At 46.7% G+C, this 72,089-nt stretch overlaps 1 non-coding gene across 1 annotated transcript; it reads right to left on the bottom strand.

Annotated features, from left to right (window-relative positions):
• Positions 1 to 63,533: 63,533 nt before the first annotated feature.
• LOC119921625 lies at positions 63,534 to 63,671 on the bottom strand. Its single transcript, XR_005448571.1, has one exon. It is a non-coding gene; the product is annotated as a small nucleolar RNA SNORA7 (small nucleolar RNA).
• Positions 63,672 to 72,089: the final 8,418 nt, after the last annotated feature.

Raw genomic sequence — 72,089 nt, 5'->3', positions numbered from 1 at the left:
CCGGGCCCGGGCTGGGGCGCGCCGGCACGTAGCTGAAGAAGAACATGGCGGCCGAATGGTGGGCCGGCCTGGGCCTGCTCCGCGAGCGGGTGTTCCCCGTGAAGGCCACGCTGCAGGCGGCCCGCCCCGCCCCGCCGCCCGCCCTCAGGATCGTCACCGACGACGCCTGCTGGGACGTCCTGTTACACCCAGCGCTCCACGGCGACAGCTCCGAGCCCGCCTTGTTGCCGCACTCCACAACGCGGCCACCCTGAGGGGGACCCTGCTGCACGGTATCGTGCCCCGGCAGTCATCTTAATCTTAATCTTCCTCCCTTCAAAGACCTACTGAGAGCTCACCTCCTCAGGGAGGCCTTCCCAGACTGAGCCCCCTCCCTCCTCTCCCCCCTCCTCCCCCTCCCCATCCCCCCGCCTTACCTCCTTCCCCTCCCCACAGCACCTGTATATATGTATATATGTTTGTACGTATTTATTACTCCATTTATTTATTTATTTATTTATTTATTTGTACATATTTATTCAATTAATTTTATTTTGGTAATATGTTCTGTTTTGTTTTCTGTCTCCCCCTTCTAGACTGTGAGCTCTATATAGGTACCGTCTCTATATGTTGCCAACTTGGACTTTCCAAGCGCTTAGTACAGTGCTCTGCACACAGTAAGCGCTCAATAAGTACGATTGAATGAATGAATGAATGAATGAATGAATGGAGGGAGGGCATTCCAGGCCAGGGGGAGGACGTGGGCTGGGGGTCGACGGCAGGACAGGCGAGAACGAGGCACAATAAGGAGGTTAGCAGCAGAGGAGCGGAGGGTGCGGGCTGGGCTGTAGAAGGGAAGAAGGGAGGTGGGGTAGGAGGGGGCGAGGTGATGGAGAGCCTTGAAGCCGAGAGTGAGGAGTTTTTGCCTGATACGTAGGTTGATTGGTAGCCACTGGATATTTTTGAGGAGGGGAATAACATGCCAAGACCGTTTCTGCACAAAGATGATCCGGGCAGCAGCGTGAAGTACAGATTGAAGTTGGGAGAGATAGGAGGATGGGAGATCAGAGAGGTGGCTGATGCAGTAATCCAGTCGGGGTAGGATGAGAGATTGAATCGGCAGGGTAGAGGTTTGGATGGAGAGGAAAGGACGGATCTTGGCGATGTTGCGGAGGTGGGACCGGCAGTTTTTGATGACGGATTTTATGTGAGGGGTGAACGAGAGAGCAGAGGCGAGGAAGACACCAAGGTCGCGGGCTTGTAAGACAGGAAGGATGGGAAGGATGTCTACAGTGATGGGAAAGTCAGGGAGATGGCAGGGTTTGGGAGGGAAGATAGGGAGTTCAGTCCTGGACATATTGAGTTTTAGGTGGCGGGCAGACATCCAGATGGAGATGTCTTGAAGGCAGGAGGAGACACGAGCCTGAAGGGAGGGAGAGAGAGCAGGGGTAGAGATGCAGATTTGGGTGTCATCAGCGTAGAGATAATAGTTGAAGCCGTGGGAGCGAATGAGTTCTCCAAGGGAGTGAGTGTAGATAGAGAACAGAAGGAGACCAAGAACTGACCCTTGAGAAACCCCTATAGTAAAGAGGTGAGTGCGGGAGGAGGAGCCCGCCAAAGAGACTGAGAATGAACGCCCGGAGAGATAAAAGGAGAACCAGCAGAGGACAGAGTCTGTGTAGCAAGTCAGATCATCTGACTACCAGGCCCGCCTTCTTTCCATTTGGCCATGCTCCTTTCCCTGTGTCCCCCAAATAGTTACATGAGCACTTCCGTCCTCAGAGCCACTTACATACATGGACACATTCTCCTATTTCAGCACTCATTTATTCACTTACCTATGTTTGCATTCTCTTGTTGTCACCAGTTGTACCTCTACTTATCACCTCCTCACTGAAAACAACGTTGTGTCTTTCTGGTACCCTCATTAGACTGTAAGATGCTTGAGGGCAGGGATCATGTTTTTATTATCATTTTATACTCTCCTAAATGCTTAATACGGTGTTCTGAGCACCGTATACCCCAGATATATTGGGTAGATTGACTGGTAGCAAATGGGAAGTGGAGCCTGTGTTACCCAAAGAGTTTACAGCCGGCTTGACGGTAAGCTCGTTGTGGGCAGGGAATGTGTCTAACAAATCAGTTATCAATCAATCAATTGTACAGAACACTATACTCAGCGCTTGGGAAAGTACAATACTAAAGATTACCAGACACATTCCCTGCTCATAATGAGCTAGCAGTCTAGAAGTGTAGGCAGACATGAATATGAACAAATAAGTCATTTATAACGTGTAATTTAAAGATATATATCGTATCTTTCCCAGCAGTAGCTCTAGAGGAGATTTCCTGCCTCTTCTCAAACTCCACCTGCACGTCTGGCCCCATTTCTTCATGGCTTATCAAAACACTTGCCCCCTCCTTTCTTCCCTCCCTAAAAGCTGTCTTCAACTGTTCTCTCCCCAATCGCTTCTTCCTCACTGCTTTCAAAGATGCCCATGTCTCCCCTTTCCTAAATAAATCCTCTCTAGACCCCATGGCTCTGTCCAATGACCACCCCATTCCCCTCCTACCATTCCTCTCCAAATTCCTTGAATGAGTTACAGTGCTCTGCACACAGTACGCGCTCAATAAATAAGATAGAATGAATGAATGAATGAACTGTCTACAACGGCTATCTCAAATTCATCTCCTCCAATTCTCTCCCTGACCTCCTCCAATTTGGCTTCCGTCCCATTCATTCCACAGAAACTGACCACTCAAAGGTCACCATTCATTCATTCATTCAATCGTATTTATTGAGCGCTTACTGTGTGCACAGCACTGTACTAAGCGCTTGGGAAGTACAGGTTGGCAACATATAGGGGCGGTCCCTACCCAACAACGGGCTCGCAGTCTAGGAGGGGGAGACAGACAACAAAACAAAACATGTGGGCAGGTGTCAAGTTGTCAGAACAAATAGAATTAAAGCTAAATTGCACATAATTAACAAAATAAATAAAATGGTAAATATGTACAAGTAAACAAATAGAGTAATAAATCTGTACAAACATATATGCAGGTGCTGTGAGGAGGGGAAGGAGGTAGGGCGGGGGGAGTGAGATCTCTTTCTTGCCAAATCCAATGGCTTCCACTCCATCCTAATCTTCCCCGACCTGTAAGGTCGTTGTGGGCAGGAAATGTGTCTGTTAATCATTTTATTGTACTCTCTCAAGCGCTTAGTGCAGTGCTCTGCACACAGTAAGTACTCAATAAATGCAATTGACTTGCTGACTGACTTTAAGCTGCCTTGGACACCGTCGATCACCCCCTTCACCTGGAAACATTATCAAACCTCAGCTTCACTGACACTGTCCTCTCCTGGTTCTCCGCCTATCTCTCTGGCCACTGATTCTCAGTGTCCTTCTCTGGCTCCTCTTCTGCCTTCCACCCCCTAACTGTACGGGCCCCTCAAAGTTCAGATCTGGATCCCCTTCTATCCTCCACCTACACCCACTCCTATGGAGAACTCATTTGCTCCCACGGCTTCAACTTCCACCTCTATGCAGATGAAATTCAAATCTATGTCTCCAGCCCTGATGTCTCGCTCTCTCTGCAGGCTCTCATTTCATCTTGCCTTTAAGACATCTCTACTTCGATGTCTTCCCATTACCTTAAGCTTAGCATGTCCAAAGCAGAACTCCTTTCCGTCCCTCTCAAACACTGTCCTCTTCCTGACTTTCCCATCACTGAGCAGGACTCCACCATTATTCTTGTCTCACAAGCCCACAGCCTTGGCGTTATCTTTGACCCCTCTCTCTCATTCAACCAACATATTCAGTCTATCACTAAATCCTGTCGGTCCCACCTTCATACCATCACTAAAATCAGCCCTTTCGCCTCCATTCAAACTGCTACCAAGTTATGCAATCACTCATCCTATTCCTCCTGGATTACTTCATCAGTCTCCTTGCTGACCTCCCAGCCTCCTATCTCACCCAACTTGAGTCCATAATTCACTCTGATTCCCAGATCAGTTTTCTACATCAACGTTCAAGACATGTTTTCCCACTCCTTAAGATGCTCCAGTAGTTTCCCATCCACCTCAACATCAAAGGAAAACTCCACACCACTGGCTTACAGCACTCAATCACTTTTCCTCCTCCTACCTCACCTTGCTACTCTCCTACTACAATCCATCCTGCACATTTCACTCCTCTAATGCCAACATTCTCACTGTACCTCTGTCTCATCTATCGCATTGGAGAACCCTCATCCATGTCCTGCCTCTAACCTGGAAGGCCTTCCCTCCTTAAACCCGACAATTACTCTCACCACCTTCAATGCCTTACTGAGAGCACATCTCCTTCAAGAGGCCTAACCTGATTAAGCTCCCCTTTCCTTTTCACCCACTCTCTTCTGCATTGTCCTGAATATTTTCCTTTGTTCATCCCCCCTCCCAGCCTTACAGCACTTATGCCCATATCTGTAATTCATTCATTTATATTAATGTCTCTCTCATACCTCTAGACTGTAAGCTCAATGTGGACAGCAAACCCTCATCACTATTGGCTTCAAAGCTTTCCATAATCTTTCCCCCTCTTACCTCATCTCCCTTTTCTCCTTCTACAACCCAGCCCTCACACTCCGATCCTCTGCCGCTAACCTCCTTACTGTGCCTCGTTCTCGCCTGTACCGCTGTCGACCCCTGGCCCACGTCTTACCCCTGGCCTAGAATGCCCTCTCACCTCACATCTGTCAAACTGGCACATTTCCTCCCTTCAAAGCCCTGCCAAAAGCTCACCTTCTCCAGGAGACTTTCCCATACTGAGCACTGCTTTTCCTCTTCTCCTTCTCCCCTCCCCATTGTCCCTACTTCCTCCCTCTGCTGAACCCCCCACCACACAACACTTGTGTATATATGTTCATATTTATTATTCTATTTATTTTATGGATGTGCATATATCTATAATTCTATTTATTTATATTGACTCTACTGATGCCTGTCTACTTGTCTTGTTTTATTTTGTTGTGTGTTTCCCCCTTCTAGATTTTGAGGCCATTGTTGGATAGCGATTGTCTCTATTTGTTGCCAAATTGTACTTTCCAAGCGCTTAGTACAGTAGTCTGCACACAGGAAGCCTCAATAAATACAATTGAATGAATGAATGACAGGGAATCAATTAAGCACTTGGTCAGTGCTCTGCACACACTAAGAGCTCAATGAATATGATTGAATGAATGAAAAAATTCGATTGAATGAATCTGTTTCTTTATTGCTGTATTGTACTCTCCCAAGTGCTTAGTACAGTGCTCTGTTCACAAAGGTCAATAAATTCAATTGAATGTACATATATATACAATGCATTATATATAATATAGTTGTGTTGTATTCACCCGAGCACTTAGTACAGTGTTCTGCACAAAGTAAATGCTCATTAAACAACATTGATTGATTGATTGATTATGGGCAGGAAGCGTGTCTATGATCTCCACTGTGTTGTACTCTCCCTAGCTCTTGGTACAGTAGTCTGTAACAAGTGAGCACTCCATAAATACAATTAATAGATTGATTCACTGTGGCAAAGGAACATGTCACCAACTATGTTGCATTTTACTCTCCCAAGTACTTAGTTCAGTGTCCTGTACACAGAAGGGTATTGGTCTCCTTAGGAGCACAGTTCTCTCACTGGCGTTGAGCCTGGTCCACTCCCAGGGGGAGTCCTGCAGGCCAGTTTGGGCCATAGTCTTGATGTATGAGAGTCTAGACAGTTCAGATCAACCCAATGCTGAGGACGCTAGACTTTGAGAGTTTTGGAGCCACCTTCACGGAGGGTCAGACCAAAGTGGTATTGTCCCTACTCTGAAAGATGTGAACTGATTATGATAATAGTGATAACGATAATAATAATAATATTTGTTAAGCACTTATCTTTGTCAAGCACTGTTCTAAGTGCTGGAGTAGATACGAAAATTAATCAAGTTGGTACTACTCCCATTTTTATGGTATTGACAGTTGGTATTCACCCCATCTTCAGCCCCACAACAAATATGTGCATGTCTATACAGTCAAGATTATGAATTATTTATTTATATCAATGTCACTCTCCCTCTCTAGACTGTAAGCATGCTGTGGGTAAGGAACATGTCTACCAAGTCTGTTGTATTGAACTATCCCAACTACTTAGTACAACGCTCTGCTTACGTTAAGTATTCAATAAATACCATTGATGATGATGATGGTAAGCATTTATATGTGTCAGACACTGTACTAGAGCTGGAGTAAATACAAGATCATCAGGTTAGACCTAGTCCATGTCCCACATGGGACTCATAGCCTTAATTTCCATTTTACAGATGAGGGAAAGGAGACACAGAGAAATATAGTGATTTGCCCAAGATCACTCCACAGACAAATGGCGGGGCCGGAATTAGAATCCAGGTCCTTTGACTCATTCATTCATTCATTCATTCAATCATATTTATTAAGCACTTACTGTGTGAAGAGCACTGGACTAAGAACTTGGGAAAGTACAGTACAACCATAAAGAGTGAAAATCCCTACCAACAAAGAGCTCACAGTATAGAAGGGGGGAGACAGGCATCAGTAAATATAAACAGACATCAATACAAATAAATCAAATTACAGATATATACATAAGTGCTATGTGGCTGGGAGAAGGGGGAAGAGCCAAGGGAGTAAGTTAGGGCAACACAGAAGGAAGTGGGAGATGAGCAAAGGTAGGACAGTCTCGGGAGGCATCTTGGAAGAGATATGCTTTCAGTAAGGCTTTGAAGTAGGGGGAGAGAATTGTCTGGCAGATTTGAGGAGGGAGGGCGTTCTGGGTCAGAGTTAGAACGTAGGCCAGGGGTCGACGGTGGGACAGGAGCGATCGAGGCACAGTGAGAAGGTTAGTATCAGAGGAGCCTAGTATGTGGGCTGGGTTGTAGAAATAGAGAAGTGTGGTAAGGTAGGAGGAGGCTAGGTGATGGAGTGTTTTAAAGCCAATGGTGAGGAGTTTTTGTTTGATAAGGAGATGGATAGGCAGCCACTGGAGATTTTTTAAGAGTGGGGTTGACATGTCCTGAACGTTTCTGTAGAAATATGATCCAGGCAGCCAAGTGAAGACTGAACTGGAATGGGGAGGAGGCTGGAGATTGGGGGGTCGGCAAGGAGGCTGATGCAGTAATCTAGTGGGATAGGATGAGTGATTGTATTAACGTGGTAGCAGTTTGGATGGAGAGGAAAGGGCAGATATCAGCGATGTTGTGAAGGTGGGACTGACAGGACTAGGTGACTGAATGAATATGTGGGTTGACTATAATAATAATAATAATGGCATTTCGTAAGCGCTTACTATGTGCAAAGCACTGTACTAAGCACTGGGGAGGTTACAAGGTGATCAGGTTGTCCCGCGGGGGGCTCACAGCTTAATCCCCATTTTACAGATGAGGTAACTGAGGCACAGAGAAGTTAAGTGACTTGCCTAAAGTCACACAGCTGACAATTGGCAGAGCCGGGATTTGAACCCACGACCTCTGACTCCAAAGGCCGTGCTCTTTCCACTGAGCCACGCTGCTTCTCCTAATGAGATTTGGACATGGTCTCTGAATCCTCTGACTCCCAGTCTCATACGCTCCCCCACTAGGCCATGGTGCTCCTCACAAGTAGCTGCACATGAGACTCACGGTCTAAGTAGGAGGGAGAACAGGTATTGAATCCCCATTTTACAGTTGATGAAACTGAAGCACAGTGAAGTTTAATGACTTTCCCGTGCTCACGAAACAGGCATGTGGCAGTGCTGGGTTTAGAACCCAGGACCTCCGGCACCCAGACCCACGCTCTTTTCACTAGACAAAAATTGTGCCTTTGAAAATATTCATTCATTTATTCATTCAATCGTATTTTTTGAGCGCTTACTGTATGCAGAATACTGTACTAAGCGCTTGGAAAGTACAGTTCAGCAACAAATAGGTACAATCCCTACCCAACAACGGGCTCACAGTCTAGAAATATGAACCTCTAACAGCACTAAAATTCTGTTTTGCCTCCTGCTTTCTTCTCTACCTCTCCCAGCAGACGACATAGCCACAACGATGTCCAGTGGGGCTAATTGCCTTCATCTCCCCCCATGGGACTTTCTCCATGACTCCTGTCTCCAAAAGCCATATCAGGTGATTAAATATCACCAGTTTCCTTCTTATGCACTGTGACCTGATGAAACGAGTTTGTGCATCAGAGCATTTCAGATACACACTTGAGTGTCTTTGTGGGTCTTACGGTGCTTCAGTGACAGCAGAAGAACTGTAACAGTGACCATCTCTGTATGGAAGGAGATTATCCCTCATGAGGGGTAATCTGACCCTGAAAATAAGTTCCTTCCACTTTCCACCTCTTCGTTCCCATGACGATCCTGAAGCACAGATAGAGACTGATACTTAACCAGGGTCTCCCAGAAAGTCAGCAAGAGAGCTGGGATCGGATCTCAGATTAACCTGTTCCATCTGACTGTCAGTCAGCCTTACAGACTGCCCTTGTCTCAGAAAAAAATCAACATTTCCATATGGTAAGCGTCAAGGGACTGTTATGAGTTTGTGAACGCAAACAGATTCAGTAGCCTTTGGTATAATTATCCTATTGGGGTACAGCAGGAGAGTATCTAAAATCTGTATTTGGACTAAAATTTTTGTCCGTCTCTTCCATTAGATTGAAAGATCTTTGAGGGAAGGGAACATGTGCCTTGATTTGTTAGATGATATTTGTATTGGCTAATTACTGTCTCTCTTGTAACACATTTAAAAGCTTAGGAAGTTGAGGTCTGTCAAATATTTCTTGAGCCTGAATTAGACACTTGATTATTACCATGAAAAGGTCACTTGTTTCGATTTTGGTAATGCAGAATGTTGGGGATTTTTTTCTGCTAGTTCCCACATAGTACATTTTACATTTAAGGAAGAATTTAAACTCTAAGGGAGTTTGTAGTTGAGAATTTGTGTGGCCTAGGTGATAGAGCACGGGCCTGGGAGTCAGAAGAACCTGGGTTCTAATTCCAACTCTGTCACCTCTCTGCTTTGTGAACTTGGGCAAGTCACTTAATTTTTCTGTGCATCATTTATCTCATTTGTAAAATGGGGACTAATATGTGAGCCTCAGACGGGTCATGGACTGAGTCCAATTTGATTAGCTTGTTTCTACCCCAGTGCTTTGTTCAGTGCCTGTACACTTAACAAATACCATAAAAATTGAAACTTGCAGGACTTTTCTCCCTGAGATAGTTAAATCGGAAAAATGTGTCTGTCTCCCTCTAGACCGCAAGCCCGCTGTGGGCAGGGATTGCCTCTCTTAATTGCTGAATTGTACTTTCCAAGTGCTTAGTACAGTGCACTTCACACTTTAAGCGTTCAGTAAATACAATTGAATGAATGAATGAATGAATTTGTTAAGCATTTACATTGTGCCAGGCACTGTACTAAGCCCAGGGGTAAGGACCTTGAGATCGGGGAAATATAGTTTGCTTCTGTTAACACTTCCAAGCTCATTGTAGGCAGGGAATGTATCTACCAATCCTATTATATTGCACTCTCCCAAGTGTTTAGTACAGTGCACTGCACACAGTAAACATGATTGATTGATTGATTGAGTGACTGATTGAGTGGACATTGAAAGCCAGTGATTCACTGATTAATACAATTTCAAGGTTTTTTTTTCCAATCTGATGCAAAATGGGGGAAAATAGTCAAAGATAGAAAACTGATAAGGTTAACTATTTGTCATCCAACAACATATGGACAAAATAGTGGCAGTCTTGTAATGATAATCGTATTTGTTATAATAATGGTATTTGTTAAACATTTTCTATGTGTCAAGCCCTAGACTAAGCGCTAGGGTAGATACAAGAGGATCAAACACATGGAAAGAATAGAGACTATTGTACTCTCCCAAGTGCTTAGTACAGTGCTCTGCACACAGTAAAGGCTCAATAAATGCCATTGATTGATTGACTAATTTCTGTAGACTGTAAGCTCATTGCAGGCAGGGAATGTGTTTACCAACCCTCTGGTACTGTAGTCTTCCAGGTTCTTAGTGCAGTGCTCTGCACATAGTAAGCATTCAATAAAATATCACTGATTGATAAGAGCTGGTCTCCCTGATGTTTGTAACATCTAACCCCTTGACCCACACCCTGGACTCCAGACCATTTCACCTCTCGAAAACACTTGCTTTTCTACTCTTCCCTTATTGAATCCTTTCACCTTTCACTCTTCAGTGGCTATTGATCTAGTCTTGAGAAGCAGCATAGCCTAGTGGAAGGATCCTGGGCCTCAGATAGGACCCCGGTTCTAGTCCCAGCTCCATCACCTGTCTGCTGTGTGACCTTGAAGAAACTACTTTAGTTATCTAGGCCTCAATTCTCTCATCTGTAAAAGGGGGAATCAATACCTAGCTCCCTCCTACTTAGAATGTGAGACCCATGAGGGACCTGATGATCTTGTATCTACACTAGTGCTTAATACATAGTGAGTACTTGACAAATATCATTATTTCCTCAGAATTCTTGTATCTGATGATCTTACATCTGCTCCAGTGCTTAGCACATAGTGAGTACCTGAAAAATATCATTATTTCTTCTGACTTCTTTCAAGGTTGGAAATGCTGTAATGATGAAGATGAAGATGAAGGTGAAGGTGAAGATGATGATGATGATGATGATGATGATGATGACGACGACGATGAAATGGTAGGAATTTGGGGGTAGGGGAGATTTGGAGGCATCAGAGAGTTTGCTGGATTAAATCATTAGGGGAAAAGAAATCATCTAAATTTAAAACGTGCAAGGGCTCCAGACCTTCATATGGAGTTACACTCCTCTACGGAGGGACATATAGAAATGGCACATCAAGGAGCCCCAGAATTTCATTCCCAAGAACAACATCCTTACATCACCAATCCTTTCTGCTGCATTACTTTATTAAAATTGTATTTGTTACTATGTGTCAAGCACTGTTCTAAACATATGATTAGATACAAGTTAACCGTATCGAACACAATCCCTGCCCCACAAGGGGCTCACAGTATAAGTATTGAATTGTACAGTTGATGAAACTGAGGCCCAGACAATTGAAGATACTTTCCCAAAGTCACACAGCAGAGAAGTGTAAAAGCAGGGATCAGAACTCGTCCTCTGAATCTATCCCCCTCTGTTCGATCCCTTGATCTCACTCGCTCCTTATTAATTTTGCATTGTAGAACAGCCCATAGCGACCTTATCACAGGAGACAGTGCGTTCATTTTGCAATCTGAAAGTTCTGAATTTGAGTTGCAGATTTTGGTGGGCGCTGTTTCTTTTTACTGGTATTTGTTAAGTGCTTCTTATGTGCAAGGTACTGTACCAAATTCTGGGGTAGATACAAATTAATCCAGTTGGACACACTCCATGTCCTACATGGGGCTCACAGTTTCACTCCCTATTTCAAAGATGAGGTAACTGAGGCACAGAGAAGTTACGTGACTTGCACAAGTCCACACAGCAGGCATGTGGCCGATCTGGGATTAGAATTCAGGTACTTCTGACTTGCAGGTGTGTGATCTCTCCGCTAGGCCACGCTGCTACCTCAGGAAGGATCCTTCGGTATAAAAGACAATCCTGGGAAGGACATAGGTTCCTCATGGAGATGGAACCTTGTCTTCCTCAAACGGGCTTCCCAGAACGTGGCAAGCTTGGAGTTACTGCTTAACAGCAAGAAGGAGCTGACAGTGGCATAACCGTTGACCACAAACATATTCGCATTCAGGAGGGTGATGTTGTTCCTGAGGGAACTTCCAAGAAACAGTGATAGTATGAAGTCCATGCAGTAGAAGGCCCCAAAGCAGCTTACCAACAGCAAGATGGTCAGGGTTGCTCTCGTCTCCTGGGATTTCCAAGGAGGTGGGTGCTGGCCGTGTAGATGCTGGACCTTCTGGCTGTGTCGGAAGAGGAGGCAGACCATGTAGCCACTGGAGCGTCCCATGATTCCCAAGGAGACGACTTTGCGGAGAGCCATAAGGATAGGGACAGACATATGAGGTTGCTGAGGGGCTTGACGGAACAGTAGCCATCACTGAATCTGGTCTCGTGGCTGGTCACGTTGGAAGATGCAGCAGTGTTGAACAGGACGTTGATGTCCACAATAGACTTGAGCCACAGGGGGATAAAGGTTGGGAAGGTATTCTTTCTGACCCTGGTTTTGAACTGTGCCCCGAGAGAGGAACTGGGGCTGATGACCGTACTCAGGAGGCCGGTGGTGCAGATGGTGCAGATTACCTCCTCCAGGAGGCCTTCCCAGACTGAGCCCCTTCCTTCCTCTCCCCCTTGTCCCCCTCTCCATCCCCCCATCTTACCTCCTTCCCTTCCCCACAGCACCTGTATATATGTATATATGGTTGTACATATTTATTACTCTATTTATTTATTTATTTATTTATTTATTTATTTATTTATTTATTTTACTTGTACATTTCTATCCTATTTTATTTTGTTGGTATGTTTGGTTCTGTTCTCTGTCTCCCCCTTTTAGACTGTGAGCCCACTGTTGGGTAGGGACTGTCTCTATGTGTTGCCAATTTGTACTTCCCAAGCGCTTAGTACGGTGCTCTGCACATAGTAAGCGCTCAATAAATACGATTGATTGATTGATTGATTGATTGGAGGGACCTCTGGTCAACCAGTACACATAGGCGAATGTCTAACATCCGACGTCCGTCTTCAGGAGCCGCAGACTCTGCGCTGATGATGACACAGTAACCACTCTGGTAAGGAGCATCGCAGTGTGTACCAGGGCCGGGTGAATGATGTCCAGGTCCGTTGGCTTCGGCCTGGGCTCCAGGAGGATCGTGGAAGCGTAGAGAGTGATGAGGAGGGAGTTTCTCATGACCCCCACTCCGGTCGGGAAGAGAAAACAGATGTTCTGTACCACATCAGTGGAGAAAGTCAGCATTCTCACTTCTCAGAGTTGGTAGGTAGAATCTAAAGAGGAACAGAATATGTAAAGGAAAGTAGCAATGTGTTATGCAATGGTCACTAGGAAAAATCTGACAGAACCCAGAACCCAACAGAACTCAGGGCACAGGGCCAAAGCAATTTCAACTATCCCTCAATCGATCATATTTACTGAGTGCTTACTGTGTGCAGAGAACTGTAGTAAGCATTTGGGAGAGTAATACTGATAATAATAATGGCATTTGTTAAGCCCTTATTAAGTGCTAGTCATTGTACTAAGCGCTGGGATAGATACAAGGTAATCAGGTTGTCCCACATGGGGCTCACAATCTTAATCCCCATTTTACAAATGAGATAACTGAGGCATAGAGAAGTTAAGTAAGTTGCCCAAAGTCACACAGCAGACAAGTGGCAGAGCCAGGATTAAAGCCCACAGCTTCTGACACCCAAGCCCGTGTTGTTTGCACTAAGCCACGCAGAGTTGATAGACATGGCCCCTACCCACAACGAGCTTACAGTCTACAAACTGTAGTTATCCAACATCATACAAGTAATAATCATAATGATAATAATAATTGTATTTGTTAAGCACTTACTACATGCCAATCCCTGTTCTAAGTGCTGAGATAGATACAACATAATCAGGTTGGACACAGTCCTTGTTCCATATGAGGATCACATCCTAAGAAGTAGGATTTAATTCCTATTTTGCAGATGAGGAAAGCAAGGCACAGAGAAGTGAAATGACTTGGCCAGAATCAACACAGGAAACCAGTGGCAAAACCAGTGGCAGAACCAGGATTAGAACCCAGGTCCTCTAACTCCCAGTACCATGCTCTTTCCATTAGGCCATGCGGGTTCTCATCTCGTCCCAAACAGTGTACCTCAATCTTCCACCCAAAACTCTATCCTGGACTTTTTCATCACCGTAGGCAAGATCACCATCGTCCCAGTCTCATATACCCACAACCTTGGTGTTTTTCTCGACTTATCTCCTTCATTGAAACCACATATTCAATTTTTCATCAGATCCTGTCAGGTCTACCTTCACATGTGTAGAATTTGCCCTTCCCTCTCTGAATAAATTGCTACCACACTGATCCAAGCACTTTTCCTATCCCACTTTGACTACTGTATCAGCCTCCTTGCTTACCTCTCTGCCTCCTGTCTTTTCTTCAAGTTCACACTTCACTTCATTTCCTGCATTGTTTTTCTACAAAACAGAAGAGTCCACATCTCCCTACTCCTCATGTGGTTGCCCATCCATAGCAGAGTGGCTTAGTGGAAAGAGCATGGGATTGGGAATCAGCAGTTGTGAGTTCTAATCCCTGCTCTGCCACTTATCAGCTGTGTGACTTTGGGCCAGTCACTTCAGTTCTCTGTGTCTCAGTTATCTCATCTGTAAAATGGGGATTAAGATGGTGAGCCGCACGTGGGACACCCTGATAACCTTCTATCTATCCCAGTGCTTAGAACACTGTTTGGCACATAGTAAGCCCTTAACAAATACCATCATTAATAGTGTGATTACTAAAATCTACTTGCCATTGGCTTTAAGGCACTCCAACAGCTCTTCCCCTCCTACGTTTCCTTGCTGATCTGTTACAACCAAACGTGCACATTTTGTTTCTCTAATGAAAGTTGCATTAAAGCGAGGTTCTGGAAGTCAGAAGGACCTAGGTTCTAGTCCTGAGTCTGCCACTTCCTTGCTGTGTGACTTGGGACAAATCACTTAATTTATATGCGTGTCAGTTAACTCATTTGTAAAATCCGGAGTAAGACCTTGACCACCATGTAGGACATGGACTGTGTCCAACCTGATTGCTTAGTATCTACTTCAGCACTTAAAACAATTCCTGGCCAGTAGTAAGGGCTTAACAAGTACCATAAAAAAACAAAATAAAAACCACAAAAATACTTACTGTAGTTCATTCCGTGCCCATGTCCTCTTTCTGGCCTTGAATACCCTCTTCCTTTATATCCTACAGACTACCACTCTCTCCAGCTTTAAAGGCATCTTAAAATTCCCATCTCCTCTAAGAGGCCTTCACAGACTAAGCCCTAAGTTTTTTAATGGTATTTGTTAAGCACATTTCCTGTGTCAATCACTGTTCTAAGCAATGGTGTAGGTACAAAATCCATGTCCCACATGGACCTCCGAGACTTAATCCTCATTTTACAGATGAAGAAGCGGAAGCTCAGAGAAGAGATGTGATTTGACTAAGGTCATAAAGCAGACAAATGATAGAGCTGTAATTAGAACCAAGGTCCTTCTGAATACCAGACCCGTGCTCTACCCGCTAGGTCATGCTGCTTCCCTTTTCTGTTCCGTTTAAGCACTCCCTCCTATCATTCCTTTCCAAACTCCTTGAGAGAGTTGTCAACAGCCTCTATCTCAAATTCCTCTCCTCCAAGTTTCTCCTTAACCCCTCCAACCTGCCTTCCATTCCTTTCACTCAACAGAAAACACTTTCTTAAAGGTCACCAATGGTCACCTTCTCCTGGAAATATTATCCAACCTCAGATTCACTGACAATGTCCCATCCTGGTTCTCCTCTTATCTCTCTAGCCACTCGTTATAAGTCTCCTTCACGGGTTCCTTTTCTGCCTCCCACTTCCTACCTATGAGGGTCCCTCTAGGTTCACGTTTGGGTCCCCTTCTATCTTCCATCTACACCCACTCCCTTAGAGAACTCATTCGCTCGGATGGCTTCAAATACCACCATTATGCAGAAGACACATAAATCTAAGTTTCCAGCCCTGATCTCACTTCCTCTGTGCAGTTTCACATTTTCTCCTCCCTTAAAGACAGCACTATTTGGATGGTCTCCCATCACCTCAAGGTTAACATGTCCAAAACAGAACTCCTTATCTTTCCACCCAAACATTGTCCTCGCCCTGACATTCCCATCACTGTAGATGGCACCACTATCCTTCCTGTCTTACAAGCCTGTATCCTAGGCGTTATCATTCAGTCATTCAATCATATTTATTGAACACTTACTGTGTGCAGAGCACTGTACTAACTGATTAGGATAATACAATACAGCAATAAACAGACACATTCACTGTCCACAATGAGTTTACAGTCTGGGGTGGCTGGGGTGGAGGAGCGGAGAAGACAGACATTAATATAAATAAATAATTTACAGATACATATATATATATATATATATATATATATATATATATATATAATGATAGAGACAGGAATTCACCCTATCCTGAGCCCCACAGTGCTTACATATCTAAGCTTATCCCCTGTCATTCGTCCTATCTGGAATCTATTTCAATGTCTAACTCCCCCTCTAAAACTATAAGCTCCCAGTGGGCAGGGAATGTCTCTAACAACTCGATTGTGTTTTTCTCTCACGAGTGCTCAATACATTGCTTGGTGCTCAGTAACAGTAAACAATAATGATGGCATTTTTTAAGCGCTTGCTATGTACCAAACACTGTTCTAAACACTGGGGTAGATACAGGGGAAACAGTTTGTCTCACATAGTCATAATCCCCATTTTTGCAGATGAGGTAACTGAGGCACAGAGAAGTTAAGTGACTTGCCCAAGGTCACAGAGCAGACAAGTTCGGGAGCCGGGATTAGAACTAACAACCTCTGACTCCCAGGCCCATGCTCTTTCCACTAAACCACGTTTCTTGTCAAATCAGTTAGGGTGACTTTAAACCAGAATCTTGGAGTAACCGCGGAATTTTTACACGTCCAAGACTGAGATCCTTATCTTCCCTCCCAAATTCCGTCTTCTCCCTGACTTTCACGTCACTGTAGACGGCACTACCATCCTTCCCGTCTCAAAAGCCCACAACCTTGGTGTCATCCTTGACTCCGCTCTCTCGGTCACCCCACACATCCAATCCTTCACCAAAACCTGCTGATCTCACCTCCACACCATCGCCAAGATCTTCCCTTTCCTCTCCATCTAAACCGCTACCTTGTTGGTACATTCTCTCATCCTATCCCGACTGGATTACTGCATCAGCCTCCTCTCTGATCGCCCATCCTCCTGTCTCTCCCTGCTTCAGTCTATACTTCACTCTGCTGCCCGGATTAGCTTTCTACACAAAGGCATGTCACTCCCTTCCTCAAAACTCTACAATGGTTGCCTATCAACCTTCGCATGAAGCAAAAACTCCTCACTATTGGCTTCAAAGCTCTCCATCACCCTGACCCTTCCTACCTCACCTCCCTTCTCTCCTTCTTCAGCCCAGTCCTCGGAGTCCACTCCTCTTCTGCTAACCTTCTCACTATTCCTCGTTCTTGATTGTCCCGCCGTCGATCCCTGGCCGACGTCCTACCCCTGGCCTGGAATGCCCTCCCTCCACACATCCACTAAACTAGCTCACTTCCTCCCTTCAAAGCCCTACTGAGAGTTCACCTCCTCCAGGAGGCCTTCCTACAGACCGCCTGTTCCTCTGTTCCTCCTCCCCTCCCCATCTCCCCCACTCCCTCCCTCTACCATACCTCCTTCTCCTCCTGACAGGACTTGTGTATATTTTTGCATATTTATTACTCTATTTTATTAATGATGCATATATACAATTATAGCTATATAATCTAGCTATATTATCTGTTCTGGTGGTATTAACACCTATCTACTTGTTTAGTTTTGTTGCCTGTCTCCCCTTTCTAGACTGTGAGGCTGTTGTTGGGTAGGGGCTGTTTCTATATGTTGTCGATTTGTACTTTCAAATTGCTTAGTACAGTGCTCTTCACACAGTAAGCTCTCAATAAATACGATTGAATGAATGAATGGCTCTAGCCTAGGACATGTCTTGACTTGACCTGTGTTACCCCACAGCAAGCAAAATACCCTTGTCATTTATCCCAGTGGAAGAGCATCCTCATGGAGCTTCGTCTTTGGTAAGTTAAGGTTAAGTCACTTGACTTCTCTCTGCCTCAGTTTTTTATGGCATTTATTAAGCGCTTACTATGTGCAAAGCACTGCTCTAAGCGCTGGGGAGGATACAAGGTGATCAGGTTGTCCCCTCATCTTCAAACCGGGGACTCAATATCTGTTCTCTATCCTACTTAACCTGCGATCCGCATGTCTATACCTACCCCATATACTTAGTAATCTGCTTGGCTTAGTGTAAATGATTAACAAATACGAAGTGCTGGAAAAGGAGGCTCATGTCTCATGTTATCCGATTCATTCTTTTAGTGTCTATTACAGAGATGCATTCATCCTGCATCAATTAATGGTACTAACGAACACTTGCTGGGTCAGTCAGACAGTCAGTCAATCATATTTACTGAGCACTTTTGGGAGAATACAAAATAACAATGCAACATTTATTCATTTATTTATTGAATATATTTATTAAATCATATTTATTGAACCCTTAGTGTGTGCAAAGCACTGCACCAAGCGCTTGGAAAATACAATTCAGCAACAAAGACAATCCCTGCCCACAAAAGGCTCATAGTACAGAGGGGGAAAGAGATGTTAATCAATTGATCAGTCGGTTAACGGTATGTATGAGAGATTGCTATGTCCAGCACCTCTCAGGGTCGCAGCTGGAGAGTTTCCAGTACTCTACCAGTCTTGGCTATGGGAGGAAGAGTCAAGCATACTCATTACATCCCTAGCTTGGGCAGTGGCTAGCGAGTGGAAGAGAATCTGCCTCTAGTCAAAACTCACTTAAGCTGGGCAGCAGTGGCAGGGGAGAGAGTTGAGGGCGGACACTCAAGTTTACTGCTCGACAGGGGACAATGGTAAACCACTTCCGTATTTTTGCCAAGAAAATTGTGTGAACACACTACCAGAACGATTGCAGATGGAGAGCGATGAATTCTGGGAGAGATGTGTCCATGTTGTCTCTCTGGGTTGGACGGCATAAGACAAGACTTTTTGCAGAGCGCTGAACTAAGCACTTGGGAGGGTAAAAGAGAATTAGCAGACACGTTCCTTGCCCGTAATGAGCTAACAATCTAGACGGGGAGGCAGACATTAATATGAATGAAACCAAGAATTTATAAACATTGAAATATACATAAATACTGTGGAGTCGAGGGTGGGACACCTATCAAAAGCCCAAAGGCATAATGATCTTGATGTCTTTTACTTCATACGTAAAATGGGGATGAAGACTGTAAGCCCCATGTGGGACATGGACTTTGTCTAACCTGATTGGCTTGCATCTACCCCAGTGCTTAGTACAGTGCCTGGTAAATACCATATATAAATACACATACCAAATACAAAATTCAATGCTTAACAAATACCATAAAAAAGATGATAAGATTGGACACAGTCCATGTCCCACATAGGTACTCACAGTCTTGATTCTGCATATGAGGTAATTGAGAAACAGAAATCAATCAATCAATCAATCGTATTTATTGAGCGCTTACTGTGTGCAGAGCACTGTACTAAGCACTTGGGAAGTACAAGTTGGCAACGTATAGAGACAGTCCCTACCCAACAGTGGGCTCACAGTCTAAAAGGGGGAGACAGAGAAGAAAACCAAACATACTAACAAAATAAAATAAATAGAATAGATATGTACAGGTAAAATAAATAAATATATAAATAAATAAATAGAGTAATAAATAAGTACAAACATATATACATATATACAGGTTGCTGTGGGGAAGGGAAGGAGGTAAGATGGGGGATGGAGATGGGGACGAGGGGGAGAGGAAGGAACGGGCTCAGTCTGGAAAGGCCTCCTGGAGGAGGTGAGCTCTCAGTAGGGCCTTGAAGGGACGAAGAGAGCTAGCTTGGCAGATGGGCAGAGGGAGGGCATTCCAGGCCCGGGTGATGACATGGGCCGGAGGTGGATGGCAGACAGGCGAGAACGAGGTACGGTGAGGAGATTAGCGGCAGAGGAGTGGAGGGTGCGGGCTGGGCTGTAGAAGGAGAGAAGGGAGGTGAGGTAGGAGGGGGCGAGGTGATGGAGAGCCTTGAAGCCGAGGGTGAGGACTTTCTGCCTGATGCGCGGATTGATTGGTAGCCATCGGAGATTTTTGAGAAGGGGAGTAACATGCCCAGAGCGTTTCTGGACAAAGACAATCCGGGCAGCAGCATGAAGTATGGATTGAAGTGGGGAGAGACACGAGGATGGAAGATCAGAGAGAAGGCTGATGCAGTAGTCCAGACAGGATAGGATGATAGTTTGAACGAGAAGGGTAGTAGTTTGGATGGAGAGGAAAGGGCGGATCTTGGCAATGTTGCGGAGCTGAGACCGGCAGGTTTTGGTGACGGTTTGGGTGTGAGGGGTGAATGAGAGAGCGTAGTCGAGGATGACACCCAGAGAGCGGAGTCGAGGATGACACCAAATCCCCCTCTGAACTTAAACTCGTTGTGTGCAAGGAACATGTAAACCAATTCTGTTATAGTATACTGTCTTTAGCACTTAGTATAGTGGTTTGCACACAGTAAGCACTCAATAAATATTACTAATTCATTGCCCAAGGTTATACAGCAGACAAGTGGCAGAGCCAGCACTAGAACCCAGATCCCGTGACTCCCAGAACTGGCTCTATCCACTAGCTGCTTCTCGTCTTCGTGTCTCCCTCCATCTCTAGTCCCAGATTCTTAGGCAGAAAAAAAATAACTCACCAGTCTTGTGTCTACCGGAGGAATGTGGACATGCCTGAGCCAGCATGGACTGGTGGTCAGTGAGTTGAGATGACAGTTATAAAGAAAGATTTCATAAGCTCATCTCCCTCCAGAGCTGCCATTATTCTGTTACTGGTACGAGCCTGATGCTGTCAGGTAGAATCAGAGAGTGAGGAGTCCCTAGTGGTGATTAACCACTTGTTTCCTCATGGCAAAACAGCCAGGAACAGCCAGGTCCTAACTGTTCTCTGAGCTTTAGGTAGCTCCAAATCATAGTCTGCCAACATGGAGCTGTCAGGTGAGGGATGGGGATCTGAAACCCAGGACAGCAAAGGAAAGAGGAGGGTAAAAGTAATAAAAGTTGTATTTGTTAAGCATTTACTAAGTGTCAAGTGTTGAACTAGATACAAGAAAGTAAGGTCCCACATGGGATTCAGAGTCTAAATCCCCTTTTTGCAGATGGGGGATCTGAGGCACAGAGAAATTAGTGACTTGCCCAAAGTCACACAGCAGACAAATTGTGAAGCTGGGATTAGAGCCCAGGTCCTTCTGACTTCTAGGCCCGTACTGTTTCCACATGGCTATCAATCAATTATATTTATTGAGTGCCTACTGTATGCAGAGCACTGTACTAAGCTCACATGCAATAATAATAATAATGGCACTTGTTAAGCACTTACTATGTATCAAACACTATTCTAAGAACTGGGTTAGATACAAGGTAATCAAGTTGGACACAGTCCCTGTCCCAAATGGGGCTCACAGTCTTAATCCCTATTTTACAGATGTGGTAACTGAGCCACTGAGAATTTAAGTGACTTGCCCAGGGTTGAACAGCAGACAAGTTCCAGAGCCAGGATTAGAACCCAGGTCCTTCTGACTCCCAGGCCCATGCTCTATGCACTAGCCACGCTGCTCCTCTACAACAGAGTTGATAGACATGTTCCCCACCCACAAGGACCTTACAGTCCAGAGGGGGAGATAGATATTTATGAATCAATCAATGGTGTTTATTGAGTGCTTTTTGAATGCAGAGTACTGCACTGAGCACTTGGGAGAGTACCATACAACAAAGTTGGTAGACGTGTTCCCTGCCCACAAGAAGCTTATAATCTAGAGGGGTAGACAGACATTAATCAGTTAATCAATGGTATTTATTGAGCACTTACTGTGTGGAAAGCATTGCACTAAGCTTTTGGAAGTGTTCAATAAAATAAAGTTGTTTTTCACTATTTACACTGCCTCAAATTGTTGCAATTGGAGGAGGAGTGTTGGAAATAGTAGAGTAACACTATTGATTCAGCACCAATTGTGTCCCATTCACTGTATTAAATCCTAGGGAAAGTAGTAATATCATTATTATTACTACTGTTATATTTGTTATTCAGTTACTATGTGCCGAGCACTGTTCCAAGCACTGGGATAGATACGAGGTTATCGAGTTGGACACAAATCCTGTCCCGAATGGGACATATTGTCTAGTTGGGAGTGAGTAGGATTTAATCCCCATTTTACAGATTCATTCTTTCATTCCTTAATTAATTGAATTATATTTATTGAGTGCTTGCTGTGTACACAGCACTGTAGTAAGCGGTTGGGAGAGTACAATAGAACAGTAGAACAGACAAATTCCTTGCCCAACACATTCCCTGACCATCACGAGCATACGGTCTACAGGGGGAGACAGACATTAATATAAATAAATTGCAGATGAGGAAACAGAGAGAGGGGATCAGTTCACCCAAAAATGAAATTGCCAGAGTAAAAACCTCCTCAGAGAGGCCTTCATGTCCTGGTTCCTCAGGACGTAGATGAGGGAGTTCAGGGTGGGAGGCACAACCGTGAAGAACTCGGACCCCGGTAGATCCAGCATTGAGGGGGAGTCTGAGGGAGGCTTTAAATATGCAAAACCGTCAGTGAAGACAAAAACATTAGTCGCTGTGAGGTTGGGCAGGCAGATGGAGAAGTCTCTGGCCCGACCCTCAGTGAACGGGAACATCAGCAGGACGGAGAAGACGCGGAGGTAAGGGGTGACGAAAGCGACAGTGGAGAGTGAACCAAAGCCAATAGCAATGGCCATGCTGACATCGATGACAAGGTGTGTTTTGGAGCAAGAAATCTTCAGCAGGGAGGTAACGTCACAGAAGCACTGCTGGATCGTGTTGGAATTGCAGAAGCTTAACGTGAACGTCCCATCAGAGTACATCAACCCAAACAGGCCCCCGGTGAGCCAGGAGGTGGCCACCATCTTCCCACCGGCCTTTCGATTCATGATGATGTCATAGCGTATGGGGAGGCAGATGACAGCATAGCAGTCATAGGACATCGCCGTGAGGATGCTCATCTCTGAACCCATGTATAAAATCACGCACAGAACTTGTGTCGCACAGCCCCAATATTAGATTGAGCATTGGTCAGTCAGGGAGGTGACGATGGACTTGGGGACGGTGATGGAGATGAGGCAGAGATCGATGAAGGACATATTCCTGAAGAAGACGTACACGGGGGTGTGGAGGTGTCAATCGAGGGTGGTGGTGGTGACGATGAGGATATTCCCTGTCAGGGCTGCCAGGTAGACCAGGAGGAACAGCGTGGCATGGACCAGCTGCAGCTCCCAGGAATCCTAGAACCCCGTGAGAAGGAATCAAGTCAGCGTGGTGAGGTTAGCCATGTGGTCTGTGGTTTGCCTGAGGGTACCAAGAAAGAGACTGTGAAAGATCCGGAGCAAACACGGTAAAAAGGATGATTTTGTTGGTCTTCAAGTGAGCACAGGGACCCTCCTTGAGCCCTGATCCTCATCTTAAACTCTCAAACCAGGCATCCCTCCTCCCTCTGGTCTATTTACACTCATTCCCTTGGTGAACTCATTCACTCCCACGGCTTCAACTATCATCTCTACTCTGATGAAACCCTAATCTACAGCTCTGCCCCTGCTCTATCTCCTTCACGTCAGGCTCGTGTCTCCTCCTGCCTTCCGGACATCTCGATCTGGATGTCTGCCCGCCATCTAAAACTCAATATGTCCAAGACTGAACTCCTTATCTTCCCTCCCAAACCCTGCCCTCTCCTTAACTTTCCGATCACTGTAGACAGCACTACCATCCTTCCCGTCTCACAAGCCCGCAACCTTGGTGTCTTCCTCGACTCTCGACTCAACCCTCACATCCAATCCGTCACCAAAAACTGCCGGTCTCACCTCCGCAACATTGCCAAGATCCGCCCGTTCCTCTCCATCCAAACCGTTACGTTGCTGTTTCAATCTCTCATCCGATCCCAACTGGATTACTGCATCAGCCTCCTCTCTGATCTCTCATCCTCCTGTCTCTCCTCACTTCAGTCTATACTTCACGCTGCTGCCCGGATCATCTCTGTGCAGAAACGCTCTGGACATGTTACTCCCCTCCTCAAAAATCTCCAGTGGCTACCAGTCGACCTATGCATCAGGCAAAAACTCCTCACTCTCGGCTTCAAGGCTCTCCATCACCTCGCCCCCTCCTACCTCACCTCCCTTCTTTCCTTTCACAGTCCAGCCCTCACCCTACGATCCTCTGCCGCTAACCTCCTCACTGTGCCTCGTTCTCGCCTGTCCCACCGTCGACCCCCGGCCCACGTCCTCCCCCTGGCCTGGAATGCCCTCGCTCTGCACATCCGCCAAGCTAGCTCTCTTCCTTCCTTCAAAGCCCTAATAAGAGCTCACCTCCTCCAGGAGGCCTTCCCAGACTGAGCCCCCTCTTTCCTCCCCGCCTTCCCATCCCCCCACCCTACCTCCTTCCCTTCCCCACAGCACCTGTATATATGTTTGTACAGATTTATTACTCTATTTATTTTACTTATACATATTTACTATTCTATTTATTTTTTAACTATGTGCATCTAGCTTTACTTCTATTTATTCCGATGACTTGACACCTGTCCACATGTTTTGTTTTGTTGTCTGTCTCCCCCCTCTAGACTGTGAGCCCGTTGCTGGGTGGGGACCATCTCTATATGTGGCCAACTTGTACTTCCCAAACGCTTAGTACAGTGCTCTGCACACAGTAAGCGCTCAATAAATACGATTGAATGAATGGATGAATGAATGGAACTCCTTCCCCCTCCACATACACCAGTCCACCACTCCCACCGCCTTCAAAGTTTTATTAAAATATGATTTTTTATTTATTTATATTGAATATGTTATAGATAATATATTTATTAAATACGATTGAATGAATTAGGTGCTTAGTACACTGCTAAGCGCTTAGTACACTGCTAAGCGCTTAGTACACTGTTAAGCGCTTAGTACACTGCTCTGCACACAGTAAGCGCTTAATAAATACGATTGATTGATTGATTGAATGAATTAAGGTCACATCTTCTACAAGAGGCCTTCCCCGATTAATCCCTCTTTTCCCCAGCTCACAATCCCTTCTGCATCATCTATGCGGTGGATCTGTGACCTTAGGACATCTGATATCCTCCCCACCCTCAGCCCCACAGCACTCATGTATATAGCTATAAATTATGCACTATAAATTATTTATATTAATGTCTTGCTCCCCCTCTAGACAGTAAGCTCCTTTTGGGCAGGTAACCTCTCCACTAACTGTGTTTGCATTGTAGTCTCCCAAATGTTCCATAAAGTGCTCTGCACACAATAAGCACTCAATAAATACCGATGATAATTGAGTCATTGATTCATTCATTCAGTCTTATTCAGTCTTCAGTATTTATTGAGCAGTTACTGTGTGCAGGGCACTGTACTAAGTCCTTGGGAAGTACAAATCAGCAACACAGAGACGGTCCCTACCCAACAACGGGCTCACAGTCTTGAAGGGGGAGACAGACAACTAAAGAAGTAGACTGGTGTCAATATGATGGATGGTGTTTTGGCGTCGTTGCCCCAAGAACATCCAATGGTTACCCATAGCTCCTACATCAAGCAGAAAGTCGTAGAAAAATCTATGCCGGGTACTCAGAGGGCCTGCCTTCTAATTCCGCCTCTGCCACTTGTCTGCTGTGGGACCTTGAGCAAGTCACTTCACTTCTCTGTGATGCCGATACCTTATCTGTGAAATGGGGATTAAGACTATGAGCCCCATGTGTGACTTGGACTGTGTCCAACCTGATTATCTTCACCCCAGAGCTTAGTAGAGTGTCTGGCATACAGTAAGCACTTAACAAGTACTATTAAAAAGAAAAAAAAAGTGAGCGGGGAGAGGGGGAGAGAAGGAGGGAAATGGAACAGAAAACGGGTTATCTTCTGCCCCCATCTCCCCACCCATTATTCTTCACCTGCTGCTCCCAAACTTTCACTCTTCCTTCTTTTCAAGGTCCCCATCTAATTATGTCACTCAGCTCTCCCACCTCTGAACCCCTCAAAAATCCCCAAGATAGCATATAAGGTTCACAGGCAAGGAGGTTACACAATTAGTCAGAACATGGGGAATAGGTTTTTTGTGGTTACGTTTTTGTTATTTTTTATGCTATTTAATAATAATAATAATAACGACATTTATTAAGCGCTTACTATGTGCAAAGGACTGTTCTAAGCGCTGGGGAGGTTACAAGGTGATCAGGTTTTCCCACAGGGGACTCACAGTCAATCCCCATTTTACAGATGAGATAACAGAGGTACAGAGAAGTTAAGTGACTTGCCCAAAGTCACACAGCTGACAATTGGTGGAGCTGGGATTTGAACGCATGACCTCTGACTCCAAAGCCTGTGCTCTTTCCACTGAGCCACGCTGCTTCACGATTTATTAAGCACTGTACTATGTGCTGAGGCACATACAAGATTATAAGATCCCACAAGGGGCTAACACTCTGTGTAGGAGGGAGAACAAGTATTGAGTCCCCAATTTACAGTTGAGGAACCTGAGGCACAAAGAAATCAGTGACTTTTATGGCATTTGTTTAGTGCTTATTGGTGCCAGTACTAAGTGCTGGGGTCGATGCATACAGTCAGGTTGGATGCAGTCCATGTCCCCAGAGGCAACTGGGGCACAGAGCAGTGAAGTGACTTGCCCAAAGTCACACAGCAGGGAAGTAGTGGAGCCGGGGTCAGAAGCCAGGTCCTTCTAACACCCAGCCATGTGTTCTATCCACTAGGCCACGCTGCTTCTCCAAGGTCACACAGCAACGTCACAGAAAAGTTCACACAGGTCACACATCCATGTGCCCAAGGTCACACAAGAAGCAAGTGGCAGAGTGGGGATTAGAACCCAGGTCCTCTGAATCCTGGGCCCATGATCTTTCCACCAGACCACGCTGCTTCAGAGATATTATATTTAATCACTCAGGGTCTTCTCGAGGAATGGGACATAATTTAAAATAAATAGTAAGTTACATCAAACACTGAATCTTTTTCATCCCTTCATGCGTGAAAATAATTCAGTTTAAATGTGTTCCATCAATGGCATGCAAGTGTAAATTGCCTCATGGAGGATCTAAGAATCATTTAGGGAATAAGAACAGGACCAGGGTTATTCTTCCTAGGAATAAATTCCCAAAGCATCCTGGGAGGAAGTGATCCTCAGGGAATGAACAGAAGAGAAGCAGTATTCATTCATTCATTCATTCAATCGTATTTATTGAGCGCTTAATGTGTGCAGAGCACTGTACTAAGCGCTTGGGAAGTACAAGTTGGCAACATATAGAAACGGTCCCTACGCAACAGTGGGCTCACAGTCTAGAAGGGGGAGACAGCGAACAAAACAAAACATATTAACAAAATGAAATAAATAGAATAAATATGTACAAATACAATAAATAAATAGAGTAGTAAATACGCACAAACATATATACATATATACAGGTGCTGTGGTGACAGGAAGGAGGTAAGGAGGGGGGATGAGGAGGGGGATGAGGGGGAGAAGAAGGAGGGAGCTCAGTCTGGGAAGACCTCCTGGAGGAGGTGAGCTCTCAGTAGGGCCTTGAAGGGAGGAAGAGAGCTAGCTTGGCGGATGTGTGAAAGGAGGGCATTCCAGGCCAGGGGGATGACGTGGGCCGGGGGGTCGACGGCGGTACAGGCGAGAACGAGGCATGGTGAGGAGATTAGCAGCAGAGGAGCGGAGGGTGCAGGCTGGGAGAGAGCATGTCTATTCCATTTTCATCCAGGTTTTTGACATGGGATGTCAAGCTCCCTGGTTTCCACTTGGGAAATGTGTTCTTATAATCTTGCAAAGATTCCACCTCTGGCCATACGTCATTATTGGGGGTACCCAAAGCCCTGAAAATTCTGAGCAGCTGATCAATCTCAGAATCCCCATGGAATAGTGGCTTCCTGGTTGCTAATTCAGCAAATATTGTGCCTATGCTCCATATATCTACAGGAGTCGAATAGCGAGCATAGTATGGCCTAGTGAGAAGCAGTGTGGCCTAGTGGAAAGAACATGGGCACAGGAGTCTGAGGACCTGACTTCTAATTCGGGCTCAGCCACTATTCTGTTGATTTACCTTGGACAAGTCACTGAACTTCTCTGTGTCTCAGTGTCCTCACCTGTAAAATGGGGATTAAGACCAAGAATATGTATATGCATGTCAGAACGACATTATGGTAGAAGATGGGATGTTCTGGTGAGGGTGTGTCTATGGAGTTGCTTTGTATCGGAAATAATTCGACCGCATTTCAAGTAGAAGAAGCCTGGCTGTTAAGTTTTCACCCTCCTTTCTCACCTATTTACTTTTGCGGAACACTTTGGGATTTAACTTCATTTCATTTGAGGCTTGTGAGAGGCTGAAATAATATGATCTCTCCTACCTTTTCCTTCACCAATAGTCATTCATTCCTTTAAGTGTATTCATTGAGTGCTTACTACTACTATTAATAATAATAATAATAATAATGGTACTTGTTAGGAGCTTACTATGTGTCAATCACTGTTCTAAGTCCCTGTCCCTCATGCGGCTCACAGTTTTAATCTACATTTTACAGATGAAGTCACTGATGCACAGAGAAGTGAAGTGACCTGCCCAAAGTCACACAGCAGACAAATGGCAGAGCAGGGATTAGAGCACATGTCCTTTTATTACCAGGTCTGTGCTCTATATAATAATAAAAGACACATTCTCTGCCCAAGACAAGCTTAATAATAATAATAATAATAATGTACTCAGAAGTGTCACATAAAGACGCAGTGAGGACTAGAGGGTAGTGCATGTGCCTGAGAGTCAGAATGACTTGGATTCTAATACCAGCTCTGCCACTTGTCCGCTGTGTGACCCTGAGCAAGTCACTTCATTTCTCTGTGCCTCAGCTAACTCATCTGTAAGATGAGGATTAAGACTGTGAGCCCCATGGGGGACAGGGCCTCTGTCCAACCTGATATGTTTGTATCCACCACAGAGTTTTATACAGTGCCTGGCACATAATAAGCACTTAACAAATGCCATTAGTAGTAGTAGTAGTAGTAGTAGTAGTAGTACTAGTAGTAGTAGTAGTGATAATAATAACAATAATAAATGTGGACATCACAAAAACTAGCCCATACAGGACATGGACTGTGTCCAATCTGCTTAGCTTGTATCTACCTCAAAGCTGAGTACAGTGCCTGGCACATAGTTACTGTTAAACAAATTCTATTAAAAAAAAAAGAAAACCCAAAACTAGCTCCACACAAAACAAAGAGAAAAGGAACTCAGGAAAAGAATCACTCCAAAATAACCCTCCCTGGGAAAAGGTTATTTAGTGGAGGTATTAAAGTCTCTAAAGGTATTTACTTGACACCCAGTCAAAGAGAGAGAATCAGCCAATCAATTTTATTTATTGAGTGCTTTCTATGTGGCTAGCACTGCACGAAATGCTTGGGAGAGAACAATAGAGTTGGTAGACACATTCCCTGACCACAATGAACTCACATTCTAGAGGGAGAGACAGGCATGTATATAGATTACAGATACATACATAGGTGCTGTGGGGCTGAGAATCTGGGGGAATATCAGGTGCTTAAAGGGGATCGTTCTACGTGCATAGAAAACACAAAATGGAAAGGGAGTAGTGGAGAAGAGAGCGTAATTGCTGGAGGCCTCTTGGAAGAGATGTGATTTTAATGAGAGAAAAGTTGGGAAAGATGAAGCGGAGCAAGGTAGATGGAAAAAGAGGCCCTCAACTATCTGGGCACTCAATGCCTGTTGTCCCTCTTATTTAGAGTGTGAACCCCATGTGGGACCCCAGCGCTTAGTACAGTGTTTGGCATATAATAAGCTCCTAACAAATATTATTCATTGAGCACACTGCTTCCCAGGAGACACTCAAGCAATTAGACTGATCGATTGATTGATACTATTTGCCTTCAAGTCAGAACCTGCCAGAGCCTACTTCATTCTCTCCCCCTCACTCCTCTCACCCCAGATTCCCTCAGTTTGGGCATTTGAGCTGGAGGAATTTGAGGGCTGACATCACCTCCACTCTCCCGTGGTGACTGTGCTTCCACTGCAGTGTCCCCTGGGTCTATACAGAGATGCATTCTGGGCTGACTCCAGGGAATTTCAGCACCCTTGTCCCTGAAGGCTTCTGAATGATAAATCCCAAGGTTTCCCCCATATACCATGAGGCCCTTGCCCATGCAGAAACTTAGAGGTTGTCCTTCTGATCAGTCATTTATTCAGAGTGGATCGAGAAGCTCCCAGCATTTATGCAGCAGCAACAGCAGCAGACAGAGGTGACTCAAGCATCTCCAATTTGGATCACTCCCATCACCTCCTTCCCTCCTCTCCCCAATCTCCACAGGGCTTTCATAGCTCCCTCTACTCTTGGCAGAGAGAGAACAGGACTTTAGGAAGGAGAGAGATGGAATCTGGATATCCCAACAGGTTAGACTGAGGCCACAGATATGAGTATGAGACCCAATTAATCTAATCTCAGTTTTGCCACTGACAGACTGGTTGACCTTGTGCAGGTCACATCCACTCTACCTCTCTATTTCCTAATCTTTAAAATGGGGATGATACCTATTTGTCCTACCTCTTAGATTGGGTGCCCTAAGTACAACAGGGGTGGTGTATGATATAATGATAATTTCAATATTCATTAAGTGTTCACTACGTGTCTGGCACTGTTCTAAGCAGTGGGGTAGATACAATGCAATTGGGGTTGATACAGTGTAATTGGGTTTAGCACAGTCCCTGACCTACATGGGGCTCACAGTCTTAATCCTCATTTAAAGATGAAGTAACTGAGGTACAGAGAGGTGAAATGACTTGCCCAAGGTTACACAGCAGACAAGTGGCAGAACTGGGAATAGAATGCAGATCCTTCTGACTCCTTGGCCCGTGCTCTATCCATTAGGCCTCGTTGTTTCCCTTAACAACTTGCCTCTCCCGAGCACTTATCACAGTTCTGGGTACCGGTCATTCATTCTCAGTCTCTTTTGCAGGCTCCTCCTCCCCCTCCCATCCCCTTACTGTGGGGGTTCCCCAAGGTTCAGTGATTGGTCCCCTTCTGTTCTCGATCTACACTCACTCCCTTGGTGACCTCATTCGCTCCCACGACTTCAACTATCATCTCTACGCTGACGACACCCAGGTCAACATCTCTGCCCCTGCTCTCTCCCCCTCTCTCCAGGCTCGCATCTCCTCCTGCCTTCAGGACATCTCCATCTGGATGTCTGCCCGCCACCTAAAACTCAACATGTCCAAGACTAATCTCCTTGTCTTCCTTCCCAAACCCTGCCCCCTCCCTGACTTTCCCATCTCTGTTGACGGCACTACCATCCTTCCCGTCTCAAAAGCCCGCAACCTTGGTGTCATCCTCGACTCCGCTCTCTCATTCACCCCTCACATCCAAGCCGTCCCCAAAATCTGCCGGTCTCAGCTCCGCAACATTGCCAAGATCCGCCCTTTCCTCTCCATCCAAACCGCTACCCTGCTCGTTCAAGCTCTCATCCTATCCCGTCCGGACTACTGCACCAGCCTTCTCTCTGATCTCCCATCCTCGTGTCTCTCCCCACTTCAATCCATACTTCATGCTGCTGCCCGGATTGTCTTTGTCCAGAAACGCTCTGGGCATCTTACTCCCCTCCTCAAAAATCTCCAGTGGCTACCAATCAACGTGCGCATCAGGCAGAAACTCCTCACCCTGGGCTTCAAGGCTCTCCATCACCTCGCCCCCTCCTACCTCACCTCCCTTCTCTCCTTCTACAGCCCAGCCCCCACCCTCCGCTCCTCTGCCGCTAATCTCCTCACCGTGCCTCGTTCTGGCCTGTCACGCCATCGACCCCCGGCCCACGTCATCCTCCGGGCCTGGAATGCCCTCCCTCTTCCCATCCGCCAAGCTAGCTCTCTTCCTCCCTTCAAGGCCCTACTGAGAGTTCACCTCCTCCAGGAGGCCTTCCCAGACTGAGCCCCTTCCTTCCTCTCCCCCTCGTCCCCCTCTCCATCCCCCCATCTTACCCCTTCCTTTCCCCACAGCACCTGTATATATGTATATATGTTTGTACATATTTATTACTCTATTTATTTATTTATTTATCTTACATGTACTTATCCATTCTATTTATTTTATTTTGTTAGTATGTTTGGTTTTGTTCTCTGTCTCCCCCTACTAGAATGTGAGCCCACTGTTGGGTAGGGACTGTCTCTATGTGTTGCCGATTTGTACTTCCCAAGCGCTTAGTACAGTGCTCTGCACACAGTAAGCGCTCAATAAATACGATTGATTGATTGATACCTTTGAGTGCCTACCCTTTATGATAAACAACCAAATCTTCCCCATTGTCTATACAGAAAAGATTGATTTCTCTGAACATTTGGGACAGGGACCGTATCCAATCTACATCTACGCCAGTGTTCCTTCATTCATTCAGTCGTATTTATTGAGCGCTTACTGGTGTGCAGAGCACTGTACTAAGCGCCTGGGAATTACAAGTCAGCAACATATTGAGACGGTCCCTACCCAACAACGGTCTCACAGTCTAGAAGGGGAAGACAGACAACAAAACAAAACATTTAGACAGGTGTCAAAACAGTCAGAATAAATAGAATTTTAGTTATAAGCACATCATTAGTAAACTAAATAGAATAGTAAATATGTACAAGTAAAATAAATAGAGTAATAAATATGTACAAATATAAACAAGTGCTTTGGGGAGGGGAAGGAGGTAGGGTGGGGGAGGATGGGGAGGAGGAGAGGAAAAAAGGGGCACAGTCTGGGAAGGCCTCCTGGAGGAGGTGAGCTCTCAGTGGGGCTTTGAAAGGAGGAAGAGAGATAATTTGGCGGATGTGCAGAAGGAGGGCATTCCAGGCCAGGGGGAGGATGTGGGCCGGGGGTCGATGGCGGGACAAGCGAGTATGAGGCACAGTGAGGAGGTTAGCCGCAGTTGAGCAGAGGGTGCGGGATAGGCTGTAGAAGGAAAGGAGGGAGGTGGTGAAGTAGGAGGGGGCGAGGTGATGGAGAGACTTGAAGCTGATAGTGAGGAGTTTTTGCGTGATTCGTAGGTTGACAGGCAACCACCGGAGATTTCTGAGGAGGGTAGTGACATGCCCAGAGCGTTTCTGTACAAAGGTAATCCGGGCAGTAAAGTGAAGTATAAACTGAAATGGGGAGAGACAGGAGGATGGGAGATCAGAGAGCAGGCTGATGCAATGCTCAATACAGTGCTTGACAAAAAGTAAGTACTTAATAAATATCACTATTATTAGATCATTACATTAGGCTTTTTTTCCCCTGTTTGTATGACCCTAATTCCTGAGGGGATTCCAAAAAACCACGGACTATTGGAAATGGCCATCTGGGTTAGGCTGATACTTCTTCCAGTCCAGCATTATGTCTTCTATAGTGCCAACAGATGATGATGGTTGTCCTCCAGAGCCATTCACTCATTCAATTATATTTGTTGAGCGCTTGCTGTGTGCAGAGCACTCTACTAAGCACTAACACAGTACTAAGTGCTCTAATATCAATCAATCATCAATGATATTTATCAAGTATTTCCTGTTTGTGGAGCTCTATACTAAGTGCTTGAGAGTGTACAATATAATAGAGTTAGCAGACATGATCTACAGCGTGGCTTAGTAGAAAGAGCACAGGCATGGGAATCAGAGGTCATGGATTCTATTCCTGGCTTCACCACTTGTCATCTGTGTGACCTCGGGAAAGTCACTTAACGTCTCTGTGCCTCAGTTACCTCATCTGTAAAATGGGGATGAAGACTATGAACCCCACGGGGGATACCCTGATTACCTTGTAACTTCCCCAGCATTTAGAACAGTGTTTGGTACATAGTAAGCACTTAACAAATATCAACGTTATTATTATTATTATTGTTATGATCCCTGTCCAGACAGAGCGTACAATCTAGAGAAATTAGTCAGTACATGGTATTTATTGAGCACTTCCTGTGTGCAGAGCTCTGTACTAAGTACTTGGGAAAGTGCAGTACGATGGAGTTGGTCAACATGGACCTTGCAGTTTAGAGACGGGGGTTAGAGATAGTGCTTAGTACAAGAGTCTGCATACAGTAAGCACACGATAAGTAACCTTGATCGATTATAGTTAGATCCATAATATTTCCAACTTGTTTTCTGTCCCAGAGGATGGCCATTCTTGTAGTTTCTTATTGTACAAGCCGGCCTCCTACTGGTCGGAATAGACACTAGACTGGAGGCTCATTGTGGGCAGGGAACCTGTCTACCTAATCTTGCTGTATTGTCTCCCCCCTGTACTCAGTACAATTCTCTACACACAGTAATCACTCCATGAATACCTTTGCCTGTCTAATTCTTCTAGACTGTAAGCTCCTTGTCAATCAGTTAATTCATTGATTCATCTCTGAAGCACTTAATGCCATGCTCTGCACTCAGTCAACATTCAATAGTGCCACTCGATAAATGCCAGTTATCCCTTGATCGATTTATTTATTGATTGATATGTCACTGGAGGATCCCATGTGCTCTGGAGCAGAATGCAGCAGCTCTGAAACATAAGTTAGGGGGTCCCCCCCGAAACAAGTTTGGTGATCTTCCACAAATTAATGTTATATTGATTGAGTGCTTACCATGTGCAGAGCACTGTACAAAGCACTTGGGAGAGTACAATACAACAGAGTTGGTAGACACATTCTAATCCTGGTTCTGCCACTTGTCTGTTGTGTGACCTTGGGAAAGTCACTTCACTTCTCTGTGCCTCAGTTCCCTCACCTGTAAAACGAGGAGGAAGACAGTGAGTCCTACGTGGGACATGGACTGTGGCCAACATAATTAGCTCGAATCTACTTGGGAGAATACAACGCATATTAATAGATTATGGGTTTGAATCCCATCTCTGCCACTCATCCACTGTGTGACCTTGGGTAAATCACTTGTCTATGCCTCATTTTCCTTAACTGGAATATGGGGATTCAAGATCTGTTCCCCTTCTACTTAGATGGTGAGTTCCATCTGGGACAGTGACTGTATCCAAACCGATTAACTGGTATCTACCTAATCATTTAGAACAGTGATTGACAAACACTATTATCATTATTATTGCTATTAATAATAATAAATGTAGTAAAGCAATAGTATTAATAGAGGTAATAGTAATATAGTAATAGTAGATGTAATGGAGGTAATAACATTAATAAATGTAATAGGAATAATACTAATGGTAGTTATAGTAGAAGTAGCAGTATTACTAGACAGTAATAATAGAGTGGAGATGTAACAGAGGTAGTTGTAGTAGAGGTAGCAGTATTAGTACACGTAGTAATAATACAGTGGTAGATGTAACAGAGGTAGTAGCTATAGAAGCAGTAATAATAATTGAAATTTATACATTGCTTACTAGGTACTGTACGATGTGCTTTTGAAAGAACAAAAGAGTCATAAGGCACATTTCCTGCTCACAAGGACTTTATACTCTAGGAGGTGGGACAGTTATTAACTTATTTACAAAAAAGTAGGCTATCTGGGTGGTCTGCCTCCTAGAATTATTTCCACCCCTTCCTCTTCCTGGAATGACCAAAGTTCAATGAGATTGTATCCAGTAAGTAGTGGAAGAGGTACAACTGAGGCAGGTGGAGACCCCAAGGAACATATTCGTCTCTGTGTCCAGTGGCTTGCGGTTTTCCTGTCTGACCAGGAAGCAGGGTGACCTAGTGGAGAGAGCAGGAATCTGGCAGTCAGAAGGGTACGGGTTCTAATCCCAGTTCTACCACTATGTCGGCTGTGTGATCTTGGTAAGTCACTTCACTCCTCTATGCCTCAGTTACCTCATCTGTAAAATGAGGATTAAGATTGTGAGCCCCATGTGCGATTCGGACTGTGTCCAACTTAATTATCCTGTATCTACCCCAGAGTTAGTACAGTGGCTGGCACATAGTAAGTGCTTAATATATAGCATTAAAAAAGGCCCTGAATATAGAGGCAATTCCAGACTGCTCATTTGACCCCTCCTCCACACCTTAAAATCAATCCAGAGAGGGTCTAGTGGTATTTGTTAAGCACTTTCTATGTGCCAGGCACTGTAATAAATGCTGGGGTAGGTACAATAAAATTGTGTTGGACACAGTCCCTGTTCCAGGTGGGGCTCACAGTCTTAATCCTGATTTTACAGATGAGAGAAGTGAAGCATAGAGAAGTTAAATGACTCGCCCAAGCCGACACAGCAGACAAGTGGGAGAGCGGGATTAGTTCAGACTCCCATACTCGTGCTATATCCACTTCGTCATGCTGCCTCTTGGTGGACACACAAAGATGAGGGCAGTAAAGGAATGTCAGAAATTATTTAGTGCATCAGAAGCAGGACGCATCAAAACTGAGCGAGTGCACATGGAGCCGGAATGGTTCCCCTCGATCTTCCTGTTCTCCACTATCCTTCTCATTCTCCAAAGTCCTTTAGTTCACTCAGGCTGGAAAAGATCTTCTCCCTATGAAAGGCCAATAGCATGGCGGTGACAGAGTTCGTCGTCCTGGGACTCTTACTTCCCAAGCGCTGAGTATAGTGTTCTGCACACAGTAAGCGCTCAATAAGTACGATTGAATGAATGAATGAATGGGAGCTGCAGCTGGTCCACACCACTCTGTTCTTCCTGGTCTACCTGGCGTTCCTGAAGGGGAATCTCCTCATCGTCACCATCACCACTCTTGACCGGACCCTCCACATCCCCATGTACTTCTTCTTCAAGCACCTGTCCATCCTCGACCTCTGCTACATCTATGTCACCTACCCCAAATCCATCCTCAACTCCCTGACCAACTCGTTCCTGGGCTGTGCTTTCCAAGTGTTTGCATTCATACTGTGTTCCTGTGCAGAGACACCACTGCTCACAGCGATGTTCTTTGACTATTTTGTAGACATCTGCCACCCCCTGCACTATGAGGTTATCATGGACGATGGAGCCTGTGTAAAACTGAGGGTCACCTCCTGGCTCTTTGGCACACTGAGAGCCATGACACACAGTACTACCAACCTCTCTGTCCCCATCTGGTGGTCTAACCTCCTCTCTCTGTTCTTTTGTGATATCTCCCAGCTCATCAGACTCCCGGGACCCGATGGAAATCTTCAGGAATTCATGGCTAAAACGTCCTCTGCCGCCCTCATCTTTGGTTATTTCCTTGCCATCGGCGACACGCACGTGTGCATCTTCTGGACCGTGCTGAAGATGCCGGCCGCTGAGGTCCGGGACAAAGCCTTCTCCACCGGCCTGCCCTACCTAGCCATTGTGACTTTATTCATAGCGAACAACCCCTTTCCCCACCTCAAGCCCGTAACTGATTCCTCTTCGGCCCTGGACCCGCTGATGTCCATGTTCTACACCGTGGTGCCTGTCACTTTGAACCCTCTCATCTCAGGTCTGAGGAACCAAGACATGAAGGCCGCCCTGAGGAGGATGATAGTGGGAAAATGTCTCTACAATGACGGTAGAAACTCTTTCTCCATGAAGTCATGGACTCTTCTAGCCCGTGGGATGCTGGGTCCCCACCCCTTGTCATCAGTCACACGAGAATCACTGGTGTCCATGGGGTCTTCCACAGAGAAAGATGGCTGGCACAGTTGCTGAGGCCTCAAGATCAAGGACCACCATTCCTGTGTGGATTATAACACCAGCCTCTGTTCAGTGTGCACTTGCTCTCTTTGTCCCTGCCAGTCCTATTTCCTCTGGGGTATGGAGTACATTGAGTGCTTTGGTGGTAAGGGGTGAAGTACATTATAAAAGGCCAGCATACATTCTTTTACCCTTCCGTTAATGGCCAAAGCAGCCAGAAATTTGGACCATTGCAATGCCTTTGGGTCGTGATTGAGAAACCTTAGTAGCCACTGCTGGATGCTACGTTAGCCAACTATTTTGGCTGTGTGACCCTTAAGCACTTTCGTCCTCACCCCGGCTCCAAAGCACACACGTAAAAATTCTTAGACTCCACTGTTTTTTCCTATCCTTAATCTATTTTAATGTCTGTCTCCACCTGAAGCAGCGTGGCTTAATGGATAGAGCATGGGCCTGGGAGTCGGAAGGTCATGGGTTCTAATCCTGGCTCTGCCACATGTCTGTTGTGTTAGTTTGGGCAACTCACTTCACTTCTTTGAGCCTCAGTTACCTCATTTGTAAAATGGGGATTAAAAGTGTGAGCCCTACGTGGGACAGGGTCTGTGTCCAACCTGAGTGAATAACTGGTGTCTACCCCAGAGGTTGGAACAATGCTTGGCACATAGTAAGCCCTTAACAAGTAAGTTCCTTGTGATCAGGGGTCATGTTTATCAACTGTGTTGTACTGTACTCCCCAAGTACTTAGTGCAGTTCTCTACACCCAGTAAATCTTCAATAAATATCATCAAATGTTCAATTAATTGTATCTATCGACTTCTGTATTGCATTTTCCTGACTGCTTAGTACAGTGCTCTGCATACAGTAAACTCTCAATAAATGCCAACAGTTGATTGATTGATTGTGTCTCCCAACTCTGTTGTATTATACTTTTCCAACTGCTTATTACTGTCCCTAGTGCACGTCAGACTATCAATCGGTTAATGATATTAATGGAGCATTTACTGTATGCAGAGCACTGCATTAAGCTCTTGGAAGTGTACAAGACCCAAAAGTTGGTAGACACAATCCCTGCCCACCAGATGCTCAATAAAGACTAGGCTGAGAAGCAGTGTTGCCTAGTGGAAAGAGCATGACCCTGAGAGTCAGAGAACTTTGGTTCTAATCCTGGCTCTGCGTGCTTGCTGTGTGACCTTGGGCAAGTCAATTACTTATCTGTGCCTCAGTTACCTCATCTGTACAGTGTAGATTAATACTGAGCCCCATGTGGGGCATGGGCTGTGTCAAACCTTGTGTTTACCCCAGCGTTTAGAATAGTGCCTGGCACATAGTGAGTTCTTAACAAATGCCATTAAAAAATCACTGTTCCCCGTCTTACTTAGAGTAAGCCCCAAGTGGGAGAGGGACTGTGTTCTTCCTGATTAGCTTATATCTATCTCGGTGCTTAAAGCAGTATTTTACACATAGTGAGCACTTAAAAAATACAATGACAATATATTAGTAGCAATAATAATAATAATACTTGTGGCATTTGTTAAATACCTACTATGTGCCAAGCACTGTTCTAAACACTGGGGTAGGTACAAGGTAATCAGGTTCGTCACAGTCCCTGTCCCACATGGGGCGCACAGTCTTAAAATCTCCACTTTACAGATTAAGTAACTGAGACACAGAGAAGTTAAGTGACTTGCCTAAGACGTGTGGCAGAGCCGGGATTAGAACCCACGTGCTTTGACTCCCAGGCCCGTGCTCTTTCTACTAGGCCATGCTGCGACCCTTGATGTAAATCTATCTATTCCACTAAAACTGCTCTCTTCAAGATCCTGACTGGCCAGACATTCTGTGGGAGTGACCCCAGGCTGCTCACAAGATTCCACTCAATACGTCGTGCAGTGAACCATCCCAATGGAGGTGGAAGAAGGGTGCAGAGACGACCAGCTGAGCTCTGGGGAGCCACTGGTCCCCTCCCTCTACCAAGGCCTGAAGGGAGCATTATTCAGGAGCCTGCATTGGTAGCAACATCACCTCTGGGGGTGTTCTATGGCTTGTGGACCCCCGGGAAAGAGGAGAAATGGGGAGAGATTATGTGTGATCAGGAGAAAAACTCATATCCTCTTGATGCACCAGCGGGCAGAAAGAGGTGGGCCGTGAAAAGACCAGCTGCTCCAGACCCTTCCAGGTGAGTGTGGAAGTGGATGGAAATGCTGTGAGCTCTCAGGAATGGTGGTGTTATAATAATAAGGATAATAATAATAATAACAATAATTGTGGTATTTGTTAAACTCTTAATAGGTGCCTGGCACCTTACTAAGTGCTGGGTTGAATTCATTCAAATAGGGTTGGACTCAATCCCTGTCCCACGTAGGGCTCAGAGTCTTAGCCCATATTTTACAGATGAGGGAATTGAGACACGGAGAAGTAAAGTGACTAGCCCAAGTTCATCCAGCAGACAAGTGGCAGAGCTAGGATTAGAATCCAGGTACTTTAAACTCCCAAGTCTGTGCTCCATCCACTAAGCCACGCTGGTTTCTCGTCCAACTCATTCCTAGATAGAGTCTCAGCCCTTCACTCAGCTCTCACCCCACCACTGGCAGGAAGACTTCAACCATCCATCTCCAAAACACGAAGTCCCCAAAGTTCAGAGAGTGTGGGGATGGCCTAATGGAAAAAGACTGGGCTTAGAAGACAGAGGACCTGGACTCTAACTCTGGTTCTGCCACTTGTCTGCTGTGTGGCCTTGGGGAAATCACTTCACTTCTCTGTACCTCAGTTTCTTCATCTCTAAAATGGAGGATTGAATCCTCCTCCCTCTTACAAGATTGTGAGCCCCATGTAGACAGGGACTAAGTCCAACCTGATAGTCTTCTATCTACCTTAGTGCTTAGTACAGTACTTGAAACATCAATCAATTATTCATTCATATTATTTGGGCACTTACTAAGTGCAGAGCACTGTACTAAGAGCTGGGGAGAGTACATTACAACAGAATTAGCAGAAACGTTCCCTGCTCGAAATGTGTTTACAGTCTAGAGATGAGCTTACAGTCTAATAGTAAGTGTTTGACAAATACCACAATTATTATAATCATTCTTTCAGGTTGGGTACAGTCTGAGCTCCTGGGAACTCGGAGTTGGGGAAGGTCAGTCCACTTTACCTTTTTATGGTATTATTCATTCATTCAGTCGTATTTATTGAGCACTTACTGTGTGCAGAGCACTGTACTAGGCTCTTAGGAAGTACAAATCGACAACATATAGAGACAGTCCCTACCCAACAGTGGGTTCACAGTCTAGAAGAGGGACACAGACAACAAAACAAAACAAGCAGACATGCGTCAATGCTATCAGAATAAATAGAATTATAGCTATATACACATCGTTAGTAAAACGAATAGAGTAATAAATATGTACAAATATATACAAGTACTGTGGGAAAGGGGAAGGGGGTAGAGAAGAGGGTGGGAGAAGGGAAGATGGGGAGGGGAAGAGGAGCAGAGGAAAAGGGGGCTCAGTCTGGGAAGACTTCCTGGAGGAGGTGAACTCTCAGTAGGGCTTTGAAGGGAGGAAGAGCACTAGTTGGGCAGATGTGTGGAGGGAGGACATTCCAGGCCAGAGGCAGGACGTGGGTCGGGGTTGACGGTGGGACAGGTGAGAACGAGGCACAGTGAGGAGGTTAGTGGCAGAGGAGTGGAGTGTGCGAGCTGGGCTGTAGAAGGAGAGAAGGAAGGTGAGGTAAGAGGGAGAGAGGTGATGGAGAGCCTTGAAGCCGAGAGTGAGGAATTTTTGCTTCTTGCCAACATTGATAGGCAGCCACTGGAGATTTTTGAGGAGAGGAGTGACATTCCCAGAGCAATTCTGTACAAAGATAATCTGGGCAGCAGAGTGAAATATAGACTTTAGCGGGGAGAGACAGGAGGATGGGAGGTCAGAAAGGAGGCTGATGCAGTAATGCAGTCGGAATAGGATGAGGATACCAGCAAGGTAGCGGTTTGGATGGATGTATTTGTTAAGCGCTTACTATGTACCAGGCACTGTCCTAACTGCTGAGGGCGATACAAGCCAATCAGATTGGACACAGTCCATGTCCCACATGGGGCTCACAGTGTTAATCCCCATTTTATAGATGAGGCAACTGAAGCACAGAGAATTGAAATGACTTGTCCAAGGTCATGTAGCAGTAAATTGGTGGAGTCTGGATTTGAACCCCCCAGGTCCTTTTAGGGAAAGCGGAATAAACTGGGGTCAAGGAGTCCGGGAGAGTCTAGGAGATAAAGAATGGGGATTAGCGGGAGATGAGGGGAGGGAAGATGGAAAAATTCCTGAGCTTTGAGGATGAAGGAATACTAAGGATGTGCATTGAGGTTACAAAATAATCGTATTGGACACAGTCCCAGTCCCTCATGAGGTTCACAGTCTGAGATAGGGAGAACAGGGATTTTCTCCCTATTTTATAGATGAGGAAACTGAGGCCCAGAGAAGGCAAGTGACTTTCCCAAGGTCACAGAGGTCACCAAACACATAGAGAGCAGAGCAGGAGCTGGAATCCTGGCTGTGGGGCTTCCAGTTATAGGCTCTTTCCCTTGGGCAGGCATGAGGGGTGGTTTTATATCTGGATTAGGCATCTGAAAGGGACTGATATCCGGGGGCTAAGGAACTAAAAGTCAGAAATAAGAGGATGGAGGAGGAGGCCTTCTGCTACAGTTCTTGGGAATGCATGTTTGATGTGAATGAATTCATAGCAAGGACACAGCAAAATACTTTGAGACATTTCTCCCTCATCTTTTTTTTATGGTGTTTTTAAGTGCTTGCTATGTGCCAGGTACTGTACTAAGTGCTGGGGAAGATACAAGCTACTCGGATTGGACACAGTGCATGGCCCACATTCATTCATTCAGTCATATGTATTGAGAGCTTACTATGTGTAAAGCACTGTACTAAGCGCTTGGGAGAATACAATATAACAGCAAAGAGACACATTCCCTGCTCACAACAAGCTTGGGGCTCACAGTCTTAACCTCTATTTTACAGCTGAGGTAACTGAGGCACAGAGAAGTGAAATGACTTGCCCCGCATCATACAGCAGATGCAAGGTGGAGCCAGGATTAGAATCCAGGTCATTCTGATCCACTGGATCTCCTATCCATGATCATCTCCTTTCCCTGGTTCCTTCCCGGAAACTCATTATATTTTACTGGAAATGGCGAATCGCACGGGGGTGATGGAATTCCTCCTAATGGGTTTGTCGGAGGTCCACGAGCTGCAGCTGGTCCAGGCCGTGCTGTTCCCCGAACTACCTGGAGGCCCTGACGGGGAATCTCCTCATCGTTGCCGTCACAGCCCTCGACAGGCGCCTCCACACCCCCATGTACTTCTTCTGCGACCTCTGCTACATCTGTCACCGTTCCCAAGTCCATCTTCAACTCCCTGACCGACCGCAACTCCATGATCTTACTGGATTGTGTCTTCCAATTATTCGTCTTACTACTGTTTGCTTGTGCTGAGCTTTACTTCCTCGCAGCGATGTCTTATGACCGCCTCGTCGCCATCTGCCTCCCCCTGCTCTATGACATCATCATGAACTGAGGGGCTTGTGAGAAGATGGTGGCCCCCTCCTGGCTCGGCGGGTCCCTGTCTGCCATCCTGCATACGTCCGCCACCTTCTCAGTTCCCTTGGGAGGGTCTAATGTGATCCACCAATTCTTCTGTGAGATTCCCCCAGGTCATCAGACTCTCCGATTCCAGTGAGAAGATTTGGGAGCTCATAGCCACCGCCTTCTCTGCAAGTCTGACTTTAACTGTTTTGTCTCCATCGCCATCTCCTACAACCGCACCTTTGCAGCCGTGCTGAGGATGCCATCCATAGAAAGCCGATCCAAAGCCTTCTCCACCTGCCTGCCATACCTTGTCGTCGTCACTTTGTCTTCACCGGTGACGCTGCCTATCTCAAGCTCGTGTCTGACTCCCCCTCAGCGCTGGACCTGCTGGTGTCCGTGTTCCACTCCGTGGTGCCCCCGCCCTGAACCCCTTCATCTACAGTCTGAGGAACCGGGATATGAAAGCCACCATGTTGAGGATTTGGGGAGGGAAACAGGTCCACTTGACAATTTGTCCTTTGGCCATTCTGTGGAAATTCCTGGTAGGTTGAAATAAAATTATTTTTCTATTCTCCATTGCCTAAGTCTCCTCACAGACTTAGTCAGGGCTGACCAACCCTTCTAAAACAGCATAGTCATTGAAAGGTTGGTCAAACTTCCAAGGGAAAAAAAGTCCTTAGACAGTGAATCCCATATATGAGTGGGATTTTACCTGATCTGATTCTACATTATTGACTGTATCGTGTCCGCTTTGATCTCTTCTATCTCACCACCAACCCCTCATTCATGTCCTCCCTTTGGTCTCGAAATCCCTCCCACTTCATAACTGGCAGACCTTCACTCTCCCACTTTAAAAGCTTTATTAATATTACACCTCCTCAAAGTGTCCTTCCCCAGCTTAGCCTTCATTTCCCCTACTACTTCTCCCTTCTCTGTCACTCTTGCGTTTGGATTTGTACTTTTTATTTGCCCCACCCTCGGCCATTCAGCACTAATATACATCTCTGTAATTTAATTTTAATGTCTGTCTCCCCCTCTCATCTGTGAGCTCGTTATGGGCAGGGACTGTGTCCGCTAATTCTGTTGTATTGTCCTCTCCCAAGCTCTTAGTACAGTGCTCTACAAATAGTAGGCGCTCAATAAATACCTTTGATTGACCGATTAATGTCTGTCTCTCCCTGTAGGCTGGAAGCTCCTAGAGGACAAGGAACACGTCTACCAACTCTGTCGTATTGTAACATTGTAAGCGCTTAGTACAGTGCTTGGTACACAGTAAGCACCTAATCAATGCAATTGATTGATTAATTCACTGAATGAGTGACAGACAGTGAATCAAGATAGGAAGCTAGTCTAGGATGGGAAACTGCAAAATTTTGTGTGGAGTAGTGGAGATAGGCTAAGGAAGAAACAAAGAGCTAACAAGCATACTAAAGGGTTGTATGAGAGTGAGAGCAAATGCAGTACAGAAAATAGGACAAAAGTCACTCACAGCTCCACCGTCAAGAGGTGTCTTTGACTGGACACATAACGTGGCCCAGCATACAAGCCGTAAAAGCGAAGATTGTAACCCATAGATCTATGTTCAAGAGGTGGCTTCACCTCGACCTGTAACATATACAAATCATAAAAGGAAGACTTTCCAATAGCTCCACCCTTAAGAGGTGACTCTGACTGGATACAGAACATAGCTTATATTGTACTCTTCCAAGCACTTAGTACAGTGCTATGCACATGGTAAGCACTCTAAAAATGTGATCGATTGATTTGTTAACATAAAAACTACAAGAGGGCTGGCCATTGCCTAAAACGCAGCGTGGCTTAATGGATAAAGTACAGGCCTAGGAGTCAGGAGGACTGAGTTCTAAGCCCAGCTCCGCCTCTTGTCTGCTGTATGACCTTGGGGAAGCCACTTCACTTCTCTGTGCCTCAGGTACCTCACTTACCTTAAAAGACTGTGAGCCTCATCTGGGACATGGACTGTATCTAGTGTGTCTGTTTATTGTTAAAAGGTACCCACCCTGGAGCTTAGTACAGTGCTTTGAACCCACTTAATGCTCAATAAATACGACTGAATGAATGAATAACCTGATTACCTTTTATCTAACCCAGTGCTTAGAACAGTGCCTGGCACATAATAAACACTTAACAACTACCATTAAAGCAAAAAAGGTGACTTGGACTGGACACGGAACATGGTCAGCTAGAGCTTGGCTATTGCTTGGTAATCACGTCCACCACCATCTTGTGAGTTCAGTTTTAGCTCCCTGAACTAGTACACGAATCAGTAATATTTCTCAAACTCCTCCAAGAGGACTTTCTTGATTAAGCCCTCTTTTCATTCATTCGGTAGTAATTATTGAGTGCTTACTATGTGCAGAAAATTGGACTAAATGCTTGGGAAAGTACACTACGACAATAGACACATTCACATTCCCTGCCCTCAATGAGCTTACAGTCTAGAAGTCTTTTTCCTGAATTGTTCTCCGTTCTGTGTCATCTCTGAACCTGGATGTGTATGTACAGTTTGGGTACTTGATATTCACCTCACCCTCAGTCCTAAAGCAATTATGTATGCAACCGTAAATAATTTCTTTATAGTAATGTCTGCCACCTCTCCTCCAGACTGTAATCTAATTATGGGCAGGGAATGTGTCTGCCTGTTCAGTAGTATTGTACTCTCCCATGTGCTCAGTACAGCACTCTGCACATGGTAAGCACTCTAAAAATATGATTGATATCATTATTTAGCCATTGTCTAAAACGCAGCATGGCTTAGTGGATAGAGCATGGGCCTAGGAGTCAGGAGGATTGGGTTCTAAACCCAGCTCCACCTCTTGTCTATCTCAAGCCCGTGCCTGACTACTCCTCAGGGCTGAACTTGCTGGTGTCCGTGTTCTACACCGTGGTGCCCCCCCGCCCTGAACCCCCTCATCTACAGCCTGAGGAACCGGGACATGAAAGTGCTCAATAAATACTATTAACTGATTGATTGAAGCATACTGGGGGAAGAAAATATGTCCAGAACTCTTGTACTCCTCCAAGATCTTAGTACAGATATCTGCACACAGTAATTGCTCAATAAATGCCACTGATTGATGCTTCCCCAGCTAGACTTCAGCCACTGGAATTTAGCTAATTTCTGTCAAACAAAGCTGATAAAGTTCAAAGTCCAAAAAAAGTCAAATCCAGTCAACAAAACATCCTTGCCCATTCCTAGATTTTATCCTGTTGTCAGGCAAGGATGTGAGGATCCATAACATCTTCCAAGAGTTGTACTCCCTCCTGCAATCCACCTCCATAGTCCTTCCTCTCTGGGTTTTCCTCCCTCTCATGAAGGGAAGTGATGAGGACAACATAGTGCAAAGAGAAGCAGAGCAGCCTATCAGATAGAGCCCGGGTTTGGAAGTCCTTGATCCGACACGAGTCTGCTGTGTGACCTTGGGCATGTCACTTCAATTCTCTGTGTTTCAGTTCCTTCATCTGTAAAATGGGGATTAAGACTGTGAGTCCCATGTGGGACAGGGACTGTGTCCAATCATATTAGCTTCTATGTACCACAGTGCTTAGTACAGTACCTGGCACCTAGTAAGTGCTTAACAAAAACAGAAGCAACGTGGATTAATGGCAAGAGCATGGGTTCGGGAGTCCAAGGTCGTGGGATCTAATCCTGGCCCATCCACTTGTCAGCTGTGTGATTTTGGGCAAGTCACTTCACTTCTCTGTGCCTCAGTTATCTCATCTGAAAAATGGGGATCAAGACTATGAGCCTCACGTGGGACAACCTGATTACCTTGTATTTACCCCAGCGCTTAGAACAGTGCTTGGCACATAGTAAGCACTTAACAAATACCATTATTATTATTATTACTATTAAATACCATAAAAAGGGCAACAGAGAGAGTGTCAAACACGCACTAGAGGCACAGGCCTGTCTCCTGACAGAACTGGGCCCTGGAATGGAGTTGGAATCCCTCTAAAACCTGCAGGACTCGGCACTGACATGAGCAGATCTCTCCAGGGCTGTCTCAGAAATAAAGAAATATAAAGAAATAATGGAGGGGAGACATCTAGGCTCATTCTAGTCCCAGGGTTTGGAGATCAAGGAAGGGAATCCAGAGATTTCCCAGATAGAGTGTCAGGGTGAATACATGCTAAGTGATCCAGTCAGCTGCACATATCCTATTCACCCCCTGAGAGAGGGGAGAAAGAAAGAGGCCTCTGCTAAAAGTTGTCCCAGCCTTGTTCTCTCTGGGAGCTGCCTTCTTACTGACTGGAAGGTCCGAGATGGGTAAGTAAGATAGAGCCAGCTCTCCGTCGACAGGTTTCCATGGTTCCAAGTTATTCTGACATTAATTGAGACTTATAGCTATTCCCCATCTCTCTTCCAACTCCCTATTCCTCAGAACCTCAGAGCAGACCATGTCACCTTCCGTCTGGGGTTTCTAAAATATCAATCAATCAATCGATGATATTTATGGAGTGCTTACTTTGGGTAGAGCACTGTACTCAGAGCTTGGGAGGGTACAATACAAGAGAATTAGCAGACACGTTCCCTGTCCACAAGAAACATATAGTCTACTTTACTTACACTGAATAGTATTACAATATATTATATTCTTCCCAAGTGCTTAACACAGTGTTCTGCAAACACTAGGCACTCGATGTCTTTTTTTTAGTGGTACTACTTAAGCGCTAAGATCAGTTTCAGTCAAACTCTGCTGTGAGTCTGGGGGAAAGAACATGCCCAGGAAATGAGAGACCCTAAACTAATAATAGTAATGATTGTGGCATTGGTCAAATGCTTATTATGTGCCAGACACTGCATTAAGCACTAGGGTAGGTGCAAGCTAATCACGTTGAATACAATCTATATCTCACATGAGCTCACAGTCATAACCCCCATTTTACAGATGAGATAACTGAGGCACAGAAAGGTAAAGTGACTTGCTCAAGGTCACACAGCAAACAAGTAGTGAAGCTAAGATTAGAACCCAGGTCCTCTGACTCCCATGCCCGGGCTCTTTCCACTAGACTGCACTGCTTCTAGGTCTCCCTCCATCTTAGCCTGTGAGCCCCATGTAGCACAGGTGCCTTATCTGACCTGATTGATTTGATACTACCCCAGGGCTTAGAACAATGCTGAACATATAGCAGTCTCATAACAAATACCATTAAAATAAATAAATAAACAAATAAATACCACTGATTGACTGATTGATCCATTAGATTCCGGACCCGGATGTGTTAGCAAAATCATGTTCTTCCTTAGAGCAATTTTCATGGCAAATTCAGTGGTTTCGGTCAGCATCTGGCACACAGTAAGAGCTTAACAAATACCATTAAAAAAGGGTTTGAGGGAAATCATTCATTCATTCAATTCATTCAATCGCATTTATTGAGTACTGACTGCGTGCAGAGCATTGTACTTGACGCTTGGGAAGTACAACTCGGCAACATATAGAGACGGTCCCTACCCAACAAGGGGCTCACAGTCTAGAAGAGGGGAGACAGACAACGAAATAAAACATGTAGGCAGCTGTCAAAATCGTTAGAACAAATAGAATTAAAGCTATATGCCCATCATTAACAAAATCAATAGAATAGTAACTATGTACAAGTAAAATAAATAGAGTAATAAATCTGTACATATATATTATACAAGTGTTGTGCGGAGGGGAAGGAGGTAGGGTGGGGGTGTTGAGGAGGAGGAGAGGAAAAAGGGGGCTCATTCTGGGAAGGCCTTCTGGAGGAGGTGAGCTCTCAGTAGGGCTTTAAAGGGAGGCCAAGGGGAGGACGTGGGCCGGGCGTCGACGGCGGTACAGACGAGAACGAGGTACAGTGGGGAGGTTAGCGTCAAAGGAGCAGAGGGTGTGGGCTGGGCTGTAGAAGGAGAGAAGGGCGGTGAGGTAGGAGGGGCGAAGTGATGGAGAGCCTCGAAGCCGAGAGTGAGGAGGTTTTGCTTGATTCGTACGTTGACAGGCAGCCACTGGAGATTTTTGAGGTGGGGAGTAACATGCCCAGAGCGTATCTGCACAAACATTATCCGGGCAGCAAAGTGAAGTAGAGACTGAACTGGGGAGAGACAGGTGAATGGGAGATCAGAGAGGAGGCTGATGCAGTAATCCAGTCGGGATAGGATGAGAGATTGAACCAGCGAGGTAACAGTTTGGATGGAGAGGAAAGGGCGGATCTTGGCGATGTTGTGGAGGTCAGACCGGCAGCTTTTGGTGAAGGATTGGATGTGAGGGGTGAACGAGAGAGGGGAGTCGAGGATAATAATAATAATAATAATAATAATAATAGCATTTGATAAGCGCTAACTATGTGCAAAGCACTGTTCTAAGGGCTGGGGGGGGCTACAAGGTGATCAGGTTGCCCCACGTGGAGCTCACAGCCTTCATCCCCATTTTAAAGATGAGGTAACCGAGGCTCAGAGAAGGTAAGTGACTTGCCCAAGGTCACAGAGCTGACAATTGGCAGAGCCGGGATTCGAACCCATGACCTCTGACTCCAAAGCCCGTGCTCTTTCCACTGAGCCACGCCGCTTCCCTATGACACAAAAGTTGTGGGTTTGTGAGACGGGAAGGATGGTAGTGCTGTCTTCAGAGATGGGCATGTCAGGGAGAGGGCAGGGTTTGCGAGGGAAGATAAGGAGTTCAGTCTTGGAAATTTTCTGAGGTTTAGATGGCGGGACGACATCCAGATGGGGATATTCTGAAGGCCCGAGGAGATACGAGCCAGGAGGAAGGGAGAGAGAGCTGGGACGGAGATGTAGATTTGGGTGTCATCTGTGTAGAGATGACAGTTGAAGCTGTGGAACCGAATGAGTTCACCAAGGGAGTTAGTGTAGAAAGAGAACAGAAGGGTACCAAGACCCGATCCTTACAGTAAGGGGATGGGGGGGTGGGGAGTAGGAGCCCGCAAAGAAGAATGAGAATAAACGGCCGGAGAGGTAAGAGGAGAACCAGGAGAGGGCGGAGTCTGTGAGGCCAAGGTTGGACAGCGTGTTGAGGAGAAGGGGGTGGTCCACAGTGTCAAAGGCAGCTGAGACGTCGAGGAGGATTAGGGTAGAGTAGGAGCCGTTGGATTTGGTAAGAAGGAGGTCATTGGTGACCTTTGAGAGGGCAGGTTCGGTGGAGTGTAGAGAACGGAAGCCGGATTGGAGGGGGTCAAGGAGAAAGTTGGCGCTGTGGAATTCGAGGCAGTGGGTGTAGACGACTCGTTACAGGACTTTGGAAAGGAAGGGTAGGAGGGAGATAGGGTGATAATAGAAGGGGAGATGGGATCAAGAGAGAGTTTTTTAGGATGGGGTAAACGTAGGCATGTTTGAGGGCAGAGGGGAAGGAACCAGTGGAGAGTGAGCGGTTGAAGATGGAAGTTAAGGAGCGGAGAAGGGAAGGGGCGAGAGGTTTCATGAGATAAGAGGGAATGGGGTCTGAAGCACAGTTGGTTGGGGTAGCACTTGAGAGGAGGTAGGAGTTCTCATTTAAAGATACTGCTGGGGAGGATGGGAGAGTAGCAGAGAGGGTTGAGACGGGGTGGTTGGAGAAGGGGGAGGGGTGACTTTGGGGAGCTCAGAACTGTTGGAGTTACTTTTACTAATGAAGTAGGACGCCAGATCATTGGGGATGAGGGATGGAGGAGGCATAAGTGGTGCAAGGCATAAACTTAACTATTGTAAATTGCAAAGTGCATTCTCTCTCTCTCCTTCTACATCTCTCTCCTTTCCCTTTCTCTTTCTCCCCATCCCTTTCTTTCTCTCCTCCCCCCACACACGTCTATTTCTTCCCCCTACCGTCTCTTTCTCTCTTCCTCCTTCTCAGAATACTCTACAAGAGGAAGTCTTCTCTTATTCTATCTCCCATTTCCAGACAATAAGAGTTACCTGGCTCTCTTTTGGAACCATGATTCTCAGCATCGATGTCTCTGTCAATGTATTTCTCTTTCTAATTTATGCCCACGTGGTCTTTGACGCTCACAAACTGAGCCCATCCGACTCGGTCCTCTCCCAGCTGACCTTAGTCAACACGATCATCGCTCCTCATCTTTGGGATCACCGAGACCCTGTTCACTTTAGGGCTGAGAAAATTTCCGGAGGATGTCAGATGCAAAATCCTCATGTGTATGCATCGAGTGGCCTGGAGTCTGGCCATCTGCAGCACCTGCCTCCTGAGCGTGTTCCAGGTTGACAACATCGGCCCCGGGACCCCCATGGTAAGCCTGGTTCAAGGCCATGTTATCTAAATTCATTCATTCAATCGTATTTATTGAGCGCTTACTGTGTGCAGAGCACTGTACCAAGCACTTGGGAAGTACAATTTGGCAACATATAGAGACGGTCCCTACCCAACAGTGGGCTCACAGTATAGAATGCATCGTCCCCTCCCGCCTCCTCTCCTGGGGCCTCAGTATGCTGATAGCGGTTGATACGCTGATGAACATAACCAGCCCTCAAAACAGCAGTAGCGTTCGCATTACATTGGATCTCAAATATTACACTAAAGTTAGTGAAGATGTGGAAACCACTCTGATCACCGTGGTCGTGTTCTGACTTCATGGTCTGTTCTTCGTGGGGCTCATGAACATGGCCAGAGGCTACATGGTCTGGGTCATGCACAGGCACCACCGACAGTTCTGACACCTTCACACCACTGGACGATCCACCGGGGCTACGCCCGTGGTCAGGGCGGCCAAGAGGGACATGGCCCTGGTTACCCTCTACGTCCTCCGTTAAAAAATGGTATTTGTTAAGCACTTACTATGTGCCAAGCACTGTTCTAAGAGCTGGGGGAGATACAAGATAATCAGGTTGTCCCACATGGGGCTCACAGTTTTAATCCCTATTTTACAGATGAGGCAACTGAGGCACCAAGAAGTGATATGACCTGCCCAAAGTCAAACAGCTGACAAGTGGCGGAGCCAGAATTCGAATTTACGGCCCCTGACTCCCAAGCCCGTGCTCTGTCCACTGAGCCACGCTACTTCTCACGCTGCTTTAAGGGTAGTAGACCATCATGTTTAGTGTTATAATGAACATGTAAGAGAATTTTCTTCTTCTGGTGAACAGCCACGCAGCATGAGATTCACCCTCTCTGTGGCTATTCCATTCCTGATTATTTCCGGTGACAGGAAATTGAAAAAAGGACTCTCCTGTTTGCAATATGGATCCAGAACGGGGACCCAGTGAAGCAGAGCTAACCCCCTATTGAGTCCTCTGTGATGAGTCTCTTCACTCTGCTGCCCCGATCATTCTTCAATCAAAACATTCAGTCCGTGTCTCCCCACTCCTCAAGGACTTCCAGTGGATGCCCATCCAGCTCCACATTAGACAGATACTCATTACTATCAGATTTAAAGCAGTCAATCACTTTGCCCCCTCCTCCCTCATAACCCTAACTTCTTGCTACAGCCCAACCCGCACTTCACTCCTCTAGTGCCAACGTACTCCCTGTATCTAGATCTCGTCTATCTCGCTGCTGACCTCTCACCCACTTCCCGCCTCTGGCCTGGAACGCCTTCCTGCTTCATATCCGACAAATGATAACTCATCCCACCTTCAAATTCTTACTACGAACGCGTCTCCTCCAGAGGCCTTCCCTGATTAAGTCCTCATTTCCCCTACTCCTTATCCCTTCTGCCTCACCCTGATTTGCTCCCTACATTCATGCCCCCTCTCTGTCCCAAAGGACTTATGTACATGTCTGGAATTTATTTGTTTATGTTAATGTCTGTCTCTCCCTCTAGACTGTAAGCTCGTTGTGGGAAAGGAATATGCCTCCTATATATAAACAAATGCATATAAATAAATACATTATATATATATATATATATATATATATATATATATGTATGTATATATATATATATTATATAACTAGGTGTCAATCACTTCCCTAGGTGCTGGGCTAGATAGAATTTACTCATGTCCAACATGAGGTTCACAGTCTAAGTAGAAAGAAGAGCAGGTATTGAATACACAATTTACAGATGAGGTAACTGAGTCACAGAAAAGTTCGTGACTTGTGCAAGGTCAAATGACAGAACCAGGATTAGAACTTAACTCCTTCTGACTCTCAGGCCCGTAATTTGTTAGGTACTTATTATGTGCCAAATAGTATACTAAGCACTTGGGTAGATACAGGATAATCAGGTTCCACGTGGGGATCACAGTCTAAGTAGGAAGAAGAACAGGGATTGAATCCCCATTTTACATATGAGGGAATTGAGGCACAGAGAAATGAAGTGACTCGCTTAAGTCATATAGCAGAAGCTCATTATTGGCAGGGAATGTGTCTGTGATATTGTTGCATTGTCCTCTTCTAAGTGCTTAACACTGTGCTCTGCACACAGTAAGTGCTCAGTAAATATGACTGACTGGCTGACAAGTGGTGGGGCTGGGATTAAAACCCAGGTCCTCAGACTCCCAGGCACTAGCTCTTTCCATTAGGCCATGCCGCTTCTCAAATAGGAAGTCATCTCTCTGTTAGAGGAATTTCAGGGTTGGGCGGAGGAACAGAGATGATTGAGTGGGATACAGTAGCCATGTTCTAGGCTCACTGTGTGTTTGAACTGGGTTGGGTCTCCAAAAAAGGGGCCTGACTTGAAGGGGAGGAGAGTGAGAGATGGGAGGTGGGATGAAGATGGAAGATTTAAACTCCAGAACAAGTTGATCCTACCACTTTGTTCCACAGAATTTCCTTCTATCCCTCCTGGTTACAAATAATAATAATAAAATAATAATAATAATAATGATAATAGTATTTGTTAAGCTCTAACTATGTGCCAAGCACTGTTCGATGCACTGGGGTAGATACAAGGTAATCAGGTTGCCCCACGTGGGCTCACAGTCTTCATCCCCATTTTACAAATGAGGTAACTGAGGCACAGAGAAGTCAAGTGACTTGCCTCACAAATGAGGCAGAGTTGTCTAAGGAAGGGACAACTCATTCATTCATTCATTCAATCGTATTTATTGAGCACTTACTGTGTGCAGAGCACACAATGCTTGGAAAGTACCATTCAGTATCAAATAGAAAAAACCCCTGCCCACAATGGGCTCACAGTCTAGAAGGGGGTAGACAGGCATCAAAACAAGTAAACAAGCATCAGTAGCATCAAAATAAATGAACACAATAATGAATTAATATAAATAAATAGAATTATAAATTTGTACATATACAGACCAGTGTTCTGGTGAGGTGGGTATAGAAAGGGAGCGAGTCAGGGTGATGGAAAGGGGAGGGCGAGATGTTTGGGTTTGTTCTGTTTGCTGAGCCCTGCAACCCGACTATACTCCTCCTCTACCTTCTAATAATTCCCCCCTAATAATAATAATAATATAGTACTTATTAGGCGCTTACTATGTGCCAAGAACTGTTCTATATACTGGGGTAGATACAAGTTGACTGGGTCAGATACTGCCCCGGTCTCACAAGGGGCTCTCACTCTTAATCCCCATTTTACAGTTGAGGAAACTGGGGCACAGAGAAATGGAATCAATCAATCAATCATTCAATCGTATTTATTGAGCGCTTACTATGTGCAGAGCACTGTACTAGGCGCTTTGGAAGTACAAATTGGCATCACATAGAGACAGTCCCTACCCAACAGTGGGCTCACAGTCTAAAAGGGGGAGACAGAGAACAGAAGCAAACATACCAACAAAATAAAATAAGTAGGATAGAAATGTACAAGTAAAATAAATAAATAAATAAATAGAGAAATAAATATGTACAACCATATATACATATATACAGGTGCTGTGGGGAAGGGAAGGAGGTAAGACGGGGGGATGGAGAGGGGGACGAGGGGGAGAGGAAAGAAGGGGCTCAGTCTGGGAAGGCCTCCTGGAGGAGGTGAGCTCTCAGCAGGGCCTTGAAGGGAGGAAGAGAGCTAGCTTGGCGGATGGGCAGAGGGAGGGCATTCCAGGCCCGGGGGATGACGTGGGCCGGGGGTCGATGGTGGGACAGGCGAGAGCGAGGTACAGTGAGGAGATTAGCGGTGGAGGAGCGGAGGGTGTGGGCTGGGCAGTAGAAGGAGAGAAGGGAGGTGAGGTAGGAGGGGGCGAGGTGATGGAGAGCCTTGAAGCCGAGGGTGAGGAGTTTCTGCCTGATGCGCAGATTGATCGGTAGCCATTGGAGGTTTTTGAGGAGGGGAGTAATATGTCCAGAGCGTTTCTGGACAAAGATAACCCGGGCAGCAGCATGAAGTATGGATTGAAGTGGAGAGAGACACGAGGATGGGAGATCAGAGAGAAGGATGGTGCAGTAGTCCAGAAGGGATAGGATGAAAGCTTGAATTAGCAGGGTAGCGGTTTGGATGGAGAGGAAAGGGCGGATCTTGGCAATGTTGCGGAGCTGAGACCGGCAGGTTTTGGTGACGGCTTGGATGTGAGGGGTGAATGAGAGAGCGGAGTCGAGGATGACACCAAGGTTGCGGGCTTGTGAGACGGGAAGGATGGTAGTGCCGTCAACAGAGATGGGAAAGTCAGGGAGAGGACAAGGTTTGGGAGGGAAGACAAGGAGCTCAGTCTTCGACATGTTGAGCTTTAGGTGGCGGGCGGACATCCAGATGGAGATGTCCTGAAGGCAGGAGGAGATGCGAGCCTGGAGGGAGGGGGAGAGAGCAGGGGCAGAGATGTAGATCTGGGTGTCATCAGCGTAGAGATGATAGTTGAAGCCGTGGGAGCGAATGAGGTCACCAAGGGAGTGAGTGTATATTGAGAACAGAAGGGGACCAAGCAGTCCCACAGCACTTACGTCCACATCCGTCATTTATTTATTTATATTCACGTCTGTCTCGCCTATAGACTCTTAAGCTCATCGTGGACAAGGATCGGGCCTACCAACTTTGTTATATTTTCTCTTCCATGTGTGTAGTTAAGAGCTCTGAACTTAGTAACACTCAACAAATACTATTTATTGATTGACTGATCGATAACGACCAGACCTCTGCTCTCCCCATCTTCAAAAGCCTTCTGAAATGTCATCCCAACCCACGTTGAGAAGCACCGTAGCTTCGAGGAAAAAGCACGGTCCTGGGAGTCAAAGGACATGGGTTCTAATCCCAGCTCCGCCATTTTTCTGCTGTGTGACCATGGACAAGACACTTAACTTCTCTGTGCCGAAGTTACCTCATCCGTAAAATGGAGATTAAGACTGTGAGCCTCACGTGGGACAACCTAATGACCTTGTATCTACCCCAATGTTTAGAACAGTGCTTGGCACATAGTAAGCGCTTACCAAATACCATCATCATCGTTATCATTACCACCCAGAACTTTTCCCCATTCATTTCTCTTCACTCCAGATCACACCCACTAACTCCCTTTGCTTTTCTATAGATTTGTTAAGCTCATATTCATTCATTCAATCACATTTATTGAGCGCTTACTGTGTGCAGAGCACTGTACTAAGAGCTTATTATCAGGGAACATGTCTGCTATTTCTGTCATATCATACTCCCTACCCAAGCCCTTACTACATTGCTCTGCAATGATAAGCACTCAATAAATACCACTGATGGATTTTTTTACACGCCTTATTACTTAAGCAGTTACTTTTCCTTCTTCATTCTGTCTCTAACTTTAGTGTCTGTTTCCCCCTGCTAGATTGAGGAGATGTTTTATGTCTTGGTATTCTATCGTACTCTCTTAAAGACGTTATCTTAGGACTCTGCACACCTTAGGAGTTCAATAAATAAGGCAGACAATGATTGATTAAATTACCTCTTTAGCACTTTTGCACCACCCCTGTGCTTATGCATGTTTTTGTAGGCCCAGCTAGGAGGAGGTTGAATCCTTCCAGAGGCCAGTGAGGACTTTTTTTAAGGTATTGGTTATGCGCTTATTTTGTGCCAGCCACTGAGCTATATGCTGAGGTTGATACAAGCTCATACCAGACTAAGCCCCGATTTTCCTCTGCTCCTACTCCTCTCCCCATTGCCCCGATTGGCTCCCTTTGCTTTACCCCCTCCCCCCACAACACTTGTGTATATTTGTACATACTTAAAACTCAATCTATTCATATCGATGCGATTGATGCCTGTTTACCTGTTTTGATGCCTGTCTCCCCGCTTCTAGACTGTGAGCCCGTTGTGGGTAGAGATTGTCTCTATTTGTTGCTGAGTTGTACTTTCCAAGAGCTTAATACATTGCTCTGCCCATAGTAAGTGCTCAATAAATGCGATTGATTGAATGAATGAAGGAATAATCAGATTGGGTAGAGCCCTTGTCCACATGGGGCTCCCAGTATAAGTAAGAAAGGCATAGGATTTAATTCCCATTTTACAGTTAAAGAGACTGGTGCATAGAAGTAAAGTGACTTGTCCAAAGTCACGTACCTAACATGTGGCTAGATTCTGGGGTAGATACAAGTTAATCACTTTGGACACAGTCCCTGTCCTACATGAGACTGCTGCTCCCGGAAGGATCCTCTCCTCAGAGCGCCGCCACAGACGCCCGGGACTCCGTTCCCGCGAGGCACGCCCGCCATCACACCGCGCGGCCTTGCTGCTCCCGGAAGGATCCTCTGGACTACTAGTGCGCCGCCATAGACGCCAGGGACTCCGTTACCGAGAGGCCCGCCCGCCCGCCATCACACCGCGTGGCCCCCGCTGCTCCAGGAAGGATCCTCTCCTCAGAGCGCCCCCATAGACGCCCGGGACTCCGTTCCCGAGAGGCCCGCCCGCCCGCCATCACACCGCATGGATCCCGCTGCTCCCGGAAAGATCCTCTCCTCAGAGCGCCAGAGAGGCGCGCCATAGACGCCCGGGACGCCGTTCCCGAGAGGCCCGCCCGCCCGCCCGCCATCACACCGCGTGGTCCCCGCTGCTCCCGGAAGACTCCTCTCCTCCGAGCGCCGCCATAGACGCCCCCTGCTTCCACCCCCACCCACTTAAGCGACCTTCCTTATAGTGCCCCCCAACCACCCTTCCGGGTCCGGTCCTGACTGACTTTCCCACCAACCACCCCCACCCCAGAAAAAAGGCCCTTGTTAACACCAAGTTGCATTAACGACAACCTCATTCGCACCTACTCAGCCTTCCTGTCCCGCCATCGACCCCCAGCCCACATCCTCCCCCGGGCCTGTAATGCCCTCCCTCTGCCCATCTGCCAAGCTAGCTCTCTTCCTCCCTTCAAGGCCCTACGGAGAGCTCATCTCCTCCAGGAGGCCTTCCCAGACTGAGCCCCTTCCTTCCTCTCCCCCTCGTCCCCCTCTCCATCCCCCGCATCTTACCTCCTTCCCTTCCCCACAGCACCTGTATATATGTATATGTGTTTGTACATATTTATTACTCTATTTATTTATTTATTTTACTTGTACCTAGCTATTCTATTTATTTTATTTTGTTAGTATGTTTGGTTTTGTTCTCTGTTTCCCCCTTCTAAACTGTGATCCCACTGTTGGGTAGGGACTGTCTCTATATGTTGCTAACTTGTACTTCCCAAGCGCTTAGTACAGTGCTCTGCACACAGTAAGCGCTCAATAAATACGATTGATTGACTGATTGATTGATTGAGACTCTCAGCCTCCCAGAGGGGTTGTGTGGCCTATCTGTGAATACACCCCTTTCCTCTGCCTGAGCAAACCACAGTAAGGACACAGAACTGCTACACTGCAAGGTTGTGGAATGGGAATAGTCCGAATCAGGTAGACATCCTGGGAATACAGGGAGGGCTAACAGGTACGAGGGGGCTTCGTATATAAGAAGCATTGCTTCTATTATTACTTGTAGGCGTTTAGACCGAGTCCTGCAGAGTCTGCCCTGCCTGTTAGGACTCGGACACCTTCCTTCGCTTACTTGCTGCGCTAAAGCTATGTGAGTACACCCAATAAAGAGGCAGATATGATCACTCTGGCTCTATGTCTGGTCTATGGCTCGTCGTCGCCCAAACTAAAGAACACGGAGCCGCCCTCCCAGCTAACATGGGGGACATTTCTCCACATTTGGCATAGTCCGCTGGATTAACTGGCGACGCCCCAAACCACAAACGTAGGCAAAAAGGAGGCGAGACACCCGGGATTTCAGATCCTGGGGTAGAACTCGGGGGTGTGGAGGGGTGTAGCTGAAGTGCTTGATATGACTGCCCCGGTCCCCCGGGAATGGGCCTAGAGGATGCTCCACAAGCCCTGGACATGCATAAGATTTCGAAATCAGAGTCAGGGGTGTGGACGGGTGTAGCTGAAGTGCTTGATATGGCTGCCCCCAACCCACGGAATGAGGTGCAATAGTGAAGACCCCGAAGGGCATAGAGTATGCTCTACGAACCCTGGACATGATGTCGAAATCAGAGAGTGTTGTGCCGAGAATCAGCGAGTGAGACCCAGGTAGTAATTTAGAAGTGGATTTTATTAGTGCGCGGCTGCAAGGGGCCAGGAACCCAGATCAAGCAGCCCCGATCAGGGGTAGGGCCGGAGTTTATAAAGGCACAAAACGCAAGGCTAACGGTCAGGAGTTGCGAATCAGTGGAAAGTTTACAGAAACAGAGGCTTGCAATTGGTTAATTTTCGCTTGGGGTCATATACGGCCCTGAACAGGGTGGGGGTTGGCTTTTATCAGGCAGGTCAGGGTAGGGGAGGTCTTTTGTTAGGCAGGTTTTGTAGCGGGAAGTTTTGGCGGGCGTTCTTCTTCCGTGAAGAAGGGTGTACAAAGGGATGGGAGGAAGGGATGGGAAAACAAAATGGAGATCAGACAAACCCGATCACAACAAGAGGAGAGCTGATGCGAACCTAAGGCCGCTGTTGCAGGCGGCATGCCAACATGAAATGAATATGCTGCTGGAAAATGAAAGTAAGATCCGCAAAGCCGAAAAGGTGGCTGGCGAGAACCAGGAGTCGAAAGAGCTTTATGCCGGACTCCTACAAATGGCAAATAAGACCGCCGAAGAAGCAGTCGAGAAGGGGATCATCTTGCAGTGCAGGCTAGCAAAGCTGAAGGGGCGACCGATAGGCCGCCCCAGGGTACGGGCACTTATAATGGGCACCAACTGGGACCCGGACGCCTGGCACCCAGACGAAGAATGGGGTGATGATGAAATGATAATCATCATAGAAGAAGACATCGAGGGAAGGGTACGACCCCTCATCACTCAGGAAACTAAAACTATCCTGAGCCCTGAAGGGGTAGGGAGCCCCGAACCCAGAGACCACATCACTGTACCGGATTATAACCCGGCAGAAATGATGGAGGTCCCAAGCAATACCGGCAGCAGCCTTGAGAAACGCTGCTATCTTGGATTGTTCGATGCTGGGACCAGGGAGGTGACGGGATTAAACTAGCTGGAGTAGCAGCTACCCTCGAAATCAGGTAGTGGTTGCAGGTGGGTCAGACTAACAGGGGTCACCACTCCCTGATGGATTGGGGAGTGGCTGACACCTGGGCCACCCCGGATGAGCTACCCGCTGAACCAAAATAGTGGATGGATATAGAAGGGGCATATGCGTTATTAAGAAGGTTGGGAATGAGTCAGCAAATATATGCCGGGGGAGATTATAACCCCGATACAGCACCGCTGAATTCCAGGATGCGCAGTGAGCTCCCCCGGTCGACGCCCCCCATCGCCCCCCCCCCCCCCACACACACATACAAGGGAGTGTTGCTGTCCCTGGCTGAGGAAAATATGGGCAGGCTTGTCATAGATCTTATACTGGCTTTCGAGAATCTGGTGGGGCTGATTTTAAAGCCTAGCAAGATTCGAGGGGTGGCTCCGACAAAACTCATCGCTCCGGAAGGAGCAATACAGAAGGTATCCCGATCCCAAATGTGGAGAGATTTAATAGCGGCCGGAACCAAACGAGAGAAGATAGATAAGTAGCCAAACACCGTGCTGTTCACTCCATGGAAAAAATCACCTATCAGATGTATACCCCGGGGGAAAGCAAACCCACAGCTGAAGCACCCGAAAGTGTCAATGGGCGCAAAAAGAAGGCCCTTTCACTCTGTCCCGGGTGGTGCCTTCTGCACCACTACACTTGGACCTGAGCGAACGGAGAGGCCAGCCGTAGGGAAGTGACCAATGTCCCTCCCTTCGGGGCAGGTCAGACGGAGGGGATCGGAGGCTATACGTTACCCAGACCATTTCCTGGGGTCCCGGGAATATTCAGCCCACCCTCGCCTTGGTAAACACCGGTGCAGAAGTCACCCCTGTACACAGGGACCCCAACAAATTCACGGGCCCCGGGATGTGGATCGCAGTGTTTGGGGGGCACAGCGTCTCCGCCGTGAGAACCACCCTCTGATTGGGTGTAGGGCGGATGGCCCCTGCCACCTATTAGGTACTCAGCACAGCGGTGCCCGAATGTATATTGGACGTGGTGACATTTGAGGACCCTGGACCCCCTGTCTCAATCGCCTCGGTACCAATTTGCAAAACCGGCCTGTGGAGAAGGGGCAGGGAGCTCCGCCAACTGGCACTGACGGGTCAGCCGAGTACGTGGGCTGCAGTTGCAGTCACCCCCCCCCTCCACCTTGTGCACCAACGTCTGGGAAGAAGGGGTCCGTCGGTCCAACCAATGGGCTGAACTCAGGGCGGTATGAATGCTCCTATCCACGCACCCTGATGTAGATGCCTTGGCAACAGACTCGTGGGCCATATACAGCAGCCTAGCCCCATGGCCGGGGTGTGGGAAGCCAAGGGCTGGATGGTGGGACTGGACGAGGTATGGGAAAAGAGATGTGGCATGACATCGTTCGAATATTCAGAGCCCGGGTGGCCCCCCTCACGGTGTGCCATGTGCCAGCTCACCAGGGGCCCCGGGAACGTGGAGGCAGACGCGCTCGCACAAGTGCGGGAGGCACGGCCCACCAACGCCATCCAGAGTGTATATAAGGCACTAGCTCATAGCGGGGTAAATGGCACGTACCAAACCCTCCGGGGACCGGGGTGAGAAGGAAAGCACAGGGAGGTACGTGAATTCTTGCAAGATTGCAAGCATTGTATGCTAATGAAATCTTGGCCATATGGCCAACACAGCGCCCCTGCCGCTAAGCCAGGGAAAGAAATACGCGTTCACTGCGGTGGTTACTCGTACGGGAGTGGCGTTCATCCACCCAGTGGCAGCAGCCATACAGGTTGCTACTACACAAGGGCTTCAGGTGATGGAAGCTGGATATGGCTTGCGGGCCTAAACAGATTCGAATCAGAGGACACACTTTACAGGACACGAGGTCCTTCTGATTCCCAGGCCCGTGCTCTATCCACCAGTGACCCCATCAGCATCACAGCTCTCCTCCCTCCAACATCCCCATTCAACCACCGGCTTGGATGCTGCATCACTTCGGTTGTTAGTGGTTCCTGTACGTCAAAAACGTTTTCAGTGGGAAAGTGATTATCAGGGATGAGAGAGTGTGACTGACTCTCGGAAAAACCCCGGTGCCATCATCAATTTTTCTGAACGGAAGTTCTCCTACGAATCAATGCCTTACCGTGGCAGGAGAGTTTGCGTATACCAGTGAAGTTTAGAGCCATGCCATTGAAAGACACTCTCGCTAGGGTTACCCATAACAGAAAGGTCTAAGTAGTAGCATCACACAAAGTTCATTTACCTGTGCTAAGCAGCTGCGGCATGGGAAAGAGTCAAAGGCAGATGAACAAATGATCAAAATGTGGATCAAAGACAACAGCAGAGACTCCAATTTTCACTGCGCGGAAGGAGTGAAAAGGCCTTCCCAGACTGAGCCCCCTCCTTCCTCTTCCCCCTCTTCCCCCTTCCCTTACCCCTGCCCCCCGCCATACCTCCTTCCCCTTCCCACAGCACCTGTATATATGTTTGTACATATTTATTACTGTATTTATTTTACTTGTACATATTTACTATCCTGTTTATTTATTTTATTTTGTTAATATGTTTTGTTTTGTTGTCTCTCCCCCCTTCTAGACTGTGAGCCCGCTGTAGGGTAGGGACCGTCTCTATATGTTGCAAACTTGTACTTCCCAAGCGCTTAGTACAATGCTCTGCACAAAGTAAGCGCTCAATAAATATGATTGAATGAATGAATGAATGAATGAATGAATGAGGCAATAGTAAACCACTTCTTTAGATTTACCAAGAAGCTTGGCTCAGTGGACAGAGAATGGACTTGGGAGTCAGAGGTCATGGGTTCTAATCCCCGATCCGCCATATGTCTGCCGTGTGAGCTTGGGCAAATCTCTTAACTTCTCTGAGCCTCAGTTACCTCATCCGTAAAATGGGGATTAAGACTGTGAGCCCCACGTGGGACAACCTGATCACCTTGTATCCACCCCAGAGTTTAGAACAGTGCTTGGCACATAGTAAGCGCTTAACAAATGCTATTAGTATTATCATTGTTGTCATTATTATTATGGATGCATATACCAGAATAACTATTTTTAGTTTATCCATAAAGCCTTCTTGGAAAACATTTGGCAGTGGTTTACCATTGCCTTCTTCCGTGCAGTAAATCTGAGTCTCCACCCTCGACTCTCTCCCATGCCGTTGCTTCCCAGCACAGGTGAGCTTTGACTTGTAGCAGATTGCCTGCCACTCGCTAGCAACTGCTCCAGCTAGGAATGGAATGTGTAGGCCTCTGCTTGACTCTCCCTCCCATAGCCGAGACTGGTAGAGTACTGGAAACTCTCCAGGTACGATCCTGAGAGGGACTGAGGATATTACTCTGAGTATAAAATCACTTCTAGACTGTAATCTCGTCGTGGGCAGGGAATGTACTTACCAACTCCATCATGTTCTACTTTTCTGAGTATTTAGGACAGTGCTCTGCACATAGGAACTGCTCAATAAATGCGTTGATTGACCTACAAAATTTCACAACATCCAAGTTCATCTCTCTGCTCTTTGGGGGTCTCTTATCTGCAATTAATTTTAAGTTTCTCTCTCCCCAAATAAGATAATGTTTGTGCCTCATGATAAATGCTAATTATACACCAACCACAGTAGTATGTACAGGAGGAGATGCACAGTAATCAGGTAGGACACAGTGGTTACCCCATACTGGGATCACATTCTCAGTAGCGAGGATGAATTGAGGCCTTGAATTTCCGTTTTTAGATGAAGAATCTGGTGCTCAGAGAAGTTAGGTCCAAGGTCACACAAGAGGAACGTGGTAGAGCCAGAATTAGAACCCAGGTCCTCCGACTCCAAAGACTGTTCCCTTTTCATTTCACTATGCCACTCCAACAAGACTGTGAGCTTGGAATTCCTTAACAGCAGTGATCATTTTTACTAGTACTACTGAACTCTGTAGGTGCTCAGAACGTACAAACGATTGATTTACTCCTATGGGAATTAATGTTGATTCCTTTATCGACGCCATCAAGGCCTGCAAATTGAAGACTTCCCTCTTCCTGTGCAAGAAGTTGTCATCATGTGATCCCTCTCTCTGATCATAATCTTCTCACCTGCCTCCTCACTCACACTCCTTTCCCCTGTAAATCCGTATTACTCCCTCACAGAGATCTCCGCTCTCTGGACCCCACACATCTTTCGGAGCGCCTCACACCCCACCTCGCCGCCCTCTCCTCTCTACCCAGTCTTGATGATCAGATTACTGCTCTCAACTCTACCCTTTCTACTCAGCTAGACTCGCTCGCTCCCCTTTCCCTTCGCCGCTCTCGCACCACTAACCCACAGCCCTGGATCACTGCCACTGTCCGCCTCCTTCGCTCTTATGCTCGAGCTGCCGAACGCTGCTGGCGAAAGTCTAAACACCATGCCAACCTCGTTCACTTCAAGTTTATCCTTTCCTGCCTTAACTCAGCCCTCTCTTCTGCAAGACAAAACTATTTCTCCTCCCTTATTGACACCCATTCCCATCACCCCCGCCAGCTCTTCCGTACATTCAACTCCCTTCTCAGGCCCCCGGTTCCTCCCCCTCCTCCTTCCCTCACCCCCAACGATCTGGCCTCCTACTTCATTAACAAAATTAAATCCATCAGGTCCGACCTCCCCAAAGTCTCTTCCCCCCTTTCTCTCTCCAACCCCCCGGCTCTCAACACTCTCTGCTACTCTCCCATCCTTTCTAGCGGTATCCTCAGAGGAACTCTCCTCCCTCCTCTCAAGTGCTACTCCGGCCACCTGTGCTTCTGACCCCATTCCCTCTCATCTTATGAAATCTCTCGCTCCATCCCTTCTCCCCTCCTTAACTTCCATCTTCAACCGCTCACTCTCCACTGGTTCCTTCCCCTCTGCCTTCAAACATGCCCATGTCTCTCCCATCCTAAAAAAACCCTCTCTTGACCACACCTCACCTTCTAGTTATCGTCCCATATCCCTCCTACCATTCCTTTCCAAACTCCTTGAACGAGTTGTCTACACGTGCTGCCTAGAATTCCTCAACAACAACGCTCTCCTCGACCCCCTCCAGTCTGGCTTCCGTCCCCTTCATTCCACGGAAACTGCGCTCTCAAAGGTCACCAATGACCTCCTGCTTGCCAAATCCAACGGCTCATACTCTGTCCTAATCCTCCTCGACCTCTCAGCTGCCTTTGACACTGTGGACCACCCCCTTCTCCTCAACACGTTATCTGACCTTGGCTTCACAGACTCCGTCCTCTCCTGGTTCTCCTCTTATCTCTCCGGTCGTTCTTTCTCAGTCTCTTTTGCAGGCTCCTCCTCCCCCTCCCATCCTCTTACTGTGGGGGTTCCCCAAGGTTCAGTGCTTGGTCCCCTTCTGTTCTCAATATACACTCACTCCCTTGGTGACCTCATTCGCTCCCACGGCTTCAACTATCACCTCTACGCTGATGACACCCAGATCTACATCTCTGCCCCTGCTCTCTCCCCCTCCCTCCAGGCTCGCATCTCCTCCTGCCTTCAGGACATCTCCATCTGGATGTCCGCCCGCCACCTAAAGCTCAACATGTCGAAGACTGAGCTCCTTGTCTTCCCTCCCAAACCTTGTCCTCTCCCTGACTTTCCCATCTCTGTTGACGGCACTACCATCCTTCCCGTCTCACAAGCCCGCAACCTTGGTGTCATCCTCGACTCCGCTCTCTCATTCACCCCTCACATCCAAGCCGTCACCAAAACCTGCCGGTCTCAGCTCCGCAACATTGCCAAGATCCGCCCTTTCCTCTCCATCCAAACCGCTACCCTGCTAATTCAAGCTCTCATCCTATCCCGTCTGGACTACTGCACCAGCCTTCTCTCTGATCTCCCATCCTCGTGTCTCTCTCCACTTCAATCCATACTTCATGCTGCTGCCCGGATTATCTTTGTCCAGAAACGCTCTGGATATATCACTCCCCTCCTCAAAAACCTCCAATGGCTACCGATCAATCTGCGCATCAAGCAGAAACTCCTCACCCTCGGCTTCAAGGCTCTCCATCACCTCGCCCCCTCCTACCTCACCTCCCTTCTCTCCTTCTACTGCCCAGCCCGCACCCTCCGCTCCTCCACCACTAATCTCCTCACCGTGCCTCGCTCTCGCCTGTCCCGCCATCGACCCCCGGCCCACGTCATCCCCCGGGCCTGGAATGCCCTCCCTCTGCCCATCCGCCAAGCTAGCTCTCTTCCTCCCTTCAAGGCCCTGCTGAGAGCTCACCTCCTCCAGGAGGCCTTCCCAGACTGAGCCCCTTCTTTCCTCTCCCCCTCGTCCCCCTCTCCCCCCCCGCTTACCTCCTTCCCTTCCCCACAGCACCTGTATATATGTATATATGGTTGTACATATTTGTTACTCTGTTTATTTATTCATTTATTTATTTTACTTGTACATTTCTATCCTACTTATTTTATTTTGTTGGTATGTTTGCTTCTGTTCTCTGTCTCCCCCTTTTAGACTGTGAGCCCACTGTTGGGTAGGGACTGTCTCTATGTGATGCCAATTTGTACTTCCCAAGCGCTTAGTACAGTGCTCTGCACATAGTAAGTGCTCAATAAATGCGATTGATTGATTGATTGATTGATCATTCCCCTAAAATGTCCAGCATCTCTAAGGTGAGGAAATTCCTCTTGCTGGGATTTTTGGAGACCCGGGAGTTGCAACTGGTCCATGCTGTGCTGTTCCTCCTGGTCCACCTGGCGACCCCGATGGGGAATCTCCGCACTGTCGCCGTCACTGTCCTCGACCGGAGCCTCCACACCCCCATATACCTCTTCCTCAGGAACCTGTCCCTCAACGACCTATGCCTCATCTCTGTCACTATCCCCAAATCCGTCACCATCTCCTTGACTAACTGCCGATCCATCTCCTTCTTAAGATGTGCCACTCAGCTCTTCCTGGTGGTCCTGTTTACTGCCTAAGAGTTTTTTGTCCTCATGGCGTTGTCCTAAAACCGCTAGAGCACTATCTGCCTCCGCATAAGCTACGAGGTCGTCATGAAACCAGGAGCATATGGGAAGATGGCGGTTGCCTCCTGGCTCAATGGAGGGCTCTTCGGGGTCTTGTTTTCAGCGTCGATCTTCTTGTCTTTCTGAGGGTCCAACATTGTCCAGGAGTTCTTCTGTGACATCCGCGCCCTGCTGAAGATCACCTGCTCTGAAGACCACTCAGCTATCGACGTGAGCGTGACATTTGGGCTACCCATAGGTGTCGTGGCTCGATTTCCATCATCTCCTCGTACGTGCACATCTTCTGGGTCCTTCTGAGGATGTAAGCCGCCAAGACCGGGCCAAAGCTTTCTCCACCTGCCTGCCCCATCTCGTCCTCGACACCATCTTCCTCTCCACAGGCATGTTTGGCTATCTCAAGCCGCCCTCACATTCTTTCTTGATGTTCGACCTGCTGCTGCCTTATTCTACGTTGTTATGCCCCCGGCCCTGAACACTCTCATCTACAGCCTGTGGAACCGGGACTTGAAAGCTGCTCTGTGGACAGTCTTAAGAAGGAGATTCCCTCAGACCCCTCTATAGACCGAAATGTCCGTTTCCTTGCGCTAATATTCAATCCATCAGTCAATCAATCATATTTATTACAGGAGCGAAGCATTCTGTCTAGGTTGTAGTAGGAGAGTAGCGAGGTGTGGTACGAGAGGACAGGTTATTGAGTACTTTAAAGCCAGTGGTGAAGAGTTTCCGTTTGATGCGGAGGTGCATGTGCAAACAAACGCTGGCGGTTCACGATGAGTGGGGAAACACGGACTGAAGGTTTTTATAGCAAAATGATCCAGGTAGCAGAGTGAAGTATAGACTGGAGTGGGGAGAAACAGGAGACATGGGAGGTCAGCAAGAAGACTGATAAAGCAAACAAGGTGGGCTAGAATAAGGGATTGGATTAACATGGTAGCAGCTCGGATGGGGAGGAAAGGTCAGATCTTATCCATGCTGTGAAGGTGGAAATGACAGGATCTAGTGATGGATTTAATTTGTAGGTTGAATGAGAGAGAGGAGTTGAGGATAATGCCAAGGTTATGGGCTTGTGAGACAGTAAGAATGGTGGGTCACCTATGGTGATGGGAAAATCAAGGGGAGGACAGAGATTGGAGGGTAAAATAAAGAGAAGATTTGGTAGGCACGTTTCCTGCCCTCAAGGAGCTTACAATTTAGAGGGGATTAATCATGTCACTGGGAGCCATGGCACTTGAGCTCTAATGTCAACCCTTCCATTGATCAGCTGTGTGACCTTGGGTGACCAACTTGAACTCTCTGGATCTCTCTGTAACATGAGGATTTGATACATGCTTTCTCTTTCTCTTATATTCTGAGCCTCCTACGGCCAGGGGCTTTGTCTGAGCTTATCATTTTGTTTCTACTCAGCACTTGTCTCAGCCTTTTGCATGTAAACTGTCAATAAAGACTACAATGATAATGTTGATAATTATGATTATGATAATTAATTATGATTATGATCAGGAGCCCATGAATTTATACTTCCTGGATTAGATCCAGCTACCTCATGCAGAGTCTTGCAACAGTATATTTAAAGGGATCTTGTAATTGCTTTCTAAGGTATCTTCCAGGGGGATTAATCATCATCATCATCATCATCATAATTATTATGGTATTTGTTAAGCATTCTCTTTGTGCTAGGCACTGTACTAAACACTGGGGTGGATACCAGCAAATTGGGTTGGACACAGTCTCCTGTCCCACGTGGGGCTCACAGTCTCAATCCACATTTTGCAGATGAGATAATTGAGGGCCAGAGAAGTGAAGAGACTTACTCAAGATCATACAGCAGACTAGTGGAAACGACGGGATTAGAATCGGGATGGATGGACCACAATGATTTCCTGCATTGCTTTGATTTTTCCTCACGTATTGGGGGTAAGAGGGATAGCCTGTGGAATCCCGATCTAATACCCAAGACATTTCAGCTTCCCAACTGTCCCAGGTCTGGGTGATTTTATCCAGTGGGCTGACCAAATATTCAAGTAGGTAGTCTTCTAGATTTCTAGTTTGTTATGGACAGAGAAAATGATGGCTGATTTTGTTGTATTGTACTCTCCCTAAATTTTAATAGAGTGCTCTGCACATAGTAAGTGCTCAATATATACTTTTGACTGAGGATGATGATGATTAATAAAAATAATTTAGGAGTCAGTCAATCACCTTTATTGAGTGCTTACGGTATGCAGAGCACTGTACTAAACACTTGGGAAAGTAAAGTATAATAATATAACAGAAACATCTCTGCCCACAGTAAGCTTACTGTCTGGAGTAGGAGACAGATGTTAGCATGAATAAATATATTATGGTTATGCACATGATTGAAGTGGGTGTGGGAAGGAGATGAATAAAGACACCAAGTTAGGGCGACGTAGAAGGAAGTGGAAGAAAAGGAAAAGAGGGCTTAGTCAGCGAAGGCCTCTTGGAGGAGATGTCCTTAAGTAAAGCTTTGAAGAGGTGGAAAATAAGACGCACTCTTAGGGTAGGTAAGACCATTGGAAGAAGAGAGGCAAAGATGGATACAGATCCCATCCAACTGCTCCGATCAATCTCCTCTCATCCAACCATCTATCCAATCATCCATTCATTCATCCATCCAGTAGTCCATCACTGTAACTGATTGAGCACATCTTGTGTGCCATGTGTGGTAGCCAGCTTTTTGGATACTTCGTGACCTGCCCCTCCCTGAAGACCAAGGGGAGATGGAGGTTAGGGCCACTCAGACCCACGCTACCCCAGTGAGAGTGACTTTGGTGAAGGGTTGGGGGTGCAGGGACAGGGAAGGACAAGGAGGTGGACAGAAGAGTAGGAGCCAGTCTGGGGAGATGCTCACACTCGGGACCTATGTTGGGGTTCAGACCACGGCCACATCACCCGAACAGGAAGGGGGCTTGCAGGAGGGTGGTGTTGTCCACTTCAGTGATCCCAACCATCACAAACTCCTCCATCCTAATTGGCTTGTATCCACCCCGTTGCTTAGTACAGTGCCTGGCACATACTAAGAGCTTAGCAAATGTTATTATTTTGTTATTATTATTATTGTTATCCACTGACCAACCATGGCTACCAGGCGGCCGCCTGCCGGGTTTTGGCAGTGTGGCACAGTCTGGCAGTTTGGATGAGCTTACAGTCTACCCAGGGGCTCTGACAGTGCTCTGCACAAAATAAGCGCTTAATAAATACGATTGACTGACTGAATGAATGAATAAAACGATTGAATGAATGAAAAAATGACTCAGGCCCATGCTCTTTCCACTAGATCACTCTACGTTACTTCACAAGTCATAGCACTGATAACACGGTCACTCTCAGGAAAAGTAGCACTGGGCAGAGCAGGGATTAGAACCGCCCCCAAACTGGATTTACTGTACTAAGCACTTGGGAGAGTTCAGTTTTAACAGAGTTGTTAAACACAATCCCTGCCCACAGTGAGCTTACAGTCTACAGGGACTCCCCTCCCGGGCAGAGCAGAGCAGAGCAATCTGTCATCAATCAATCAATCAATCGCATTTATTGAGCGCTTACTGTGTGCAGAGCACTGTACTAAGCGCTTGGGAAGTACAAGTTGGCAACATATAGAGACAGTCCCTACCCAACAGTGGGCTCACAGTCTAAAAGGAGGAGACATAGAACAAAACCAAACATGCTAACAAAATAAAATAAATAGAACAGATATGTACAAGTAAAATAAATAAATAAATAAATAAATAGAGTAATAAATATGTGCAAACATATATACATATATACAGGTGCTGTGGGGAAGGGAAGGAGGTAAAATGGGGGGATGGAGAGGGGGACGAGGGGGAGAAGAAGGAAGCGGCTCAGTCTGGGAAGGCCTCCTGGAGGAGGTGAGCTCTCAGTAGGGCCTTGAAGGGAGGAAGAGAGCTAGCTTGGCGGATGGGCAGAGGGAGGGCATTCCAGGCCCGGGGGATGATGTGGGCCGGGGGTCGATGGCGGGACAGGCGAGAACGAGGCACAGTGAGGAGATTAGCGGCAGTGGAGCAGAGGGTGCGGGGTGGGCTGTAGAAGGAGAGAAGGGAGGTAAGGTAGGAGGGGACGAGGTGATGGAGAGCCTTGAAGCCGAGGGTGAGGAGTTTCTGCCTGATACACAGATTGATTGGTAGCCACTGGAGATTTTTGAGAAGGGGAGTAACATGCCCAGAGCGTTTCTGGACAAAGACAATCCGAGCAGCAGGATGAAGTATGGATTGAAGTGGGGAGAGACACGAGGATGGGAATCAGAGAGAAGGCTGATGCAGTAGTCCAGACGGCATAGGATGAGAGCTTGAACGAGCAGGGTAGCGGTATGGATGGAGAGGAAAGGGCGGATCCTATCCAGAAGGGATAGGATGAGAGCTTGAACGAGCAGGGTAGCGGTATGGATGGAGAGGAAAGGGCGGATCTTGGCAATGTTGCGGAGCTGAGACCGGCAGGTTTTGGTGACGGCTTGGATGTGAGGGGTGAATGAGAGAGCGGAGTCGAGGATGACACCAAGGTTGCGGGCTTGTGAGACGGGAAGGATGGTAGTGCCGTCAACAGAGATGGGAAAGTCAGGGAGAGGGCAGGGTTTGGGAGGGAAGACAAGGAGTTCAGTCTTGGACATGTTGAGTTTTAAGTGGCGGGCAGACATCCAGATGGAGATGTCCTGAAGGCAGGAGGAGATGCGAGCCTGGAGACAGGGGGAGAGAGCAGGGGCAGAGATTTAGATCTGTGTGTCACCAGCGTAGAGATGATAG

Source organism: Tachyglossus aculeatus (assembly GCF_015852505.1).
Source record: "Tachyglossus aculeatus isolate mTacAcu1 chromosome 12 unlocalized genomic scaffold, mTacAcu1.pri SUPER_6_unloc_3, whole genome shotgun sequence".
In the NCBI taxonomy this organism is placed as follows: domain Eukaryota; kingdom Metazoa; phylum Chordata; class Mammalia; order Monotremata; family Tachyglossidae; genus Tachyglossus; species Tachyglossus aculeatus.
The sequence above is the reverse complement of the archived record's forward strand: the minus strand, read 5'-3'. Positions and strand labels throughout refer to the sequence as shown.